Consider the following 71270-nt stretch of genomic DNA (forward strand, 5'->3'; position numbering starts at 1 on the left):
CTGCCCATAATCCCCAACCCCTCCCCCAATCCCAGCCCCCCATCTGCCCATAATCCCCAACCCCTCCCCCAATCCCAGCCCCCCATCTGCCCATAATCCCCAACCCCTCCCCAATCCCAGCCCCCCATCTGCCCATAATCCCCAACCCCTCCCCCAATCCCAGCCCCCCATCTGCCCATAATCCCCAACCCCTCCCCCAATCCCAGCCCCCCATCTGCCCATAATCCCCAACCCCTCCCCAATCCCAGCCCCCCCTCTCCCATAATCCCCTCCCCTCCCCCAATCCCAGCCCCCCATCTGCCCATAATCCCCAACCCCTCCCCAATCCCAGCCCCCCATCTGCCCATAATCCCCAACCCCTCCCCAATCCCAGCCCCCCATCTGCCCATAATCCCCAACCCCTCCCCCAATCCCAGCCCCCCATCTGCCCATAATCCCCAACCCCTCCCCAATCCCAGCCCCCCATCTGCCCATAATCCCCAACCCCTCCCCCAATCCCAGCCCCCCATCTGCCCATAATCCCCAACCCCTCCCCCAATCCCAGCCCCCCATCTGCCCATAATCCCCAACCCCTCCCCAATCCCAGCCCCCCATCTGCCCATAATCCCCAACCCCCCCTACTCTTCCCCCTCCTCATCCCCTCCCCCCCGCAACCGACCCCCCCAGCAGCCCCCACTCCCAACGCCTCCCTATCCCCCCACCCACTCCCCAAATCCCAGCCCCACAACCGAACCCCTCCCCCCCCCATTCCCACTTCCCCCTTCGCTCCTCCCCCGCCCGCGCCGAATTCCGCCCCGCACATGCGCCCCAGGCCGCCGGCCTCCCGCGCGTGCGCAGGGGGAGCGTGTCCCTGCGCCTCCCCGCTCCCTCCTGGTGTCTTGTGCAGGGGGCTGCGGAGGCGAGTCATGATGGCGGCGGCCAGGCCGTGAGGCGCGCGAGACCTGCCCCCGCCCTCCCGCGCGCCCCCGCCCCCCTCCCGCGCGCCCAGCCGAGCGAGCGGCGCCCCCCCCTCCCCCGCGCGCCGGGGCTGAGGCAGCGCGAGCGGGTCCGGGAGGCGCAGGCCGCGAGCGCGGGGCGGCCGGGCCGGGCCCCGGGGCGCGGCCTCGCCATGCAGATCACCCTGAAAACCCTGCAGCAGCAGACCTTCCGCATCGACATCGACCCCGAGCACACGGTGCGCCCGCCCGGCGGGGGGGGAGGGGTAAGGGGGTGAGGGAGGGAGGGAGGGAGGGGGCTGGGGTAAGGGGGTTGAGCATGGGGGGGTGAGGGAGGGGGCTGGGGTAAGGGGGTGAGGGAGGGGGCTGGGGTAAGGGGGTTGAGCATGGGGGGGTGAGGGAGGGGGCTGGGGTAAGGGGGGTGAGGGAGGGGGCTGGGGTAAGGGGGTTGAGCATGGGGGGGTGAGGGAGGGGGCTGGGGTAAGGGGGTGAGGGAGGGGGCTGGGGTAAGGGGGTTGAGCATGGGGGGGTGAGGGAGGGGGCTGGGGTAAGGGGGTGAGGGAGGGGGCTGGGGTAAGGGGGTTGAGCATGGGGGGGTGAGGGAGGGGGCTGGGGTAAGGGGGTGAGGGAGGGGGCTGGGGTAAGGGGGGTGAGCATGGGGGGGTGAGGGAGGGGGCTGGGGTAAGGGGGGTGAGGGAGGGGGCTGGGGTAAGGGGGTTGAGCATGGGGGGGTGAGGGAGGGGGCTGGGGTAAGGGGGTGAGGGAGGGGGCTGGGGTAAGGGGGTTGAGCATGGGGGGGTGAGGGAGGGGGCTGGGGTAAGGGGGTGAGGGAGGGGGCTGGGGTAAGGGGGTTGAGCATGGGGGGGTGAGGGAGGGGGCTGGGGTAAGGGGGTGAGGGAGGGGGCTGGGGTAAGGGGGTTGGGCGTGGGGGAGTGAGGGAGGGGGTTGAGCATGGAGGGTGAGGGAGGGGGCTGGGGTAAGGGGGTTGAGCATGGGGGGGTGAGGGAGGGGGCTGGGGTAAGGGAGTGAGGGAGGGGGCTGGGGTAAGGGGGTTGAGCATGGGGGGGTGAGGGAGGGGGCTGGGGTAAGGGGGTGAGGGAGGGGGCTGGGGTAAGGGGGTTGAGCATGGGGGGGTGAGGGAGGGGGCTGGGGTAAGGGGGTGGGGCGTGGGGGAGTGAGGGAGGGGGTTGAGCATGGAGGGTGAGGGAGGGGGCTGGGGTAAGAGGGGGTTAGGTTGAGGAAGGGGTTGGGTAAGAGGGGATTAGGGTGAGGGAGGGGGTTGAGCATGGGGGGGTGAGGGAGGGGGCTGGGGTAAGAGGGGTTTAGGGTGAAGAAGGGGTTGGGGTAAGGGGGTTGGGCATGGGGGGTGAGGGAGCGGGCTGGGGTAAGAGGGGTTTAGGGTGAAGAAGGGGTTGGGGTAAGGGGGGTGAGGGAGGAGGTTGGGGTAAGGGGGTTGGGCATGGGGGAGTGAGGGAGGGGGTTGGGCGTGGGGAAGTGAGGGAGGGGGTTGAGCATGGAGGGTGAGGGAGGGGGCTGGGGTAAGAGGGGGTTAGGTTGAGGAAGGGGTTGGGTAAGAGGGGATTAGGGTGAGGGAGGGGGTTGAGCATGGGGGGGTGAGGGAGGGGGCTGGGGTAAGAGGGGTTGGGTAAGAGGGGATTAGGGTGAGGGAGGGGGTTGGGGTAAGGGGGTTGAGCATGGGGGGTGAGGGAGGGGGCTGGGGTAAGAGGGGGTTAGGGTGAAGAAGGGGTTGGGGTAAGGGGGTTGGGCATGGGGGGTGAGGGAGGAGGTTGGGTTAAGAGGGGTTAGGGTAAGGAAGGCGTTGGGGTAAGGGGGCTGGGCATGGGGGGGTGAGGAAGGGGGTTGGGTATGAGGGGAAGGGGGGGAGGTTAGCTGCAGCCCCAGCTTGTGTGTGGTGGTGACGACCCTTTCTGCAGGGCTTGGGTATCTGTGGGTGGCATTGGGGTGACTAGAGCACTTCTGCTGGGTGAGGCTGCCTGCGTTGGGAGGCTCAGGAAGGGGCCTGTGTATGTCTGTGGGGTTGGTGAATGCGTGGAGACTATTGGCTGCTCAGGGGTGCAGGTTATTGTGTCTACTTCTCTTCTGTGAAGGGAGTATTTTGGGAGTGGTTACTGGTTCTGCTGGGTGTGAATGGAGATACACAAGCTTCTGCTACAGGAGGCGGGGTGTGTGTTGGGGTGTGTCTGATTTTACTAGCCTTTTTGACATTAGTTGTAGTGACTGCTCTTTAGTGGGGGTGTGTAAGTGGGGTAAATCTACTGACTACTCTAGTGAGTGCTTCTCTGCAAGATGCTGGGGGACAGATGTTATTGCAAAGTCCAGTTCATATGGGAATAGTGTGTGTGACTAAGAGGAAGATTAGGTACTTAGTGCACTTCCAAAATTGGAGGGGGACTAGGTGCCCTTTCAAAGAGGAGTGTGGATGCAGCCTTTTGGAGCTAGTTTCCCCGTGTTATACCAATCCTGATGCCATCTAACACCCCATTTGGATTGTAGTGGATCTTTTCCAATCCTTGCCCATTAGGACTGAGCAATGAAACCATGACTCTGCCTTACTATTTCCCTAGGCCTGATTGTTTAAACACCCTCCCCCCCAAAGTAAAAGAAAAAATGGAGTGTTGTGAAGGGTGGCTGCAGCCAGCTCACAAGGGTGATTGGGTCTAGACAAGTTGGCTGAGGGAGAATGTCTAATTTAAATGTACACAGTAGAGTCCTTCATAAGCTTAAAACACTAGCCTTTATAATTAATCCCTACACGGAGAGCTGCCTTCTCTTTTTATTCCCTTTCTCCCCTGCTCATCATATTGAGTGATTTGGAGCAACTCTGAGGTCCTAGGAAACCTCTGCAAGGAGCAGATTAGGGGAGTAGGTTTGCCAGCTAGACAAGCTGTGTGTGCATTTGAGATTATAGAAGTACAGTATTGGCTAGGTGTTGGAGGATGGGGAAGAAGAATGGTTTCTTCAGTTGCTAAATATTGGATCACTGTAGAGATGTAACTGAGCAAAGAACTTCCTCTAGTAAATTAGGGGTTTTGCATACATACAATGATGGAGTAAATTATGGCTGACTATGCAAATATTTTTGGGCATATTGTGTCTCATGAAACTATGATGTTGGTAACTGCAGCAATAAGATTGGCATATTAAACTAGCAAATTCAGGAAAAAATTGTGGGAAAAAGTATGCTAAACATTAAAACAGCTTGATGATACAGTTGTAATGCCAACTTTATAAAAAGCATGCTCATGAGACCTATGTTAAAAACTAAAATCAGTTTAAATTACCAAATCCTTTAAAACAATCTGTTAATTTAGTTTTCAAAGCAGTTTTATTGGTTGCATATTAACTATAAAGGACCCTTTTCAAAATTAGACCGAAAGGAAAGTGTACTAGGGCCTAAACCAAATGTTAGACTTACGTTTTGTTGAATCAAAATGTGTTAACTCCTGGGAGTTTATGAAACATTACATGTAGTCAATTCAGTATTTCCAAGTGCTCAACGCTAAAGGTAAGTTTCATTATTTGGCGCACTGCCCTATACTGAGACATGGCCAAAAGTATCTAAGATAGGCCCAGGAAACTTGTGCTTTAAATCTCCTACTATTCTAGAAATTTCTGGTCACTTTTTAAACTTTCTTTTGTAAGTCAAGCTTAAAAGAACAAGCAAACAAAAACTGATGTTGAGTGCAAAATAAGAAACATTACATATTGTCACTAGAAGTAGGCAACCATCAAAAGTAAGGAAAATATTTAAGTATACTTTCTACTGAGGATCTAGAACAACATACTTCATTTTTGTTTTGTATTAAAACAACCACAAAAATTATGTAACAATTTCAGCATTTTGCAGGAACTACTGACAATATTATCCATGTCAAAGCAAAGGTTCTCATAACCAAGTGATTTAATGTTGTTTCTATGGTCTCGAGTTAGATATTGGTGTGTTTTTGTTCTTTAAGACTTCGCGTGGTCTCAACTTGCACTTTCGAATTACTAGACTTGAAGCAGGGAACTGTCTTGTATCCATGGAAGTACACTTATGAATTTATCAGATAGAAACTGGAAAACATCTAATCAGCTACAATACTTGAGTTAAGAAAGTTCTGGGTGGAGAAGTTCTGTATTGTCTGAGTTGGGGGAAAATACTTGCCACACTTTATACTGGCCTCTGAATTTTGGGCAGTACATTTTTGGAACAAATGTGCAGAGATCATATTTACACCTCTTTATGGAAAATTGTTTTGCCAGTTGGAGCAATCTTAGTGTTTTAAGGTTTGCTGCCTGAATACTTATAATGCATTCTGGCTGGTTCAGGACAGACAAAATCATTTGTTTATGTAGTAGTGCTCCTGTTTACTGCCAATATTTGATTGCAATGGTGAATGCATTCTTGAGGACTACCTGAAACTTTTGCAGTACTGTCTAGTAAAGGAGCTCTTACTTGTGGCTGAAAGACAGTCATGACAATCCAAAGTTGTAGACTTGGAAAGGTTTTATGTTGTTGGGAATAGGGATGTCAGTGAGTAGTCGACTAGATGATTAACCGATAAACTGGGGATTATCGGTTAATCTTCCCAACTACATGTATTCCCCTCCCAAAAAGGCCGTTCTCCTCCTCCCCCCCCCCCCCAGCACCAGCTCAGGGGTGTTGCCTGCCTCCCTCCCTATGCTGTTACCTCTATCAGAAGCAGCAGCTTTTGGAGAGATGGGGGGGAGGAAACAGGGGAGGCTGCTCTGCATCCTGTGGAGCAGCCTCTCTCCGCAGCGAGCCTCAGCTTGCCGCAGGTAGAGGCTGCTTAATGGCAGCAGCCCCTGTCCACAGGGATCCCAGCTTGCTGCACACAGAGGCTATTCCATATCCTGCTGAATAGCCTCTGTGGGACACTTGGACCCCCCCATAGACACGGTGCTACTCCCAACTTGCACTGCAGCGTGAGGAGCTGATAGAGGCAGCAGCGCAGAGTGGCAGGGGGCTCCCTGGGACTGGACCTGAAGTGTACTGACTGCCACCCCTGCGGACTATTGAATAGTTGTGTAACTGCAAAGATTTTGTGCGGGTACACGACTATTTGGTTACCTGATATCTAATGTCCCTAGTTGGGAATGCCAGGATCGGGGGTGGGGAACCTTTTTTGGCTAGGGGGCCGCTAACCTGCAGAAAAATGGAACAGAGGCTACACAAGTGAGAAGCCCCCCCGCCCCAAGCCGCGAAGTGCACGCACACAAAACCCCTTGATGAGAGATTCTTTTTTGTTTAGTACTTCAGTGTGATGACCGAGTTTGCTTTTCTTTGCTGGGGTTCTGGGGCTTGCTCGGCCGCAGCTTCCCCTTCCCTTTACCCAGCATCCCGCACTGGAAAGGGTCTCTGGGGTTTGCCCAGCTGTGGCCATCTCATCCTCCCTTTTCCCAGCATCCATGCTAGGAAGAGATTTGGGGGCTGCCTCAGCTGGGGCCTCCCCTTCCCTCCCACTCGTTCAGGTGGCTCTCCTTCCCTCCTGCCCACCACCTTACCTGATTTTAGGAAGTGTTGCTGGCAGCATCTGGGTGGGGCTGGATACTGCAGGAAGCAGCTGCCTGGCGTGGCTCTTTGCTGCAAGCACTCCAGGCAGGAGAGGGCCTCCTGCTGTTTCCCTGTGCCACCTGGGCACCTGGAGTGACTCTGTGCAGCAAGCACTCGGCAGGGAAGGGGATTCTGTTGTTTCCCTGCTGCTGCCCGGTGCAGCTGTTGGTGGTGAGCGCTGAAGCAAGGAAGGGACTCTGGCACTTGCTGTGCTGCTGCCTGTCTGCCAGGTGTGGCTGCCCCCTCTGGCCACCTCACTAGCACATGCTTTCACCTTCATGCAGGACAAGAAGCTGTAAGTGTTTGTCTGGTGCTGCAGGTGAAGTTGGGGTGAGGTCAGCTTTGTGCCTCCTCTGAACCCCCAGTGGGCTGTCTTGAATTGTCTTTGGCTCCCGAGCCATAGATTCCCTACTCCTGGCCTAGACCAAGGTGTAGTGGATGTAGCCCAGGAATAGCATGTTTCTAAATATACAGCAGTGTTGGGCAAAATGTTCTTAAGCTTCCCTAATGTGTTGAATACCAGCCTCAATAATTAACCTTGTTATGTTTAACTTACGTTTTACTTTGCCGTTGAATTAAATCTCTCATTCCAAGCTGAGAGAGATGCCAAAAATGTCATTTTTCTTACAAGAGGATCTAGTTAACATTGCCTGTGTTCTTCTGTGCAAGCACTCTTCAGGGAATGCCTCTGTTTTGAGAAAAGCCTTTTTAAAAAAAGTTGCAGAAGCTATTTTAAAAAACAATGTGCGCACAAAATTTAATTTTAGCAATAGAATGTAAATATAACTAGTATGTGTACACATCAAAAACCCCTCTTCAATAACATATCTGAGGTGATAACATGCAACTTTAGCCTCTCAAATTTTAGCATTACGACATCTGCTTGAGAAGTGGGTTCTAACAAAGAAGGAATCCGGGACAAGAAGCAGGTTCCACTGAAGTTATAATGGGAGGAGGAAGGGAAAAACAGCAGGATAGTGTTTGTTGCGTGCAGGTCTTCATTGAGTCAACATCTATAGTGCTCTCTCTTTTGGAGAGTGGTAGGAAGAATCATTCTACTCGAGCAGGGAAGGTAAGGGATACTTTGAGGGATAGGGGAGTAAGGCAGCAGTTTTACAGTGAAACATGGGTAAAAATGTCAGAGCAGCACAGACTAGGTAAAATCTGACAAATCAGATGTTGTATCTGATGATCATCAGTATATATTATGGGGGGGAACTTAACTCGGGCTCTGTTCTGAGGACACTTGGTAAGGTAAAATCTGTGAATCAGATAATACTAATTCATATAATCTTTTGGGTGGTTGAAACTTTACAAGTAGATTTATATACAAGTTTGAGACAGATTGCCTCCATCTGCTTCAAATCTATTCAGTATTTCAGAAGCTTTTTTGAAGACCGTTTAAGAACAGTTAATGAAGTGTGAAGACCACAGCTCTTAAAAGCACACTCCTACCCTAACTGAAGTCAGTGGCAGTTTTGCCATTGGAATGGACAGGAGTGGCTTTAAGTCCTACAGTCTTGATTTTTGAGGCAGGTAGAATTTTGCTAACTTTATTCTTGAATAAGTGAGCAGGTCTACAATACAAGTACTACAGTGACACAGATGCAGGAGCATCACCGTCATGCAGGGATGTGAACGTTAGCTGATAAGCATCACCCTTAACGGTGATGCTTACTTGCAGGGCTTGACAAAGCATTGAATCTACTCGCCCGTGGCAAGTAGATTTCAGCCGGGCGCCCCGTTTGTTTCTGGCACACGCATGTGCAATACGGGTCTTGCACATGCGCAGTGCGGGGCTGGCGAGTGGCTTTCGCCGCCATTCATCAGTCCCTGCTTACTTGGATACTGGATAACCCGCTTCCAGTACCGGGCGGGATCCTGCTAAGTTGGTTAACCGTTAGGCTAACCTAACATTTAACCGATTAAATGGGATTTTACGTCCCTACTAGACTCTTGGGGTACGTCTACACAACAGGGCTAAACGTGAAATAAGCTATGCAGCTTGAGCTATGCTAACTGCGTAGCTTAAGTCAAAATAAGCAGTTAAGTCTACACAGCAGTTATTTCAAAACAGAGCAGTCTTCCCCCCAACTTCCCTTACTCCTCATACATTGAGGGTTACAGGAGTCGGAGTAAGAAGCCCTTTATTTTGAAATAATGGGCTTGCTGTGTAGACATGCACTACTGCTGTGTGGACAGAGCCTTAATGACAGCAGGAGTTAGCTAGGTTGATTTAAATTTTAGGTCAAGCCTAAGGTTTGGAAGTGTCCCTGTTCTTCCATTCATCTATGTTAACTTGTCACTAGCTCTTTTCTGAATATTGTCACCACCTTGCAGTGCTATAGGCTGGGTCTATGCTGGGGCGAAAGTTGACCTAAGATATGCAACTGAAGCTACCTGAATAGCATAGCTGGAGTTGGCGAACTTTAGGTCAAATTTCCATGGTATCCCCACTATAGGAGATTTATGGGAGAAACTCTCTCGTTGACTTCCCTTACTCCTCTCATCTGGATTTCAAGAGTGGGTAGAAGGAAAAGCAGCTGGTGTGTACGGGCAGGAAGAAAAAGCAAAAGATCAGCCTCCTTCAAACACATTAAACTGTCAGGCCTAAAAGTGGGCACAAAAATTAAAATGCTGGATTCTCTATAATGTAGAGTTGCCATCTCTTCTTTCTTAGACTTGTATCACCTGCTTCGCAAGCCAAACCTTTTCTCACAACTTTCTAGTAGCAAGAAAGATCCCTTTGTTTAGGTATAGATATGGATCTAAAAATTGAACTTCTGTGAGGAACAGTCGAAAGGCATTCTTCTTTCTGAACACCTGTTTTTGTCCTTTCTGGCCATCTCTATCCCACAGATGTGGTTCATTCACAAATGACTTTTTTAGCGTGTTATCAGAAACACAAGAATCATCTACCTGCAATGGGACTAATGTTTTTCCTCCAAAGCACCAGTCTCTTTCTAGGCAAGAAGGTGTGCTTACATGTCCTTCATCTCTGATGTCTTTTATCACTTTTCAGTGGCATGTGGCCACTGAAAAGTCATGTGGCATCCCTTTTCCCTTCTAAGGGATGGTTGCATTGTTCCTGTAACTGCTACTGCATGAATCCCCAGTATTTCAGATATAACAAACAATTTTGTAGGTCCACATTGTGATGTATCTATATAATATTAGTTAGTTCAAACTGGCATTTCATGCCAGTGGAAATGGTATGAACCCACAATCCCAGGCTCTGCTGGGATTCTCTTAATGAAGATTTATGGAATACAATATATTTATATTAAATGCCACAAAACGCTGAGAAGGATTAGAAAACCAAAGACACCTGGATTATATCCTTCCCTAGCCTGAGAACTCACTGTGGTTGTAAGACTGGAAGCAAATAGAATTTCCAAAGCAAGATCTCTCTCCCGCCTCCCCCCCCCCCCCCAAAAAAAAAAAAAAAGTTTGCCCACACATCTTCATTTGGAGGAAACCATGATAAATTATAAAGCAAAAAATTATACTAAATGTTGATTCTAAGAGCACAGAATTTTGAAGCTACTATTTTTGCAATCGTTCATTGATCATCAAGATAGGGATGTAAAATCTGGTGTAATTGGTTAACTGGCTGCAAGTGAAGTTTAACCTGTTAACGGTGACAGGAGGCATGCTATGGCTGGGCTCCGCAGGCAGGTTGCTTCTCCAGTCTGCCCTAACAGCCTTTGTCCACAGTTGGCTCTGTGGGGCTGGAACAGCCCCCTTCCGATGGTAAACAGGGAGCTGCTCCAGCCCCCACTGGTTAACCTTTCACATCCCTACACATAACTCTTCTCTAACCTTATGTGCTTACACCTCTATTAATTTTTGTATTCCTACTTTAATTGTAGTAATAGAACTTTAAAAAAAATCCAAAATGGATAGTTTATTTTGTGTTGTATTCCTTTCAGTGATCACACCTTTCTTTGGATGAAGTTCAGAGCACCAGCAGTCAACTATCAAGCTTACTTTTCTATACACTTATGTGGGCTGTGTGTTAACAAATACAATAATATTCAATGAATATTTGTTTGCAGAAAAGTCCAGGTAATTGTAGAATATGATTATGGTTTCCATTGCTGTAGTAATTCATGAGGATTTTAAACAGTTGCTACTTAAAGTTAGATATTTATGAATCCGCAGGTCTAAGTAATTTGCATCCCAGAGTTTAGAAAAGCTGGCAGAAGAGTTTGATGAACCCTTAGCAAAAATTAAGAATAAGGTGGAAATCTTGGGAATGTAGATCAGTGCTTTGGAAAATTTACTATAACTTCTTATGATAGGTCCAAACTATCTACCCATATGCACGCAAGGTCTAGCAATTATAAATCCAATTGGATTTCTCCTTTTTCTTCTGTCTTGCTGTGCCATTCCTCCCAAAACTTCCAAGTATTGGGAAGGCAAATAAAAATTCCTGGCAAAATTCTGTCTTGTGTGTCACCTATCACAGATGTCTGAGATACCAAGTCTGTCCCTGCTTTTCTACTGGAAGAAGAAATCTTACACTTGTCTTAGTCTTGACTGCTGGGCTGATAAACCTCTCTTTTTGGAGGGGCCATTTCTCTTTTTAACAGCTCCACTGCTTGTCCTTACTGCTCAGAGCTTTTTCGAGACAGCAGCAGAGTGATGTTGATGTGACTCTTGCTTGTGCGTCTTCATTCCTGTACATAGGGTTTTTCAAAATGAGAATAGAAACTTAAATGTTAGTCTTTCCTTGGTGCTGCTTGAGAAATCTTGGGACAACAGTATTACTGGAGCTGCCTCTCTGCAAACTGGGGGAAGAACTGTGTAAATTTGGTACACGTACAAAAGTATAGCTCCACAGAGAAAAGCCTATAAGCGTTTAAAAAGTGCTTTAATTCTGAAGAAAAGGAGTTTATTTAATCCCCTCCCCTCTTTGCTGCCATATGCTTAGGGCCCTACCAAATTCACGGGTGTGAAAACTGTATCATGTACTTTGAAATCTGGTCATTCCCCTGATACCTGGTCCCTTGTGTGTTTTTTCTTGTACTTTACGGATTTAACGGGGGAATAACAGAATTTACTTGATCTAGCAGCACTAATATGGGCTGACTTTCAACAGTCAGTATATGGTATCATCGTGCTTGAGAACCAAAAAGTGAGCACTAGTTTGTATTCAAAGGTGAATATGAAAAAAGTGTAAAATGTTTTGGTTTAAATATTTTGTGAACAACCTACCGAACTTATAAGATGGTTGAAAACTTTATATGCTTTGATGAATCCGCTATTCATGTACTTAACAATCCATTTGAACTTAAAGCTGCTGCTGCATTTGTCAACTTGGTGGGTACGTGACCAGTATTCATCACTAAATTTAGCCTGTTGGTTGGATCCTTAGCTTGCCTGAACCAGGTATTAATGGGGCATGTGATGCAAATGCTCATCCATCCACTCCCCCTGCTGTAGTAACTGGATCAGAAGGTGGTAGAAAAAACTAACCAAATGCTCAAGCAAATGGAATTAAATAAAACCAACATCCCTTTGGTTATTACAAAGGTTAAATATTTAAAAGTGGTGATTACTTCAGTGCAGTCTATGAGCTCCACTTAAGAGTTAGTCAGACAGGCCATTAATGTGATGCTTGTCCACAGTGGGTATCTTGCAGTGGTTTAATTGCAGTAGGTAGCAACTCAGTGTAATCGGTCTCTTTTTGAATATACATGGTTTCCTGGGATTCTCGTTGAACTCCATAGTAGAAGTAGAAAATGCACTTTTAAAATCAGTAGTTGACTTATTTACCAAGGATCCATCCTGGAAAGCTCCTGATACTGAATGAGTGCTAATTGTGACAAGGAACATGACCGTTCCCACCAGATTAAACCTTTTGCTTTTAATATGTCAAAGTGATGTTACAAGAAACAAGGGGCCAGTATTTATTTGAGACCTGTGAACAATTTGATGTCACTTTATTTCTGCACAGTCATTACCAAAACTGTGAGACTGGTGACAGTTCAGTTTAAATCAGAGGGTTGGTTAGTGAGAAGCTTATTTTAAGCTTCTAAAGTGGTGTTCTAAGTAGGGGAGAGCAAAAAAATCTATTCAAGCAGTTGTTGCAGACATAGTCTGCAGAGCCATTTGTTACTCTGTATTGTCCCTCACCAGTTGAAAAAAGAAATCCCTGCAGGTGAAAGGTTTCAGCTGAAAGGTGACTTAAAGTTTGGGGGTGGGGCGGAAGAACTGTTCATGGACTCCCAAATTTGTGTTTCACAGCTTGATTATTACTGCACTTTACTGAAACCTGACTAGCTAACTGAACTTTGAAATTTGGTTTGTAAATACTGCTCATTTGGCATGTACCCAACTACTTTACACATTTTTTTTAAATAAGCTTGCTTTGTAGGTAGGCATCTAAGATTTTATTGGATCCTAATGATACAGTGCTTCCCCCTAAAAAATCAGTGTCTATTTTCTCTGCCTAGACTGACACTTCTGTCACTACTATTTTTAGGCATCTACTGGGTGTAGCGTTTGTACGCTGATGCCTGTAAATCCTTCACATCCTCCACATGAGGGAATTGTGAATCGTGTGGATTTTAGGGTGTTCAAAATCTATGCTTGATTGGTCTGTATGGTATAGGCTTTTGTTTGAAAAGAATGAGTTCCCAGCTGTCAAATACCAAGAGAGCCATCACAAGCAAAAAATACCTGCCCACTAGCTTTGTATTCAGCCAAACAATATATAGAAAAGAACTTGGCTTTATCACCTTCATTAAACTTTCTGTTATGGGTACAGCCCAATGGGACTATTTAAATGCCAAACTGAGTTAAGCATCAGCAATTTCTCTTATGAAGTTTAGTTTTATTTGTAATGCCATGTTTAAGGTTTTAGAGAGAAAGCTACAATGCAAAAGGTGAAGTGGTAATGTGATAATTTTGTATTATAAATTGAATTTTAAAGAAAAACAAGAATAAAAAGGACATGCTTACTGAGAGTTATTGTAGGGTTGCTTTAGGAGCCTTAACTCTTGCATTTTCTGACTTTCAAGTTTGCAATAAGAGCATTTTTACCTTATATAAACATTCAGTTTATTCAGAGTGTCTTGGTCTTCATACTGTGTAGTTGCAGGTAATAAGGGAGGGAGGAATTTAAAGCGGAGAATACTTTGCTTACTTTATAGCTAGGCTGGGGTCCCCAACGTGGTGCCTGAGGGTGCCATGGCGCCCGCCGGAGCATTTATGTGCGCCCACCTGGCCTGAGCCATTCTTGTGCCCAGCGCATGTGTGGGTGACCAGTGCCTGCCCTCCACCCCAGGCGCATGGCACCCCCAAAAGGTTAGGGACCACTGAGCTAGGCCATTAGAGTGGAGGAAAAACCCACCAGGCCCTAACAAAGAACTAGATTTGTTGCAGACAGAGTGATACGTGGGTGAGGCACTTCTTCTAAAAGCATCAGCATGTAGTTTTTCGGAATGTTTACATTTGCTGATAGTATAGGAATTCTTCCAATTACTTCATCCCCAGTTGGGAACTTGAAGGATTCAAGGACTATTACACATTATATGTTCTACCTTAATTAGTGGTATATGTGAGAGGCAGCACCTCAGTCTGCATGACTCTGCTGGGCTAATCATGAGAGCTATCAGCTGTGGAGGCCAATAGAAACCTTGCTACAGTCCCTCTAAAATTTTGTAGCTGAATGAAACCAGCTAGCTATGAAATAACTTGTGTAAAACCTGCCCCAATGCTTAAGTTAGTTTGACATAGCTACTGAGGATGTCAAATTTAACAATCGAATTAGGGATGTAAAGGACTAGCCAACTATCCGATAAGCAAATGCTTTTTGGATAGTCGACTAGTCGTTCCCCCTCCCCCGCCTCTATCAGATGGCGGCAGCAAGGAGGGGGAGAAGATGGGGTACTTAAAAGTGGCAGCGCTGCATAAAGCCTGGGGTCAGCTGCTCCTCGTGGCATTTCAAAGCGGCAGCATGGAGCCCAGGATCAGCTGGGGACTTCCCAGACCACCTTCTCCTCCTCCCTCCCAGACTCTTTGTGGCATTTCAAAGAGGCAGCGCCACGTGGAATGCAGGATCAGCTGGGGGCTGGCCCTGGGCTCCAGGGCTTGCCAGCTTTGAAATGTACAAGAGGAAGTGTAGCATGGAGCCTGGGGCCAGCCCCGGAGTCTTGTGCATTTCAAAACAGAAGCACCCAAGTGGAACCCGGAGTCAGCGGTGCTCCATGCACATTTCAAAGGTGGAACATGGAAGTGCTTATCGACTAGTTAATGAAAATTCCATCGACTACTCGACTAGCAAATTAATCGCTATTTAACATCCCTAAATCCAATAGTCGATGTAATTTGCATTTGATAAGGATGCCTCCAACTCTGAAGTGTAGCAAGAGCCCTACATTTCAAAGGTGGAAGCACCGGAAGCATGGCCAGTGGGGGACTCAAGCAGTTCCCCACTGGCCTTGTGCGCCCTGCTTTTAAATGTACAAGAGTGCTGGGAAGGCTCTTGTACATTTCAGGAGCAAAGCAGGGGAGCTTGCAGGACTCTTGCTACATTGGTAGCTGTTCGCAACTGCTAGATTAGGTGTTGTCAAGCTTTGGTGCCTTTGAAAAGGGGTTATGTAGAATGCTTACTCTGCAGGCTGGATGTTTTCCTGGTTGGTAGTGTGCTTTGAGAAGAATGGTTGTAAAGATATGGATGTTTCTTTAGTTGCTCTGCTTGCTTTTCAAATGTGCCAGTCAGTTTAAGTGTTCGGTTCTCTCCTAATCTGGTGGTGCTGCTCAGCAATTGGTTTGTGTCATAGCTACTCAAAGATTTAACTTGGTAGCTCTTAGTGAAACCTGAGTTGCTTCATGTTTTTGAGATCAAATGGCTTAATATAAAATTGAGTCATAAGTAAAAACAAACATGATTGATTCTATAATGACAGCCATGACACATGTCTAGTGTTACTCATATGCCTTCTTCAGGCGAGGATTGCCTTGGCTGGATAGCCCAAAAGACCAGAGGAGTTTACAGTTGCAGAACCTAATTATAGCTGGAATGTCTTGAAATAGAATTCAGTTATTTTAGTAGCTGAAGTCTGTTGGTATCTGAACTGAAATACATGTTGTGTGAGAGGTAACAGAGTTGGTAACAGCAGAAAACTCCTCATTCTGGTTTTTTTTTTCCTCAGGGAAACAACCACTTCAGTTTAAAATGATTGTTTCTTTAGGGTGTGATTGGGATCCTTTAAGTTTAGCAAATAAATGTTGGCTGGTCTGGAACTGGCCAAGTTGGGAGGTCCCAGTAAGAGCTCCCCCACCTTAGCTGTCCTATGCCCACCAACTTTTAACTGGTTAAGCAATATAATTTTAATCATTTACCCAGTTAACTATTTTGATCGATATTTACATCCCTCATTTGAGTATTGCATAGAATGGTAATACATTCAGCTGGCAAATAGTTTCTCTTAATTTATGACTACATTTGACCTTGTGCATCCACTTTGATATCTGGGGAGTTGCACAAACATGACTAAAGATAATCTGGACCACAATATCAAAAATTGATGCATCTTGTTTTTAAACTGATGGAAAACTGTAGGCTTGTCTACACAGGAATGTTCAGGAAGATTAAGCCAAATTCAAGGGTGTGAATTTGAAGTGGATTAGTTAAATTTGGATGAACTTTTTTTTCTAGGTATCTTGGCCTTAAGTTTTTCTGAAATTACAGTTCGACTGTTGTTATATTGTAATTAAATGTTTCTTACAGCTTTTCTCAAATTACCATCAACTTGTTGTAAACTAATTGTGGAACACTTCAATTTTATATCTTATGGCTCAGTCTAGTCAAAAAATATCAGTGACCCTGGTGTAGAAGAGTGTATTTTGGCCTTGCATCCTATGTGGTTTTGTTGTTTCCATTTTTTTTTAACACCGCCTTTTTGAACTCAGTGTTCCTTATTCAAGTCATTAGAGCTACTTTCCTGCTAAAATTTCAGCCATCGATTGCTCTTATCGGTGAGAATAGCTAGTATATTGATCTAGGTTTTTTTCAGCATTTGCACTATTATTGTTAACTTTTGTCACTCGGGGGCGTGAAAAAAATACCCTCCTGGATGGCACAAGTTTTCGCAATGAAAAGTGCTGCAGTGGACAGGGCTTCATTAGCAGGAGCTGCTCTTCCCTCTGCCAGTGAGTGCCCATCATGGGGGTAGTTCTGTTTTATCTCCAGGAGACTAAGAGCAGCTATACTGCGCATCTTACAACAGCTTCATCGTTGTACGCACAGTTAGGGATGTAAATCTCATTTAAAATTATATATGATGATAGTCCCCCAAAATGGGTGGCCAACCAGTTAGAGATAAAGAGCCAAAATAGCGATGGATAGAGTGCAAAGAGCCACGTATAGTAGATTTCCAATAATCCAGCACCTTTGGGACCCAGGGGGTGCTGGATTATCGGATATGCTGGAGTATCAGGAGGTACTCCGGTGAGGGTGAGGGGGCGGGGGCTGTGATGGGTCTGCCAGGACCCGCACTGCGACTGGCGGGGGGAGGGGAGGCGGCGACAGCAGGGAATGGTGTGGCAAGGGGCGAACCCTCCACTGTTTTGTAGGGAGGCGAGGGAAGGCCTGCGCAGCCGCCAGCGACAGGCCAGCTGCGGTTGCAAGCGGCAGTGGCGGACTTGGGGAAGTGGCTGAGCAGAGCAGCTGGCGTGCTGCCGGGTTGGTTCCGCTGTGCAGGGCTTCCTCCGCCTCCCTGCAAAACGGTGGAGGGTTCGCCTCACGCTGCGCCGATCCCGCCCCCCCAGCTAGACGTAGTGCTGGTCCCAGCAGACCCGTCACAGGGGTATAATCACCTTCCCCTGTCCTCTCTTTCCCTTTCCCAGCCCGTGAGCACACATGGGGCTCATAGAAACTCCAATTGTCCGGCTGGCTGGAGCACTTCTGTCACCAACTGGAACCCGGACTGTCAGGATTGCCGGACAATTGGAGTTTTACTGTATTATATATTTATTTTTTAGATAGATATAGTACACAAAGTATAGTGATAAAAATAACATTACAGGACATTTCAGACAAAAACCAATACAAAAGTTTCTAGTCACTTAAAAAATCCATGGTCAGTCCATAGCTCTTCAGAGAACTTGATAAGGAACAAACATCAAAGTTTAAAAAAAAAAAAACCTTAAAAAATACAATAATATTCTCACACTTAAAATAATAAAAAAAAAGCTCCCCATCATGTATTTTACATTTAACACTACTGCTTTATTATGTCCTGTGCGGTTTTTTAAATTAAACCGAACTGAGAAGTAAATTAGCACAATTTGAAGTGCTTGTGTGACTCCAGCTTGTTGATCTCTAGTATGGTTTCCTCATTTTTTGCTTATGAAGATTATGGCTTTTTTTTAAAGTTCTAAACTTTCAGGTCTGTCCCAGACTGCAAATATAAGAGGTTCAAAAACAAGAAGGGAGAGACTCCTATCTCAGAATAATTGCTTCAGCCTGGCAAACAATAGCCTCTGAATTTTCTTTAAAGAAACACAATGTAAACCAGGTACATGCTGATTCTTTTTTTTGCACTGGAATTTAAATATGACATCTGTGTTGGCTGCCTTATTTTGCATCCATGAAGACTTTGAGTTTAAGGAGCTTCAGACTCCACCAATCTAACCCAATCCCCCTCCTTTCCTCCAGAGCCAGACACCCCCAGCTTCCTCACCCTCCCCGCCACTTGAACCCAATGCTTGAGTCCTGGAGCCATCGTCACACACTTCTTCCTCCAGGCGCTGCGGTGCGTGTGCAGAGAGGCCAGCTATAAGCAATCTGGGCTCGCAGCTCAGAAGAAGAACCGCATTTCTTTAACCAAATAGCCGCATACAGTTAGAGCTGCGGGTTGGCCACCCCTGCCCTAAAACTTTATCAAACTTACAGATGACATTTACAGATTTTTTGTTTGTTTGTGGTAACATGATACAGACCAAGTTCATGTTTTCAAAACAAGGTGAATGACCTTCAGCCTCTAGTTGTAATCTAGGAAGAATTCACGTCTGAATATTGATAGTTTTATAGACTCCATGTAAAGCCTCTTTGGAGCAAACATTGGATAAAACTGGCATTTTATTTAAAGTAAATATAAAAGATAATGCAGCTTGTCAGAAAGTCAGTAGCATTGCAGGAAAAATTCAAAGGGGAATAGAGAGCCATTTATAAACAAAGAAAATCCTGTTCATGCTAAAGCCATGTAGAAGTCATAGAGTTGTAACATATCCAAAGCCAAGAGTCTAACTAGATTTCCCAATAGAAATACAACTGTTTAGCTTGGGAGGTTGGTATGAGAAAGCTTCTGGTAGGTCTCAGGGCAGCATGTCTAATGGCAATATCAGCACTAAGGATGTTAAGGACTAATGGACTATCCGATAAGCATTTAGTCTGTCAACTAGTCGATTTCCCTGCTCTCCTCTTGCTGCCTCTGAGATAGAGGCAGCAAAGGGAGAGGAAAGGGGTACTTCAAAGTGGCAGCACTGCACTGCTGAGCCGGGGACATTTCAAAGGGGGCAGACAGGGAACCCGGGGTCAGCTGGGGACTCCTCAGCTGATCCAGGGCTCGGCACAGCATTTCCGCAGAACCTGGGGTCAGATGAGAAGTCCCCTGCTGACCCCAGGCTCCATGGCTTTGAAATGTGCGAGCGCCCATACTACATTTCAAAGCTGGCACCCGTGTGCAGCCCAGAGTCAGCGGGACTTCCCACTGGGCCAGGGCTGCATGCGGAGTTCCACATTCCTCCTTTGAAATGTACAAGAGCCCCAGCGTGGGCTCTTGTACATTTCAAAGGAGGAATGCGGAAGTACCTATCAATTAGTTGATGGAATTTCCATCGACTACACGACTAGTCAGTTAACCGCAATTTAACATCCTTAATCAGCACATTCATCTCTCCAGCAGCTGGAGAAAGAGGAAGATGTGGCTTCTCATTTGAGGTTTCCCTTGAATAATGGGCCCTCGTTTCTGTGCCCTGCATGGAGAAGCTGATGGAAACAAATTAAAATTAAAATGCATAAAGTGCCATGGAAAAAAGAGGAATCAAATCAAATGGAGGAGGGGGAAGGACAGTGAAGACTAGAAGAGAGGGAGAAGGAAGAGCTACATAACAAAGTGATGGCAGGAAAGATGTAAGAAAGTATAGGGGAAAACGGGTTTCACCAGAAATAACTTGACAGCTTTTGTGAATATCTAAGTCGATGACTGTATCACATATTGAATAACAAAGGGTATGTCTACACTACAGCGCTAGTTCGAACTAACTTAGTTCGATTTAGTTAATTCGAACTAAGCTAGTTCGAACTAACGCATCTAGAAGTAAAAACTAGTTCGAACTAGCGTTTTGCTAGTTCGAACTAGCAAGTCCACATTGAGTGGACTCTGAACAGGGCTTAAGGATGGCCGGAAGCAGTGCCGGCAGGGCATAAAAGGAGGACTTAGAGCATGGAGATGCTGTCTCAGGCTAGCCGAGGGCTGCGCTTAAAGGGTCCCGACCCCCACCCCGGACACACAGTTCTAAGGGGTGCCCCGCTTGCAAAGAAGTTCTGGCTTGGAGTGCCCTGAGTGCCCACACTGGGCACATCACACCACTCGGCCATCAGCCCGGCTGCACTTGCCGCAGGCTGCCATCTGGGGAGAGGGAGTAATTGGGGGGCTGCCGGAGAGCTTCCACCCCCAGAAGCCCGCAGAGCCAGCCCAGTCCTCCCCATCGGGGGCTCGTACCCCATTCCTCCCTCACCTCCTTCCACTTACCCTTCCTTAGCCCCCCTTCTTATTGATGTACAAAATAAAGATAACGTTTCTTCCAACATTGACTCTGTCTTTATTGAAAAAAAACTGGGGGAGACTGGGAAAAGGAGGTGGGAGAGGGGAAGAGAAAGGCTGGGAGAGGGGAGGGCAACTAACATGATCAGGGGTTGGGAACAGGTCCCAGATGAAGAAAGGCTACAGAGACTGGGACTGTTCAGCTTAGAAAAGAGGAGACGGAGGGGGGACAGGATAGAGGTCTCTAAAAGCAGGGGTTGGGTGGAGAGGGTGCATTCAGAAAAGTTCTTCCTGAGTTCCCATAAAGAAGGACTAGAGGACACCAAAGGAAAGGAATGGGTAGCAGGCTTGAAACTAGTAAGAGAAAGTTGTTCTTCTTGACAAAGCAAATAGTTAACCTGTGGAACTCCTTGCTGCAGGAGGCTGTGAAGGCTACAACTAGAACAGAGTTTAAAGGGAAGTGAGATAAAGTCATGGAGGTTGGGTCCATGGAGTGGTATTAGCCAGAGGGTAGGAGTGGTGTCCCTGCCCAAAGTTTGTGGAAGGCTGGAGAGGGATGGCACGAGACAAATGGCTTGGTCATTGTCTTCGGTCCATCCCCTCCAGGGTCCCTAGGGTTGGCCGCTGTTGGCAGACAGGCTACTGGGCTAGATGGACCTTTGGTCTGACCCAGGATGGCCATTGTAAGCTCAGGGCTCAGGGTCGGGGGTCTCAGTGGACCCCCTTGATTTTCATGCACACCTGGTCCTGGGTGGCCAGGCTGGCAGCTCTCCTGCCCTAGACGGCCACTTTCCTGTGCCTAGTGCGGAGATCGTGGACGAGGTCCACGATGTCCGCACTAGCCCAGGAAGGTGCCCGCCTCTTGCGGTCCAGGGCAAGCTCCCGGGAGCCGCCAGCCTGGTCCCGGCAAGAGGGGGTGGGCTGGGGGGCATCGGGTGGGTGGCTCTGTGCCGTGCCAGGTGCAGGGTCTGCTAGCTGGGTGCTGGCAGGCTTGCACCTGGCACGGGCACCGTAGCCAGCCCGTGCCCCTTTAAGGGGTCCGGGGCCGGGAGGGGGGCATAGAGTTTCCCTGGTGTTGGCCAGAGTGGCCACCAGGGAAACCTGGGGAGGGCTAGCCTCCCACTAGTTCGAACTAAAGGGCTACACAGCCCTTAGTTCGAACTAGCTAGTTCGAACTAGGCGTTAGTCCTCGTAAAATGAGGTTTACCTAGTTCGAACTAAGCGCTCCGCTAGTTCGATTCAAATTCGAACTAGCGGAGCGCTAGTGTAGCACCTATTAAAGTTAGTTCGAACTAACGTCCGTTAGTTCGAACTAACTTTGTAGTGTAGACATACCCATAGTGCATGTCTGTTACAGGGCTACTCTTAATAGTAAGCTGCATTTTAAAATGAAATGCTATTGATAATGTAGCAGCTACATAGGACACAAGTAGTGTTGACTTAAGTTTGGGTATTAGGATACAAGTATTTTTTGCCTTAGATAATAAAATGCGTTTGACTTGTAAATCTGCTTTTCTCTAACCAGAATTTTATATGCTTTAGGTGAAGGCGCTGAAAGAGAAGATTGAATCAGAAAAGGGGAAAGATGCTTTCCCAGTAGCTGGCCAAAAACTAATTTATGCAGGTAATCGTTTCAGATCTAATCTTTACTTCAGAAGATTTCAAACTTGCTGCCTTTATTGGCCAAACATTTGGCCATTCAAACCCAGCATCCACATTTCACCCGTGGTGGTCAAATGACCAAACCATTTAGGGTTCAAGTCTACCTTCAACTCCCAGGTGGAATCTCCGGAGTGAGAGAGACTGTTCTAGTCATGTCCTCAGTGGCCCAGACTTCTTGTGCCACAGGCCAGGAAAATAGCCTGTTAACTGCACCTGAGGCCACATATTGTGTTAAGTCCCACTGATGTGGCCATGAGATCAGTTGTAAAAGTGCATATGTATGTTAGTCCCAGCCCTCCTTCAAGACTTGCTGTCACTGCAGGAAACCTGACTGTTAGAACTGATGGTATTAGTCAGATTTATAGTAAAATAGTATTCTCTAATCTTCTTTAGTGATGCTATAACTGAGACTACTTTTACAGAATATTTATGTAGCATAAAGAAATTTTAAACCAAACTGGGATATAAGTGACCTTAAATATACTTAACCGTCTTCTGATTGATAACAAAAGGTGCTAATCAACAGCGGTGGCACAAAGTAGAAAGGTTCTACTGGTTTTTGTCTGTACCCTAATATTTTTTGCAAGACCGGATGAAAGAAGGATTAAACCTGTTTCGCATAAGGCTAGTGTTTGTCTGCTAAGCCTAAATTGGGAACGTTGCAGAATCACAAGCTTGCCTCCTGCAGATGCATTTATGCTGATCGGCTGCTGGCTCTGAAAAGCAATCAAAGTACCAATAAGGCAGGAAGGATAGAAAGCATGGAGTGTGTTGAATTTTTTTTCTTAAGCATGGTAGGCAAATTTAAATTTTGATTGAACCTACTATACATTGAAGTCGTCTAGAGTTTAACAAGATCAGATTTGAGAGAGGCTGAACAAAAACCTTTTTTTAGATGCCCATCCTAATTTAAATATAATGGAGCATATTTGATACTGTTGGTGTTGTCAGGATAGCCAGAAATGGCTTCAGATAACTTGTGCCATAGAAGGCCACAGCAGGAAATGTTGTTTGGGAATTCTGTAGCCAGAGCTTAGGGATAAAACATTCTTCTTTTGCTTATGCGTAAAGCTACGTTTGAGGTACTTCTTGGTACTGTTGGCACTAATAGAATATTCAGATAGTCTAACAAACTGTTAAATGACTTCTCAATAACTTTCATATTGAACTTGCTAGGTAAAATCCTTAATGATGATACGGCTCTTAAGGAATACAAAATCGATGAGAAGAACTTTGTGGTGGTTATGGTGACAAAAGTAAGTTGTTGGAATTTTCTCATCAAAATCACATCCACTTGGTAAAAAGTTAATACAGTGGTTCTGATCATTACACAGGTAAGTGTGTAGCGACAGAACCACTAAAGTCTGTTTAAATTCTCAGTTCTGTTGTTCATGTGTTGTGTGTAGAGGAAATTGTTGGACCTTTGTTCTTTATCTATGTCACTGTGCATAAATATTGTATCAAGTAGTAATGAACACTATTAGAATGCAAAAAATACATTGTTTCCCGGGTGATAAGTGTGGTCTGAATTAACCTTTTCTTACAATCCCTTCATGTATTATTCTGCCTACTTAGATTACATTCTTGTGCTCCTGTTCATGAGTTCATTTCTCAATAAGGAAGACCAGTATTAAATCCTCATGCTTAGGACTTCTGAAGTTTTCAGTGCCTGGCTTTCAGAACTCATGGTTGTGATTCTTTGTATTAACTTGAATAGTTTAAACCAGCAGAGGAAAAAATGTAATTTTTTTTTTCAAGGAAGTGATGCTGTGCATTTTGACAAATTATGGGTACCATAAATGGGGACTTGATACTGAATGTAAATTAAGTTTTACGTGTCCCGAGCAATGAGTGGCAAAGGAGAGAATTGTAGAAATCAACATGTGTTTGTAATAGCAGACCTGTCACAATTATTAACTAATTTATATTGAAGGCACTGAATGATTTCTATGGACTTCAGTGGTAACTACATAACTAAAATGTTCTGCAGTGTTTTAAAGATGTTTCTCTTAGTATCTAGGCAGATTGATAGTAGGTTAAGGAAGGGCAGGGTGAGTGAGTGCAGAAGTCAAGTGGGAGGTGCAAGACTCAAGGGAGGAGGCTGGGAGGGGTGTGTGTGTGTCAGGGCGGGGGGGCTTACCAGTGCTGCCCGTGGCAGCAAGAATGGTGCTGCTCTGGTGGCATCTTCTCCCAGGGGAGCTGAGGCTGCGCACCCGTGCGAGCATCCTCTTCCCCCTTCCTTCCCCCCCTTGTGGCCAGCAGGCTATATAGGGAGGGGCCAGACTCCAGAAGCTGCCGCCCCCTCCTACAATGCCTCCTGCAGGCTGTTGAGGTGGGGCCTCCCTGAGTGTGCAGGTTGTCTGGGCAGGGAGCCAGGCTCTGGGGGCTGCTCCTTCCTCTTCCCCTGTGGCTTGCAGGCTTTCCACAGGTGGGGTGGTAGGCTCTGGGAGCTGCCACCCCTCCAGTGACATCCCCCTACTGCCTAAAGGCTCTCCATTCTGGGGAACAAGCTCCAGGTTTGGTGCAGAGGGACTTCTTAGCAGGTCTGGAGGCAGGCAAGATGGCAGATCCCTAGCTCTGCTGGCTGCTCTCTTGGTGCTGCAGTTGCTCCCAGTGGCCACGCTCAGTATCATGTTCTTCCTGTTTCTGCCCTCTCACTTTCCATTTAATGGAAAACAGCCCCATTCCTGGCACTTCATGTTTTCAAGGCACAAGCGAATCCGACCTTGCTTTAAGTTAGGGTAAGAGGAAGCAGCATGCAAAATAGGGATGTTAAATGTAGGTTAATTGAATAGTCGAATAACCTCATGAATTCGTAATAGTCGGTTAGTCGACTATTCTATAGTCCCGGGAGAACCAGCCCCCTGCCACTCTGCGTTATTGCCTCTGTATCAGAGGCAGCAGTGCAGGGTGCCAGGTGGAAGCTGCTCCGTGAGGGGAGCCAGTTTAAAAACCAGCTTCCCCTCACTGATTGACTATTTCTTGCCCTGTGCTGTTGCCTCTGATAAAGGCGCCATCTTAATTCTGTTTCATTGTTTTTGTAGCCCAAAGCAGCAGCTGCTCCAACACCATCACCAGCTACGACGCAGCAATCAAATGCTACCACTACTACTGTTAGCTCTACTACAACAGCTACTGCACCTGCACCTGCACCAGCTCCTCTACCAGTCCCTGCTCCTGCTCCTGCTCCCGCTCCGGCCCCAGTCCCAGCCCCCGCCCCAAGTCCTACCCCCACCACTCCAACACCAGCTGCAGTGGCTTCTGAACCTGAACCTGTAAGTGCCACTAAAGAAGAGAAACCAGCAGAGAAGCCAGTTGAGGCAACAGCTGCTCTTAGCCCAATATCAACTGACAGGTATGAATGGGCCACTTAGAAATAGGTGAAACCATTCCATGTCAGATTGGCCATTATTCTTTACTTTATTTAAATTAAATCTGTCACTAAAGTGAGAGTGAAAAGATGGCCAACTTTTTTCTCCTTTGCAATAGATTTTATATGGCTGACTGTCTGGTGTGAAGCTTTGTAGAGTGCATGACACTTTCTCAGGGAAAGGATGATCTTGTGATTGAATCCCTGCCTTGTGGGTTTGAGAAACCCAGGTTCTGTTTCCAGCTTTGTCACGGGCTTCTCTGACCTTGGCCGTGTCACAAAGTTATTGTGACTGTTTTCCCATCTAAGCTTTCCTGTGGCATCGTGATTCATAGTTGTGATTCATAGTGAATTAATGTCTGAAAAGCCCTTTGGGACTTAAATGGTTTGCCCACCAGAAGCTCAAAATCATGTTTTGAAACATCTTAGTCAGATGCACTAGATGTCATTGTTGATTAAATTCTTACCCTGACCAGAATCTCATTTAGTTTCTGGAAAGAATAATTTTATAAGGAATCTATTGTTGTTGTTACCTTTACTGAACAGATTCCCTAAGATTCTGACTAAGCTTACCAAAGTGTTACTGAGTTGCAACTTACCACTATTAGAAAATATCTGTACCAGAAGTAATTTGTAGGAATTTAGGTGGGTTGTTACAAATGACCTTCAATATGTATGTCCTGGGGAGTTGAGAGGTTGAGAGCCTCTTGTCTAGGTTTTTATTTGCCCTCCCTATTCGTTTTTAAGATGGTAGTTAGCCAGTACCTCCAACACACAAAAGGATATGAAGAGGTATAGTTCTTGGTTATGAATGACTTCCTATACTGATAGAGACGAGTAAAATGTGGATACTCATGCAAGTGAGTTATCCTTTGTTAAATACTTTTTCTTTTGGAATGTAACCATTAAAATCCACCCAAGCAATGGCATGAGCTGGTGGGGGACCAGGTGAGTCAAAGATGGCGCAAGCTGGTGGGTGAGAAAAGGCAGATGACCACAAGTAAAACTTGAGGCTGAATATGAAGTAAGTCTTGGTTTAAACACCCACATCTAAGTTAGAGATAGGAAGTATGTAGTAACGAAAATGGAATTTTTTCTTTTTAAAATCTTGTCAGACTCTGACAGGGGGCTTTACCATAAACCCACTTGCTCAAGCTGTTTCTTAAATAACTGTCCTCTGGAGTATGGATGTGGATTTCCCTGGTGTTGGCAAGTAAAAACAGATCTCCCTTCACTCTTTAGCATTTCTAGCTCAGATTAATCTTGTTGGTGTCTAATGATAGCGTGGTAGTCTTTACAGAACACTACTTTTATATGTTAAAGAAATCACATCCATCTTTACCATGGCTTCTGAATGGCTGCCTTTTTATAAGTGGATTCAGACAAACTGTGGGAGCAGGGTATTCTTCCATCACAGGAGTGGATAAAATTTGCTCAGTTGTCCTTCAAAAGGAAATACAGAGATTTTGCTCTGCAGTGGCCTGACTAGTCTGCCACTGAAGTCAATAACACTTTTATTGTTGACTTCTGTAGTTTATGTAGATCCCCCTCCTACACTTTTTCGCAGCCCTAAAGGCAATGTTAAGGCAAGCAGGTGTCAGCCCTTGAATGGATAAACAGTATTCCAAATATAGATATCTTTTGATAAGTCAGCAAGAGTAAGGGTTAAAAACAGTAGCATTTAATGCACAGAAAGATGTAAAGTCTGGCTTCATACCAGATTTTAGACCTCCGTAACTCCTTTAGGAATTGACATAGTTACAGCTGCTACTTCTACAAGTTTGGAACGGGTAATTGATATTTGAGATCTCATTTTGTCTTGCAGTACCTCAGGTGATATGTCTCGGTCAAACCTTTTTGAGGATGCTACAAGTGCACTTGGTAAATATTTATCTAAATGTTATAGCTTGCACCTAAACCTTGTTTCACTGCTACTGAAACGGTGGGTTAACAGAACTTGTTTGCATTCTCTCTTCTACTACATCTTTTATCCTCCAAATTATAATCAAAGTGGTGTGCCAAAGAACAGAAGTAGATGTGGTAAAATCAACCGCATATAAGCATTCTTCTTGCTTTTAGTACAGAAGGTGTTTCAACTTGCGAACAAAGAAGGGAAAACAAACTTATAACAACAGCCCTTCTGTTTTTTTCCAGATTTTTGTATGTTGTCTTTACCAGTGATTCAATTTGAAATGGCTTAGATGGAATGCTGTTTGATGTGTTTTGTTTTATATTGTGGCAAGCAAACACAATCAATGGGGTACATCCCTTCTTCTCACTTGCACATTCAGCCATTATGTTTGTATAATTGAAACAGCTGCTCCAACTTTGGCAGTTCTATGTAGAATGTGCACCCAGTGAGTTTAGGGTCACTAGTCTGAATGCAGATCTGGTCACGCATGGTCTCTGCGGGAGTTGTCTCTAGATACGGTGCAGTGTGAAGTGAATTGCTGGTTTTAATTTATAGCGCATGCAGTGCTGTTAATCCATAATTCACAAAACTCTTCATAAAGGCGAGTGGGCATAGATTCACTTTTTAAAAAAAAATGTGAAGACTGACTCAAAAAGGGGAAGACTTGCCCAAGATCATGCATCTCAGTCGCAGAGATGGATTTAAAACCCAGGTATCCTGACTCTGTCTGGTCTTTAACCTGGCCTTTGGACCATATTACATCCCAGAGAGGATTTTATGGAAGTCACTTTAGTTGGTTCAGTAAATGATTATTTTCTATGGAAAGCACCATCTCCACTTAAATAAACCTGCTACTCCCTCATCGTGTGCTACAAGGATGGTTGGATGGATGGAAAATCTATCAGTGTTTCTTTCTCAGTGTGAAAGTTAGCTGACTGCTTGCTCCCCTCCCTCCCCCCCCCCCACTGGATGGGTGCAAGTTTCATTTCAGGTTAGAATATCAATAACTCAATGCCAACAAGGTGCTGATGGATTGTCAAGACAAAAATGTGGATCTTAGAGTGCCAGTCACAAGCCTGCTTTATTGCTACTTATGAGTGACCTAGAGAAATCAAATTTGAATGACAGATTGCTGTTGGCTATAGATGCATAAATTGTCAGTATTCAGATTAGCCTATGCTTACTGCAGTAGGCTCGAATAAATTGAGCCTGATCTCTCCCAGATTTTTCTTTTGTTTCCCCATTCATCTGGTGGTCTAGTTTACATGTAAATAACATCTGTGGTCACAAAAGGCGGAGGGAAAAAAAGTGAGTGGTTTAGTGTGGTTAGGGACCAGAAGTGAGGGTCCTTTTCACTTGCACTATGGAGCATGTTTTTGATAGTCCTTTTGTTTGTGTTTTGCAGTACGAGTGAACAGTTCATGTATCAGTAGAAACAATGGCTGATCTTGTAGGTAAAAATTGCACTCTACTGGTTTGCTGCCACTTTCTCAAAACACAAACTGGTTACTGTACAAGTATGCATTCTAGGAAGTTTCTTTTTGGAAGGTTGAGGAGAGGCAATGGCTAATTACTTATTGCAGATGTACACAAAACCACAGTAACACATGCATTCAGTCTTTTAAATGTAGGCCAAATATATTGGCCTTGTATGGACAGTTTTATTTCAAAGTTAACTGATGTTTAGTTCAACACTGAATTGATATTACTAATGCCATCAGGACTGCAAATCTATACTTGGTGTATCACAATAAGCCAGTGGTTCTTATGTATGTTATTTTCACTGACCCTCTTCAGTTCATTGTCGACATACACTCTGGCTACGTCTAGACTGGCATGACTTTCCGCAAATGCTGTTAATGGAAAAACTTTTCCATTAAAAGTATTTGCGGAAAAGAGTGTCTAGATTAGCATGGATGCTTTTCTGCAAAAGCACTGTTTGCGGAAAAGCGTCCGTGCCAATCTAGATGCGGTTTTGCGTAAGAAAGCTCCAGTCACCATTTTCGCCATCGGGGCTTTTTTGCGCAAAACAGTTTTTAGCTATCTACACCGGCCCTCTTGCGCAAAAACATTTCTGGAAAAGGGCTTTTGCCCAAATGGGAACGTCAAAGCATTTGCGCAAGAAGCACTGATTTCGGACAGTAGAAAGTCAGTGCTTTTGCGCAAAATCAAGTGGCCAGTGTAGACAGCTGGCAAGTGTTTGAGCAAAAGCAGCTGCTTTTGCAGAAAAACTTGCCAGTCTAGACGCAGCTTCTGTGTAGATAATAAAGGGTAAGCCTAGGGTTGCTGGGACTCCAGTCTGTTGATTCATCTCGGAACCCTGAGCATGAGCTTCTACATTGCATTTTAACTCTAGGTTTAAGAGTTTTTTGCCCAGTGCTCAAACCTGGGGCTCTGGTATCTACACTGCTGTGCTCAATACAAAACTTGAACATACTGGAAAATGAACAGAATTTGGCAAGTTTAGGGTGTCTTTCCTTCATTTCCTGTTGCGTGAATGTCTCCATAGTGGCATTTCTCAATTGAAGTCTGCCTGCATCCATGTACTGCTTTTACAACTGTGCTATTTTTGCTCCTGTAGTGACAGGTCAGTCTTATGAGAATATGGTGACTGAGATCATGTCAATGGGCTATGAGCGAGAGCAAGTAATTGCAGCATTGAGAGCCAGCTTCAACAATCCTGATAGAGCAGTGGAATATCTTCTAATGGTGAGCTATTTTTATCTACATTTTTTTCTTTTAACTTTCTCCCCATCTTTTGAGGAGAATTAATCTTTAAATGACTTGATTACCTGTAAGATGACTAAAAGTCCACAGCAGCTTTAAGTAGAGAGGCTGGCAGGTTGAGAAGTAGATTTTCAAGAGCCTACTGCTTTAAGGGCAGTACTGGTGTCTAGATTTTGTGATTGCCGTATTTTGTACTCATTTGGCTATATATGGAAGGAGCATCTAAAGTTTGAAGCTGAAGTGATGTGGTTTAATTACCTATAACCTAACTCAATAGGATCCTGCCAGGATCAGTTAACTAAAAATGGTTCTTTTTCTTATTGTGATCTTTGAAGGGTAATAGTGTCTGGATTTTTTGGATTAGCCGCTATAGTATCACAGAACAGACTTGGTTCTTAAAGCTGTTGATTCACCCTTGGTACAAATCTTACTCTAGAACAACGCCTACTCAACATGTGGCCTACGTGGGTGGGAGCCAAAACAAAAAAGTAGTCAGTATACTGGTCCTCTGCTGATACGCGTTTTAGTAGTTAGACAGTTCCTGGACTGTCGTTCATTAAAAGTGCTGTCATATGGGTGGAAATTGGGAAATATTGCATTTTATTAATATCCGCAGAACTGATTTAAATGGAGCCTGTGTATTGTGTTGTGGTTTTTTTGCCTTAATTTTTGTATTTATGTCTGTCTGTGTGAAAGTAGCTACTTGCATATATATTTGCATGTATATGCAACCACACTTAAGTTCCGACTCTCGGCATGTGCTGTGAGTATCATTGTGGGCCCCCGGGGCTTCCAAAGTTGAGTAGCTCCACTTTAGAACTTAGAGCATACCAACTATGCATAATCTGAATGTAGGGTCTGGGCTTCAGTGTTTTTCTTTAACTAGTATTTTAAATTGGAGAGAAGTTGATTGATCAATCTGCTGAACAAGATACAACCTGTGCATGGTAATGTTGACTTTAAAAATGCAGTGTGCTTCTGTTTGCTTGCGAGGACCTGGAAAATGGCTACAAATCCAAGTGACTCTTGCGTTACTTCATGTGTAAAAAAATCTTCCTCATTCCATTTTTGTTCTGGATTACAAGCAGCTCTGGAAACTTAGTAGAAAAATGGGTATGAAAGCTCAGTTGGACCGATGCTTATTGAATGCAGATTTCCGGAGTCTCTAGTTTTGGCTAGGGATATAAAATCCCGTTTTATTGGTTAACCAGTTAAACACTGTAGTTAAACCTGCCCTGAATCTGCCCAGCTGCCGATTAAGCTGATTTCTACTGTATTAATGGATATGGAGAACACTATTGACTTTTCAGATGATCCCCCCTGAAAAGTCTTATCTCAGGACGAAAGGTACCAAGTTTTAAATCCTTTCCTTATTTAGAAAACCTGTTATACCTTTTTAACAAAAATTTTTGTCACTCTCCCCTCAGGATTCTTTCCAGTTTATCTATGTTTTTCTTAAACTGTGGTACCAAAACTAAGACAACTACTATGTTTTACATACAATGTCCCTGTTAGCAAACCCCAAAATACTAGTCTTTTAACCAACTCCATCATTGAACATAACTCAATTTGTGATCCACTATCACCCACAGACCTTTTTCTGCAGTACTACCACCTAGCCATTTATTCCTTATTTTGTATTTGTGCATTTGGGTTTTTTTTTCTTCCTAAGGTGGTGTATTTGATTTCAGACCAATTCTTCAATTTGTCAAGGTAGTTTTGAATTTTAACTTTGTCCTCAATACTTGCAACACCTTCCAACTTGGTGTTATCTGCACATTTTATTAGCATACTGTCCACTCCATTTTCTGAATCACTAGTGAAAATGTTTAATAATACACAGACTCGAGACAGCCCCCTCTTGGACCCCACTAGATGTCTTTCCAGTTTGATGCCAAAGTATTGCCAATTGATTCTTTTGATTAATTTTTCAACCAGTTGTGAACCCGGCAATATAATCTAAATCATGTTTCCCTAGATTGTTTGATGTTTGTATTAAAAGCCTTACTAAAATTAAAATGTCATTTCTCTTCTTCCCATCTCCCCTTCCCCCATTCAGTAGGCCAGTAACTCCTGTCAAAGGAGGAAAATAGACTTGGTTTGCCATGATTTGTTCTTGATAAATTTATGTGGGCTTTTATTTTCTAGATGCTTACAAATCAACGATGAACTTTGTTCCCTGACTTTCCAGCTATCAATTAGGCTGAGGGCTATAGTTCAGCTATAATTCCCAAGTTCTTAAGATAGATGCTGTTTTCCCTTCCCCAGTCCTCTTGTAAGTCCTCCATCTTCCAGGAGTTCTTAAAGAACTGGCTGAAGCAATCTTGGAACCATTGGTACTCTACCGTGAATCTGAGTAGGCCCTGCTGCTTTGAGTACATCTAACTTACTGAATGTTTTCTGACCGACCTGCCCTTGCCCTTTGGTGGTTTGTATTCCTCTTTCCTTGTTGTAAATATTAATTGTGGTAAACATTTGGTCACAATCGACCCTTTTTTAGAGGAGACTGAAGCAAAATAGGCATTAAAAACCTCCTTCTGCTTTGTTGTCATCGGTGGTTAACTCTCCTTCCTTGCGAAGTAGTGGACCTAGCGTTTACCTTAAAAGCAAGAGAGGATTTATAGAACCTCATCTTGCCTCTTTATCTCTTGCTAGTTGCAACTCCTTTTGTGCCTTTTTTTGCCTTTCTGATTGTCCCAACATGTTTGTGCTATTCTTTTATGCTCACCTGTAGCAGTTTGTCCATGTTTCCTTTTTTTGTAGGGTTCCTTTTTGGTCGAGTCATTAAATAACTCCTAATGCAGCCATATTGGCCTCTTACCATTCTTCCTGTTTTGCTTTGAATCAGAACAGTTTGTGGTTGTGTCTTCACTTTTGTTTCTTTGTGAAATGGACAGCTCCAAACCTTTAGGTTTTCTTCCTGAGAGACCCTATCTAAAAACACAGACAAATTCAATTGGTAAAATCCATTGTCCTGATTCAGCTACACACTCCTTTCCTTAGTCATGAAACGGTCAGTTTCATGATCCACTTTTAGTCCGATTGCCTTTTGCTGTTGGATTCACATCTGATTCCCCCATTAGTCAGAACCAAGTGTAAAAATGAGTGCTCTAAGGTTATTTCTTCCCACTTCCGAAACTAGACATTATTTCGAACATGTTCCAAGAACTGCTCAACCAACATAAAAGTATTGAGGGGAGCATAAGGAAACTAGATCTGTACCTCTGACAGTCCATTGTAATTCAGACATGATATTTAAGGGTCTTTCAGCCTGGGCGACTTCTGAATTCTCAAGTGCTGTAGGCAAGAGTACTCTTAACCATCAGCAGCTGGCAAGGAGTGCAATCTCTCCTTTTGGGATTTGGCCTTTATGGCGATGCTGTATTGCTCACCTCTGTTAAAGTCCTACAATAAAGCACTTATCATGCAAAGGACATGCTATTCTGAGTTAACTGCTAGAAAACTTCCTGGTACCGTTGGAGATGTTGAGTTTTAGTAAAGCGCTAAATCGTGGAGACCACGGAAACTGAAAAGTGCTATGTTGAATGATTTGGAGGTGTTTGTTGGCAATAATATGTACACATTTGTAGCGTGTTTGCTTTATATGTGCAATGAAAATGTTGAGTCTTGTTTCTAGGGCCAAACAAGTGCAGTGAAGCCATTATCTTTTCTGTCTTCCTGTGAAAATGCTGTAACTGGTAACATTATCCCTGGGTTTAGGGTATACCTGGAGATAGAGAGAGTCAAGCTGTGGCTGATCCCCCTCAGGCGGCAAGCACTGGTGCTACTCAATCTTCAGCGGTGGCGGCGGCAGCGGCGGCAGCGGCAGCAGCAACTACAACCACGACTACTAGTTCTCCAGGAGGTAAGGTGGCCTTTCGTTTAAGGGCAGCTTTTGAGACAGGCAGCCTGTACTAGGCGTTTTAAGCACTGGGCTTGCGCTCATGAGGCTATTCTAAGTGAGAGACAAAAGCTCAGGGGAACTTGTGTTTTCCGGGTGGGTAGATCTATAACATTGCGGGGCGATTGTTGTTCAGATTCCCAGATGCCACTCTTGGGTTTATGCCCACTCTGACCCAATATCTTTGGATTCGTTTCTGAGTTCACAGAGAGAGACAGTGCTTCATATTCCCCCCAACCTCACCCTTCTTATTGCCTACAATTGAGAGTGATGTTAGCATCTCACTTTAAAACTTCCTCCCTTACAGCCACCGAGCGTTTCGTTTTTGCGTTCCCTACTGAGAGGCCACCGGCAATTTTGAAACTTACTAATCAAAGCTCTTTGGGCACAGACTGCCTTTCTGTTCCATGTTTGTGCAGTGCCTAGCCCTGGGGGAGGAAGGAGAGGGCTGGCCCACAGCTAGTGTAATATCATCAGGATTCTCAAACTCAAAATGTGGTAAACTCAGCAGATGGTCTAGGAGAGTCTCCCCTCTCTTGCCACCACAGCAGTGGTACATGGAAAAGCAAAGTCAAATGTTTCCTGGTATTTTTTTTTATGCAGTAAATGTCCTGTCAGTGCAACTCACTTTTCAGTCTTCATCACCGTCTGTTCCTTTTTATGGTCCCCTTCCCACCTGTTCTGTTTCCCACTCCATGCATCTTACCTGACCCTTGGTTTCTTTGATGTGTCTTTCTAACTAGTGATTCCAGCTTTTCCTCCTCTTATGTAGTGTCCAACCCTAAAGGCACTAGGCTGGCTTCACTATTTCTGGCTTCTCTGTGCCTCCAGCTGCTTTGCAAAGGCCTGTAGAAACAGCTGAGGGAAACACAGCCAGCATCACGTGTCCACACAGCTCTTAATCAGCTGCTATCAAATGCTGGGTGGGCTGTCTGTTTCAGCTGTGCTGTACATAGATCAGGCTTTGGCTAAGCCTTTGAGGGTATGTGGGAAGAGGACCCGTTCATGAATAATATCAGACCCCCTCAAATATGCTACCTCACAGCAGCAGGAAGCTTTGAACATGGTAGCTAAAGAGGTGGGTCCCCTGCAGAAAACTCCAAAGGATTGAAATTTGCCTTAACAGGAGCATTTAACAAGCACTCCTGGTGTTTATTAAATGCACGGTGGTTGCTAAGTTACACTACACAGTGTAAAGCTTCAAATGTTAGTTTGCAAAGGAGCCCCGATCGTTTCTTCTGCACAGATTTGAAAAGTTGGAGGTGGTGTTGGGAGCCACCAGAGAGTGCACATGCATTGTTGGGAGGCTGGCAAAAGAGCAGCAACGCTTGTGTAGGCAGTTGGCACTCCCAAAATGAAATCTAATGTGAGGAGGTGGAGGGTGTCAGTAAGTGTCAACCCATGCTGTTGCTAGCCTTCATCTTTCAGTGAATACTAAAAACAACTAAATTGCTGTGTATTTTTGTCAGTATAATGACAAGCTTGCTTTAACTTCACCTCTTTGTCTGTACCAGAATAAAACTACACCCGTGTTGCATATTATGAAGACTTGTGTTGCTGCTTTGCATTTTTTTCAGATGTGGACATTTGGGGGAGTCTTGTCCTAGCATTATGGTTCAGACCCCAATTTTTGACCTTCCCTAGGTTAGCAGGAACATCTTTTTCCCTCAGTATGTTGAATCATCCTGCTCTTTATCTAAAGGCAAAATAAAAAGCTGCATGCTTGTTAAAACTGTTATAAATTACGTAGACTGGAAAACCACCCTTGAAAGGTATGCTCTGTTCTTTAAAAGGTTAGATGATAATCTTCATTCGAGGTGATACAGTCTCATTGCTGTTGATGGATAGTTTGAAAGGGAGCTCTTTCTGAAAGTTAATCTGTGAAGAGTATGGGGAAAAAGCTTCTAAAAAGCTGACTTTGTACCAGTAAACGCTGCTCCCAAGGAGGCCGAACGTTTGCCAGTTTTTACTTGATCTCAGCAATTCAGTTGCAGCAGTCTTCAGATTGAATCCTTGGCCACAGTTTCTTGAGCAAACACTGAAAGACCTCCTTGCAACCATATAATTCTCCTGAGGTGCCATACCCTAGTGGTTAGAGCAATAAAGATGGAGCCTTTGGTTTCATTCCCCGCTCAACCTCTGGACTTGGTGTAGGTTCTTGACACCACTTAACATCTTAGAACATTGGAGCCACCTGCTGTAAAGCCACAAGAACCTTAGAACGCCTAGGTCTTGCTTTATCCCTTTTGTGTTGTAGTTTACTTCTTAAAACAGAGCCGAGTGAAATGCTAGTCTCCAACCCATCGTAAGCCTTGACTCCCCAAGGCCTGCTTTTCTTTTTTTAAAGTTACGCTCTCAATTCTTGTGCAATACCAGTTGACATTCTCTTAAGCTAAAGTTCTCTGTATAAAGCCACAGAACAGGAGCAGTGTGGTTATTAGTGAGGCAAGCTTTGCTCCCCATTCACTAGGGCACCTCCTCTCTCCGAGAGGGGCCACTTTCATGGGTAAGAAGTCCTGCTGCCATGCCATCTCCTTCCATTGAGCCTGCCCATTTGAACATTGTACACTTCAAAGATGGGAGTAACCTTGGAAGGACTTTTACATTGAGGCTAACGTAGAAGTTTGTCTGCATATGCTGTCTATTACTTTGAATGTTCTGAAGTTTCAGAGTTGGAGGGTAATGGACAGTTTTTCCTTCTAATACAGAGATTAGAGATAGAGATTAGAGATAGAGATATATATATATTGTCAATCTAATTTTATAGAAGCCCATCTAGTAACTTTTTCTTAAATGTATAACTCTTTGCATTTCAGGACACCCACTTGAATTTTTACGAAATCAACCTCAGTTCCAGCAGATGAGACAAATTATTCAGCAGAATCCTAATCTGCTGCCAGCTTTGTTACAGCAGATAGGACGGGAAAACCCTCAGCTACTACAGGTGACTTAAGCACCATGGGATAATATGAATGGACCTGTCAAGGGTGCTTTAATGCATCAAGAATCTTAGTTTTAATGCATCTTAGTTTGGGAGTGTGAAACAGTTCTATGACTGTCAAGTACTGGGATGGAGGCTTTCCTTCTGTTCCCCACCCAACTGGGCGACAGATCTTCAGTACTAGATCCTATTTAGGCAGTAGTTTGATGCTGAGTCAGTACCATTAAATGCTTAAGCTATACTTGCAAATTCTCCTTAGTTTTCATTTTCTTTGAATGTAACCTCTCTCCACGTCTTTTCCTGATCAAAGTCCAAGTGGGTGGGAAGGAACAAGTCAGAAGCTTTTTTTATTGAGACTGAACTGAATTAGGATCAAATGTTAACCATAGAAGGTAGGTCTTGCTAGAGTAAATTCTGGGACACGCTAAGCTTCTTCCATGGCACACTGCAAATGCTGCTGTCTCTTTGGCCACAGGGAATAATGGAAAAACAGCCTTAGTTCTTGTACAGAACGCATGTCACTTACTCCCTTTATGGGATGCATAGTGTTCTACCATTTCAACACATTTGTTTAAACAACTTAATTGTAGCAGGGCAGGCGATGAAATTTTTGGGTGTAAAAAGTACAAAAATAATAAAGCGCTGTAAAACGTAAAACAAAAATTCTGTTTTCTCCAAATTTCAGTTGTTGACGTACCCCCCAGATGTCTCTCGAGTACCCCTAAGGGTACTCGTACCACTGGTTGAGAATCACTGTTCTAGACCAGAGGTGGGCAATAAAAAGATGGTGGTTCACCAGGGTTAGACCTTGATGGGCCGCTGCTGCTATCTTTACCTGTACCCCCCACAGGTATGGGCGGTTGCAGCTCCCATTGGCCGGGAACGGAGATCCACAGCCAACAGGAGCCATGATCCCTGTACCTGGGGAGATGCAGGTAAATATGGCAGTGTAGGGGCCCGCCAGGAGCTTAGCATGGCCAACCCGATCCAGCCTGGGAGTCGGTATTTGTCCACCCCTGCTCTAGACCATAAAGCTTACAGCAGCTAGAAACTTTTAGGTGCCATTTGGCAGGACTGAGCATGCTTTATTTCAGTGTATTGCTTCCTTTTGTTCTCCAATGCCCCGCAGCAAATCAGCCAACACCAGGAGCATTTTATTCAGATGTTAAATGAGCCAGTTCAAGAGTCTGGTGGCCCAGGAGGAGGTGGAGGCAGTGGAGTAGCAGAAGCTGGAAGTGGTCAGATGAACTACATTCAAGTTACACCTCAGGAGAAAGAAGCTATCGAGAGGGTGAGCCTTCCTTTTGTGGGTTTGAAACACTAACATGAGCCCGGCTGTCTCTTTTGCTCCGTGGATTAGGCATTGTGCAGGTTAAAACATGCACCAAGGATGTGCGTGCAGTTCATATCTTACTACTATGAATCATAATTTTCTGGTGTGAGGTTTGAAAGCTTGGCCTGCTGGAAGTCATGTTATGGCTGTAAGGCCCTTGCTTCCCTGCCTCCCCTGCCTTTTTAGAAGAGGCCTGTAAAATGCCATGTTTTTGCAATCACAGCACTGCAGTTGGAAGAGACTGAAGTTCCACTGGGCACATGCACAACTGAATTTGAAGTCTTAGAGTCCTATTTAGGACTTTTTGTAAGAGCTTTTTGCAAACGCTTCAGATTCTGATGTCACATATAGGTGGCTTTGGTAATGTGAGGGGGGGGTCCTTTTTTTGTATCTTAGAATTGATTCCTAACTTCTTTAGACTAGCTTTCATGGGAAGTAGACTAAAGTTACTGCTTAACCCGGTTATTTGACTGTGTTTTACTCTGTCAGTTGCTAAAAATACCAGCATAAATATATATCAATCTGCAAGCCATGGAAATCTAACCCAGTGAATGCATTCAATTCCACTTCCTGGGCTGGTGATAGGTACACACGTTCCAAATTTCTGCACAAAATGAAGCGTGAGCGGTTGCAACTAAAACTTGTAGACTAGACCTGAGGTGGCATGATTGCGTGGACTGCAAACGTAGCTGTGGAGTCGTGCAGTACAGGCCCTCCCCGAGTTGGAAACATCCGACTTGTGAAGTTCTGCACATGCACACCGAAGCTTGACTGCAGCCTCGCAGGGGAGCAGGCAAGAGGTACAGGGGGCGGTGAGCGGCGTGAGCTCTGGCAAGAAGACTCTGGAGGAACTAGGGCTGTCGTGTAGCTGGCAGCTGGATAGACGCGGTGGTTTCCTCTTCAAAGTGCTTCGTGTCTCCAGCCGCTGGCTGCACGGCCGTACCCTGCTCCTTTGGAGTCCTCCAGCCCACGCTCGCGCCACTTGCTGCCTCCTAATTGGAGGAGTGGGCAGCCGAGGGATACCCACAGGTCCCCTTCAAAATCTCCACTTAGCTCCTCAGCCTCCTGTAATGAAAGCTGTTTTTCTTCAAGCACCAGCGTTCAAGGTTAAATCAAACAACTTTCTACAATTTTTCATTGCAAATACACAGCATTTCAGCTGTGCAGTTCTTTTCTAACCAAGTGTTTTTTATAATAGTTGGGAAAAAAATGGAAAATTTCATATTTCATTGAAGTTTTGAATTCTTCCAACAGAGCTCCCTGATTCTGCAGCAACTTTTAAAATAACCATGGAGGGGGAGGATTGTTCTTCCTGGGTCGATATAGAAAATTGGTCTAAAATAGCTTATTTTCCTTATGAACCCTGCATCGTATGACTCTTGTCTTCAAATGTTGTTTCTTTAACCTACTGTTTTTCTTCTGAATTCATTTGTATACTCTTGGTGGCCAGGAACAGCGAACTACAGCCACTGAGGGGAATGGGGAGGGTGCCTGCAGATGGTCAGCATAAACAAAACGTTTCACATCTTGCCAGCAAATTACCTTGATGGGCCATGTGCCAAAGGTTGCCAATCCCTGCTCTAGATTTAATTAGGGATTGATGTCCTCTCTTAGCCTGAGACACTCGGTGCTCTTAATTAAGAGCTGGTCTGGTATTGATTTTGAATATGTGCAAGTTGCATGTACTCTGAGGTTTTGACAAACAGATTCCTTCACCTCACTGTTTTTGCAGTTAGCTAAAATGAAGTCTTAAACTCTTACCCACCCAAGCCTAAGCTGTCTTCACGGCACTTGCCCGCTCACTCGGTTAAAATCAAGCACACTCTTTTTGCTATAGTCAGGTTTCCTAGTGTCATTGAATTCTAGACCCTCTTAGCAACAAGTACAGCTTGTAGCAAAAAGCGGCTGTACTATTCCTATTTAAAATGTGCTTTGTGATGAATTAATTTTGACCACAGCAATGCAGCCTATAGATGCTCTTTCCTGGTGCTGCAAACGGGTACCTGTTTGCTTCTACTGCTGTAAGACGTTACGAGTGATGTGACTTCATGTACTCAGTGAGACTAACATAGAACCACTTTTTAAATGAGAACTTAAATTGAGGTTACTACGAGATCTTAATTCAATTACAAATCTCCAGTAAATAAGGGCTCGGAAGGGAAACCTAAATGCAGTCACAATGTTTATTTGAACAAATGCTTAAATGTTGAAATCCTAACATAGTAAACCTTCAGAGAGGCTTAAAGTACTTTAGAAGTGGTGTTTCTAAATGCATATCTCTCTTCTTTAGTTAAAGGCATTAGGATTTCCTGAAGGACTTGTGATACAAGCATATTTTGCTTGCGAGAAGAATGAAAACTTGGCTGCCAACTTTCTTCTACAACAGAACTTCGATGAAGATTGAAAGGGAGAGACTTTTTTATCTTGCGCTTCACACCAGTGCATTACACTAACTTTGTTCACTGGATTATTTGGGCTCATATCCACAATACTTGGTGTATGGTATGGTGGGGAGGGAGAAGAAAACATAGGAAACAAAGCAAGGATAAATAAAGCATGTCTGCTTTAAATTGGCAGATGCAGCAAATCACACAGTGTAAAATACTATACAACCAAAAATCAGCTTTTGCAGGTATTTAGTTTCTTCTATAAACTGTAGGTTAACTTTTTTCTAGGTTTTCACTTTTACCGTACTAATTCCAGAAACTTAGTGTAATGCCCTGCTTCATGTTTCTTTTTACTTAACATTGGTATTGGAAAATAGCTTTTGCTACCTAGAATCTACAGTCTGTATTTCATGGCAACACTGGATAATGGCTTTGTGAACTCTAAAAGAATTGAGCAACTGTAAACATAAATGCCAAAATATAGGTGGTTATTTTGCTGCTTCAGATATATTAAATTTAGTGCAAGAAGCCCGTTATTCCGTGTTAAATGCTGGATTTAAAAAAAGAATGCCTTCAAATGAAATCTCATTACTGTTATGTTAAAATTTGTTGATCATTGAATTAGACTCCCTTCTAACGTGATTTGAGAAGCTGAACACTTACTTACAGGCAAACTTACTTTCTTGTTTACGTCTTTTCTTTTTTGGGGTAAAATTATATCTAATTACTGTTTACTTCAATGTTATGTTGCAGTAAAGATTTAAAAAAAAAAACAACCATTGCATGTTTGGTTTTGATGTATCACTTTGTCAATTGAGCCCTTTTTTTGGTTACCAAATGTAAACTTCACTGCTCTCCATCGTAGTGAATATTATTTATTAACAAGTCAGAGCCCATCTTACTTCATTTATTAAAGTTGGTTCACCAGTTCAGCTGGAAGTATTTCAAAACCAGGTGTCGAATGTTTGTAATACTTTCGCTTTATTTTGTCTTCATCTTCTATGAGAACGTAGGACCACTTTTGGCATTGTATTGCTCTTGAAAGGATTGTAATATTCCAGGAACTTATCTTCAGGAAGGACATTGCGTCTATAAATGCTGTGTGGGGGAATTCAGAACCTGAGAATTAGGTGAACAATCAAGTGATTGCATCCCAAAAGATTATGCACACCTACTTTACCTTCTATTAAAAGTAAGCTCTAATTGTAGAGTTCTGAGTCTTATTTCTTGGTGCCCCGTTGTCAGTTACTTTGTATGTGGAATGGCTAATTCTGTGAGCCTTCCTGTTCAGTATATGTTGGCTTGGCAGACAACTTTACCTCTGCTGCAGTGCTCAGGAGGCAAATTAATTTTGCTTTCTCCTAAAAGTCTTTTGTTTGGGAAGTGCTGTACATGGGCTGAAGATACAAGCTCAAAATGCAGTACTTTTAATACTCCAGTTGGCTTCTTGTTTCCTATGGCATCATTTATTTTCACACAACTTTTTGGTCACAAAGCAACTATGCTTTCACTCTCTAAACTATGTTTAACCTTAGAGATGAATAAGGATGAACAGAGCAGTCTTTTAATAGCACCGGTCTCACCAGAGAAGGGATTTTTGTGTATGGAGTATGGAGTCAGTGTGGCGACTGGTCTTACTGTTCACTATCTAAAATGAATCGCATCTAAAATGAAAGTAGGATGGGGTGGTGGGAAGTATAAAAGACAGTGAAAGCTCTGTTATCCAGACTGCTGGCGAGTGGTCAGGGTGATTTGCAGGTTAACCAAATATTCTGGAAAACAGTTATACTTGGAAACTTGGTATTCCATCGGTAAAGAATTAGAATACAATAAAATAGTACACAAGGGCTCACCAATTCAGTAGTAGTGCTGCACTGCAATGTGGTTTGTTTTTGGAAGCACTTGCGTGTACATGGATACAATTTTCTGTACAGTAGGTTGGCGTTACATATTGCTATGAGCAGCTCATGGCAGACACTGAAACAATGCTGAACATAATTTAATCTTTCTTTGATTCAGAAGGAACTTCAGGGTCTTGCATTTGTCATTTCCAGCACCAGTTATCACTAGATGCAAAGGGTTATAGGCGATTTGGTCTGTAATGACCCAGACACACACCCTGGAAGCTGCCTTTTTTTGAATAAATCCCTGATGTCCACTTGCTTGTCTTGTGCATAGGAGTAGAGCAAAGGATGTTCAATTGCATAACGTGCTCGGGTGGTATACACAATAGCCTCTGTACTTCGGGTGCCCCTAGAACACCTGTGGTATGGACTCTGGCATGTGGAAGTGGTTCTGTCTGCAGCCGTCCGCCTCCTGCTGGGGGAACGGCAGCACAGCAATGCGTTCTGTCAGAGGCTTTCCCCTGCTGCTCCCATAGCGGAAGATGGTGGTGCATTGGCGCAACGGGGGACAGAGCGCCAGGTAAATGCTTTACCTCCATCCCCATCGCTCCCTCCCTGGCCCAGAAGAGTCTTTAATCTGGCAAACCCTGTTTTCCAGGGTTGCTGGATTAAAGAGGCAGTAGAGCAGGCTGACTTCCCCGTGTTCAGTGCTGCTCCTGCTCTTCTGCTTTTCAGTGAGGTTGCTAAGAGCTGAGCAGGCACTGACATGGCTTGGAGCAAGGGGTTTGGGGGGGGGGGGGACAGGGAAGACTAGAGTTGGAAGCTGGAGGGAGGATGGGAATGGGGGAAGGTGGAAAGGGGGAAGCTAGGAGATGGCGGTAGTGTAGAGCGAAGGAGGGGAAACGGGACACAAGGGCAGGCTCGAGTGGGCAGGGCAGAGGCTGTCCAGCTTGGAGAGGTCAGGGAGCAAGGGACAGAAGGCTCTGGTTGCAAGTGTGCATGCCCCTTGAGCTGGATTGAACCCAGGCTGCCTCTGTCTCACCTTTCCTCAGCAGTCAGTAGCCCTTACTCGCAAAGCGAGTGTCTCCTTTTCATCCAGGGGCTGGCCCTCCACAGAAGGGACAACCTATTACTGCTGCACGTGGGGGAAATGGGGATGCTGCAGCACCCCCGGGTCTTCTTCCCAGCCCTGCACCTCTGCTGCCTTGGGCCCTGCTGGGCCTCCACTCACCTCTAGCTGTGACCCCAGCCTCTGCTGCCTTATCCCTGCCCATCCCCCTCCCTCCCTCCAGCCCTGATCCTGGTCCCTGCTCCAGGAGGCGGTGAAGAACGTGGGCAGGGGTAAGGGGAGTGCAGCTCAGTACTCCATTCCCAAAACTGCCAGCTCTGCTGAGTCCTGCGATCCCTGCGCTCCCTTAGCTCAAATGGCAGAGTCTCCGTGGGAGTGCGAAGGCTGAAAACCCGCTGATGAGACACCCGTTAAAAGGGGCATTTCCTAACTGTTGAGTGCTTGATTTGGCAGCCTTCCGGTTCTACTGACGTGTGTTGTGTGCAACTTATACAGAGGGCCGTCCTAAGTTCTCTCAAACGCTGATATTGCCACGAAATGAGACCGACTGCATGGCAATAAAGCCTGGTGCTAAGCAGCCCCTTGCTCGTTTAGCAGGCCCACGGAAAATAATGCAACTAAACTCCCAGGGAATACAGAATGACCTCTCCCCTCTGCTGCTGTCAGTGCAAATTGGATTGATTCCTATTTGTAGAATAATGTACCGGTGCAAGGAAAGGTGGTAGAATCCGGCCCACGAATGATCTAGCAATTCTTCCGCCGCATAGCTAACTGTTTTGCTGTAGGGGTCTAGCAAAACTTGGATAACCTACTCAGCTGGGAATGGGATACTGTTCCGAACTGGAGTGCTAGAGCCTTTGTTCTAAAATGCTCTCCATTCTCCTTAACCTAAAACTTAGGGTTTTAGTTTGTTTCCTTGCTCTCTCCGTGCGTTTTCCACAACCTCGCCACCTCTGATCTCCCTGTGACATCAGCCACCTATGTGACAGAAAGCGTGCATATTTTCCATTGAAAACTGTTTTGGACAGAGGTCCTCTTTTCCCTGAAGTATTTTGTGCGTGCAAAGTTTTTCTCGATGAAACAAACGTTTGGTTTTTGATGGGGTTCTCTGACAACATGGGGGAAAAAAGAAAGGAAGGGGGATGGGGAGGAGCGGAGGGATGTGAAGAAAAAATCAGGTTAAATGAAAAATTCCACATTTGGTAAACCCCTGGAATGAAACGGTCTAAAATGTTTACTGTTTTTGACCAGCTAAGCTATTTAATGGTCTCTTCCTCCCTATACTTAGAGCATTCCCCCTCCCCCCCATGTCTACCTGATGTAGGAAATGAGTGGAGACCCTTTATGAAGTCTTACAATGCTAGAAGGAATCACAGAGCAGGTTGAAAAAATTGTCAATTTTGATAAGACGTTTGGGTTTTTCACTAAAATTGTTGGTGAAATGTATCTGCTTTCCGGGAAAAACTGTCCTGAGAATCAAAGTATTTCAATTCAGATACTCTGCTGTGGCATCTCATGTTCCTTTCTCCTCCAGCAGCCAGATTTTGTTTCTGGGAATGCTTTGTAGCCTGGGGTCTCCCAGATGCACTCCCTCCCCTCATGAAGGTGCATCATGGGACGTGCAGTACAACCAGCGAATGTGCATAACTGCTGCGAGGTGGATTTGAACCTGGGACCTCCCATGATGCACTCCCTCCCTTCATGATGGTCCATCATGGGACATAAAGTACAAGCAGAGAGTATGTGTAATCACCACTAGGTGGACTTGATCCTGGGACCTCCAGAGTTTTAGTAGAGGAACTTTTATAGCTTGAGCTATCAAGCTGCTGGCTCTCAGCTCAGGCTGTAAAGCTCCCTTGTTCTTATCTTTGCTGTAAGTGGTGTAAGTGCCACTACATGGTGTGTGGGTTACATGTGCTCTATACAGCAGCCTGTGGTCACCAGACACCTCTATAACTCCTATAAAGCACTGCAGGGCCATTTCTAGATCAAAATATTTCATTGTTTCTTTGCTGAAAACTGAACATTTTCAAGGGGAAGCGAGGAATTCTGGCCAGCTCTGCTTGTAACAGTGACCCTATTGAAGCTACGTCAGGTCCAGAGATCTTCATCGCACATAACCTGATCTCTCCCCCGCCAGTCCCATGCCCATCTTCTCCCTAGTTCGTTAGGATCTGACTTCGAGTGGTGTTATCTCCCCCAGCGCTTGCTGCCTTCCCTCAGACGGGCAGATGCTCTACCTTTTTGAAAAGCAGGCCAAAAGCCCATAACTTGAGAGAGAGAGTATGGACATGATAGATACCTTAGGGATCAGGCAGCAAGCCACAGTCTGTCTTTAACCAGTGGGCCCGTTTTTTTGGTAAAGTTCTGTAACATTGAAGTAGTGGGTCCTGCCCCTTTAAGGATATGCTGAATTGCATTCTTTTTAACACCATCAGCATTCTTGGCAATTAATCTTTGTTACATGGAAAATGACAGCATGGAAAGGAATTTCATTTGGAAGCTTCTAAGAGAGCATTAAAGAAACAAAACATTAGCTGACAATCTCCTATTAATTAAGAGCAGGCTGGGGGAGGAGGGGAAATCCAAGTGTTGGAATGAAAGACAAAGTCAAAAGTAACTAGAAGCGGCAATTAAACAGTGAAACGTGCCTCTCTAATGTGTCTTAGTTCAAAGGACTTCACTCACTGGAGTCCTGCCATCCACGCATACGTAGGGACCATACTAAATTGCATTAACAGACCAGGGCATTAGCTACTTTCCTACCTCTTCTAGCACTTTTCATGAGTTCATCTCAAAAGCCCAGATAGTCAGAGGTATTTTAGTTCCTATCTTCCCTTGGGGATAAGCATTTTACAAAGAAAGTCAGTATATTTTCTCTTACGGAAGGGGAAACTGAGGCAGGAGACGGCTGGGACTTGGCCCTGGGGGTCACTGAACAAGCCAGTTGCAGACGCAGGAATTGAACGTAGCTCTTCAGAGGGCCCATGCTGCTTTTTCACACGTGGACTCGCTGTAGTTGCTTCATGAATGTGATGTGCTCATGAACCAGGGGGGAGGTTCCATCCAGGACTGGGGTGCCCCTGAGGCAAACTTCTCATGAAGCTGTGGCCTACCTGAAGGAAAAGTCTGAGATCCTGCAGTGGACAAGAAGAAATGATGGATTTGCATCTCTCCCCCCCCCCCCCCTTTTTTTTAAGCTCCCTTCAAAGTACCGTTCCACACTATAGCAAACACTGCAGCTGATGATGGTCCTGACCATTATTCTAGGATATTGTTGGTGATGTTTAAGACTGTAGGAGGAAACACCCCTCTGCAGGTGTATTTGGTGTAGTCAGAATGTTGCCCAAGAGTGTAATTGTGACACGGCAGGGCACAATGCCTTCCCGGTGCTTCTCCTGGGGCAGTGCAGCTATGGGGCCGCTTGGCCTGAGGCTTTGGGCTTTATCATTCAGTCTGGCCTTGAAAGAATCAGGATGGAGATTTTCAAAGGGATAAATCGCAGTTAAGCGGCCCCACTCCCATTGGTTCTGTGGGAACTGGATACTTACCTGCCATTTGGGCCTTTTTGAAATTCTCCCCCTCAGCACGCTTTAGCCTGTGTCTATAGCTGGGATCCTTCACCCAGCCCTATATGGAGAATCTCCAGAGCTGCTGTTGTTTGCATTACCTCAGCCCCTAGTTGTGGACTGTGAACCGGGGCTGTACAAACCAAGGACAAATAGCCAGTCCCTGCTCTGAGCATTTACAACGTACACGCGGGAATGTGGGAAGGGCACAGTTAACGAGTTACTAGAGTTAGAGCAGCGTATCCCACCGCTGGCTTCTGAGTGGTGTGGAGGCATCTGGTGCTGGCAAATGCTGACAGGATACTGGACAAGGTGGCGCCTCTTTCTTACAGAATTGGCAAGATGGACACATTAGCTGAAATAAAATGTCCGGGTGTTATGATTTAGAACAAACATCAGCTCTCTGACTGAGAACCGAACCCGTTTCCCTCATGTACCATTTGTTAGTATATCGACAATTAACTGGTTCCTCACAAGCTGACCGGCTTGGAGCTACCTCTATCCACCATCTTTCTGCCAGGTCATGGGACATGCTGTATTTGGTGTTGTCTACCTAAGGTTGCTACTTTTCCAGAGCTCCCCGCTTGACTTCTGAATCACCTGATGTGATTTTTTTTGAAGTGTTTGCTAGCGTGATCCAGCGCCTTTCAAGTGACAGCACGGAATGACCTAGGGAGTGTAATTACATGTTCCACTTTTCCAGATCACGTATTAACTTCTCCAGAGCTTTTCCTTCGCGCACCATGCAACCTCTGTCTTCCAACTGCTCCAAGGTTCTTCGCGATGGAATGCGGGATGCTGTAAGCGTTCCAGGCGCTCTTGATTTTTTTTCCGGATTCTCCTGGGATTGTGAGAAAAATAAACACGGAAAAACAGAGAGACTTGGGAGATTCCACTGCTCAGGGTTCACGCAGCTGCCCTGAGTGCAAACACTTCAGAGCGTGGAGACAGCATCTCATGTACACGACGATCCCTTTACACCACTGTAAAGAGTCCTGCTATTTACATGTTTAAGGCATCTTTTGAGAGATGTAAAGGGGCCCTTGTATATATCTTGCCTCATATATATGCACATAAGAAGCCACTAATTTTCCTTTCAGAAGCCAATGAAAGTTGCTGAAAGGACAAGGTCTGGCCCTCAGCTGGCATAAATGGAAGTAATGCAACAGCTTGCAGCAGAACTGTTATTTCATACCAGTTTCGGGCCTCTCTCTAAAACCTTCACTTGAATTGTGTGGCCGCAAATTTTCAGGGAGGAAAAACAAACCGGACAAAAGCTTAGATAAATAGATGGCATTATAGGGTTGATTTTAAAAATTAGACATGCACATTATGTGGCTAATTTGCGCATTGAATTACAGTGATCTGTACATGCAAATGGAGCAATTAGGCATGCAAATGAGCCGGCTACACATGTAAGGGGGTCATTTGTCTCTGCAGTTAGTGGTTTTGTGTATGTAATCATGATAACTGCATATTTAAATTAGGGCTTTGATCCTGCCAGTACTCATGCATGTTGCTTATTTGTGCTTGTGAGCAGGCTGGCTAACTTCAGAGAGCTTACTCACCTCTGCAGCATTGAGCGTGAGCATGTTTTGCTGGATCAGAGTCGCAGACTGTAATTGTCGGTGCCTACTTTGGAAAAACAGGCCTGAATTCATGAGAAATGACCTGCATGTTCCACATGTAAAATTGCATCACCTGCTAATAAACACCCTTTCTTGTCAGTTTATAATAAACTTTAGTATGGGACATTTCCTGGGATTAATAAAGGGTTGGAGTTAATAGTTTTTGGCTGCATCTTCTGGACAGTATGTCCTTCCAGCCAGTCATAAGTCATGGATATTTAAGCTGCAAAGACATACTTAATTCATCCGGGCTTTCGTCTAGTGCCGGATTGTTCTTTCTAATACGGTGCCTGGCACTTGGTGTAGTCTCCATGTAAAAGTTCCAATTTCTTCTTCGAGGGCTTGCCCATATCCATGCCAAAGTAGGTACCGCCGCTGGAAAGTTTTCCCCTCCGTGGTATTCATTGGGTGAACACAGGTGCCTGCTAGAGTTGTGCACTCCTAACACCAGCATAAAAAGTCCCATCATCCTGCGGCCCTCTTCCAATTCTGTCTCGTCGCCTGTACCGGCCGTTAGACTGTCACCTTGTCCATGTGTTTTCCACAAGTACTCCTTGCGATGGGGCTTGATTCTTATTCTTTCTCTTTGTTTGTAGTAGCGAAACTTCAGTTAAGTAGGTCAGGTAGATGAATGAACCCTACTCAGACGGATTAGACTCAGACTGGAGGAGGAGACTGGATCTTTTGTGGTCCACATGGCCTGAGGTTTCTGGCGCTATACTTGTGTGGAGGGTGACGGACCTACAGTCAGGGAGCCGTTTGTTGTTTCATGTCTGATATGTGCCTGTGAGGGATTGTTCTGTCACCCTCACAGCCTTAAGAAGCTGAGGAAAGACGTGTGGGGCTTTTTTTTTAATGGAGGTTGCTGCTTTTTTTTATTGTCATCTCAGCAGTTGTTGGTATGGGCTTTTTAATTGCATAGCCGAGGGATGACAGAGCTAAAGCAACCTCAGTGGTTAGGACCTGATGAAACTTACAAGTGGTACGTGACGCCACTGGTTTCAAGATGGCTTGGGCCATCCTGATTCAAGGAAGAAGGGGATGTTGGCAGTTGTGGTGTTGGCAGGAAATTGGATCATTGGTGGGACAGGGTGCGTGTGAAAGCTACGTCAATGGGGGCATGCAGGCTGCAGTTTTCTGACCATTGCTTGGTCTAAGTTCAGCTCGGGGAGAATGCTTACTGGAGATGAAATACTCGTTCGCATAATAATGCAGCAGCAATTAGAAAGTTTAAAGGCATCTTTCTGGCACGAGAAACACATCTCCCATGTGGATTGGTGGGAACTGAGCGAGAGGAGTTTGGTGACTTCTTCATGTACCTTTTCAGGATGTCTGTGTGCATCTGATGACAAGCATAAGGCAGCATTGCAGAGCTGTTGGAGAGCTTTGCAGTCAACTGCAAATTGGGGAACACAGAATGAATGGTGTTAGAGCAGGGGTGGGCAATAATTTTTGCAAGGGGGCCACTTAATGAATTTTGGTAGGTGATCATGGGCTGGCTCCACCCCCAGAAGGGGCGGGGCTTGGGTGGAAGGGGCAAGGCTGGGGGACTAGCCTCCACCAGAGTTGTCTGGGGCTGGAGGCTTTGAAATAAAAACAGAGCAAAGGGCTCACCACTCTGTCCGTACTGCTACTGCAGGCAGCTGGGTTGCTATGGCTGTTTAAAAGGCTCACAGCTCCGGTCCCATCCATGGCTGGGAGCCTGGAGCCATTTAAATAGATTCTGAGCTGAAATTCAGTGGCTCGGGCAGCAGCATAAAGATACCAGTCAGATGCAGCTGGCGGGCCAGCCCTGTGTTAGAGGATGCTAAGAAGCACACAGGTCAGCACTGAAAGGGAAAGCTGGAGGTAGCTACATTTGCAAAGGACTTTAGGACAAAAGGTGGGATATCTGCCTCTGATATATTTGCAAGGTGTAAGGAAAAGACATTGCAGCGGGATTATGAGACCCTAGTATGGACGAGGACCACAGGGACTTGGCTGGGCTGTTGAGCGTAGTTCAGGAATATGATAGTGAAGGCTTTCAGGGACAAGTCACCCTTCCCTCCTAGCAGCAGCAGCTGCAGTTTTTGGTTCATCCAGCACTGGCAGATGAGGAGCAGGACTTGCTTGCGATGAGGTCGCTAGAGGAAATGGAGGTTTGTGCAACTAGCTTATCACTGAGGGAAGGAAATTCCCTGGGGCAAACGGCTTGACGGCCGCGTTTCCTGAGAGGTTGGCAGATCCTGTCTCTTTGGGGCTCTCCTGCTTCTTCAGTGATCCCTTGACTAGAGGGAGATTTGTGAGAGCTGAGGGCCGGCGATGAATTGCCCTTGGGCATACAGATTACAAAATTTGGCTTCCATCCTAGTCAAGATATGGAGGGAAATAACAGGGAGATAACTGTCTCCCAGTCCATGTCATGCACGTACAGGACTGGCACACTGTTTGCAGGAAATATTTGCAGTGGGGTGAATCGGGAGGGTTGTGTGTTGGCGTTGGGCCAAACCTTTGGAACGTGTCTTACTTAGGGTTGACCTTGCTCTGGTATTCCTCCACCATTCATTAACAGGCAGCCACTTGTGTAGGTTCATGCAGTACACATAAGCGGGTGGAGAGGGAGGCTATGCAGAAATGTTCTGAGGTAAGATAAGGTCGCTGGAATCCGTTGATGTTTTGTTTTTCTGGGGTGACTTACTTGCAGTCAGTGTACAGTAACGGGGGCTTGCTGGGCTTAAATGCACAGATGGAAAGAGAGGAAATTCACTCTGTCCATGAAGATTTTCACAGGCGTATATCTGGCCTGCACAAAAGATAGGGACATGTTTGTTGACTTCCACTGCAACCAGAGTGGTGATTAACATGAAGATCGAGGCTTTGGGGGCGGGCCTTCTGGGGGCACTCTTTTGCTCTTTCAGAAGAGTTGCAGATTCTGGTGAGCCTTCCCTCCCCCTGCCCTGCTCCAGGGTTATAAATCTTTTGGGACTCTGCTTTGGCTGACTTGAATGGGGAGAAGCAGTTTGTCTCCTATCAAGTTAAAGTCATGAGGGTGAAGAAATGGAGCCCGACAATGGCAGAACGGGTAGTGTCAATTAAAATCTGACTGGTATACTTGCCACGTAATACACAAGGGTATCATCACCCTGGAAAACTGTGGGTCAAATTGGCGGTAACCTCAAAGGAAACACGTCCGAGGCAAAGACCGTCCCCAGGAAATCAGAGGAGACTAAGAAACGCTTTTTACCACAATTGGAATTTTTTTGGCTTCAGAACTGGAAGTTCTTCGAGTGTTTGCTCGTGTCCATTCAACATAGGTATGTGTGCTTGCCACATGCTCTGATGCCAGAAGTTTTTCCCTAAGCAGACCCCGTCTGGGTCCCCAGCACCCTCTGGAGTGGCGCGTGTATGTCCCGCTATCTAGGACACTCCCCTTCCTCCTCCATTCCTTCTTACCACCAGCGATGGCGCTTGGAACAGCGTGCTCCGGCTTTAGCTGTGTCAAGCGTTCCCTAGCCCTATTGTTTTGTAAATAGTTCTATCACTGTCGACCCTCCTGAAGCAGCTCACTACCACACCCAGGACTGCTGCAAAGGTATGTCTGCAGACCATGGGGCGGTCTGCACATGGGTCGTACCCCTAGCCAGGCTCATGAGACCCCTTCAACTGTGGTGGGCGTCAGTGTACGCACCAGCCAAGCGCTGTCTCGAAAGGGTGGTCATGGTTCCATCTCATGTGGTAAGGGCCCTGGAATGGTGGACAATGATTGAAACCTCTATGTCTTACCTCAGTGTTGTTAATTCGCCTGTGGCGTCCGATCAGTTCCGCCCCTCTGGGAAGTTGTTTGGTGTACTTTGAGTTCAAGGAGGCAGCCGAAAGTTATTCAGTTTACATGAGACACTTTTACTCCTGCTGCGACGGCCTTGTTGGAATTACTCCAGGGCTGAGACGGAAATGCTTCCGTTGACTTAACTGAGTCCGTGGTGTAATGCGCCAAGACAGAAGGGCTATCTTAAGAGGCTGATGATGTAAGAAGGCTTAACTTGGGAATATCGTTGAACTCGGGGAGACTTGTTTCTTCTCAGTTACATCTCTGTAATTATGGCTACGCCCATGGCCTTCAAATGGAGGATCTGTGCGCCTGCATAAAACCGCAAACCAGCTGTGTTTTCTATAGTGAGGGACGAGAGGAGGGATTAGGGGACAGGAGTGCTTTCTGTTCCCTGGTACTAATGTGCTGTGTGAAAGTTGATGAAGTGACAGTCCGATATTAGCACTGTATCACAACTATCTCCGGCACCTGTCGTCTGGCTGTAGAAACTCGTTATACACAGGACGGGTCAGACTCTGGCTGGAGCAGGGGTCGGTGGTACCAGTGTATCCTGTCTCTAGCAGCTGTTTCCGAAGAAGATACAAGAACCCCTGCAGCAGGTTGTGATCAGATAACCTACTCCCAGGAAACGTCTGATCCCTTGATGCTCGAGAGTTTATAAACCTTCTAAAATTCATAAGAGTAAGGAATAAAAAATATTGCAACGCCCGATATTCCTGTTATCCAACTGTGTAAAGTCTGGCTTTTAAAAAGCCCTGCTAAGCTCTTAGCTTTCATGTTGCAGCGTATAATGAGTCCATTATGGCTTCGGTCCTGCTATCCAACACATTAATTTGAGTTGGCTTCTCTCCGTTTGATCTATCTTGCCCAAAATATCTTGCCATTGCTTTGGGACAGTACCTTTGTCTATTCATGTGCAACGTTCCGAGCACCACTCTTCACCCTCCAGGAATAACTCAGCGTTGGAAGCAAGGGGAGGCATTTCGACGGTGGTCGGGGAATATTTGCTAGTGCTAGTAACTGGGAGCGTTATCTGAAGCGTGTCGGCTGATGGGTCTCAGGCAGGAGAGCTGGAATCTTGCTCCTGTGACCATCCAAAAGCTGGAAGGCAATTAAATGCTGAGTCTCTCACATGCTGCTTGTAAATCTAACACCAGCTTATCCCCGTTCCCAAAAATAAACCACCAGAGTGCTAATCTGAATGCGCTTAGGTCTCTAAATAGAGAAATTAGAATTAGGTCATATGCAGGCATTACCACATTGCTATGATGGTAGCATCTAGACTAGAGGGTCTGCCAAGATTAGGGCATTGTGCTAAGTGCCGTACAAACACACTGTAAGAAAAAGGCTCCGCCTCAGGTAGCTCACATGATACATAATTAACCTTTCGGACTCTGCTACAAGCTGCCGTTGAGGACTAGAATTTAGTAAAATTCATATACGCTTGCCACTCCTATAGATAACAAGACACCCGCAGTTTCATCAATGGTGATTATAAAAATACCCCAAACCCTATGGAAACGTGGCAGGGATGTAAACTATCATGCTGGTTGTTGGGAGTTTGGAAGAAGCCGTCTCTATGCGTAAGTTATTTCATAATTCACCATGTGAGGTGGAAACCACTGGGGGAGAGAAGCTAGGTGCATGGGCGGTGGGTAACGTAGGCAAAGGAAGGCACAGCAGCCTCCGACCCTCATCTGGGGTTGGACAAGGCTTAACTGGGGTGGGGGAAGGTTGCGAAGGGGCATGGTCTTGAGGGAAGGAGTGGGGCTTTGGGAAGAATGGGCAGGACTTCGGCTGCCATCCCCAGCTCGGCCTTCACCTGCCGCCTATGGCTGACCTATGCTTCTTCAGTCTTTTTTTTTTCTCTCCCTCCTCTCCCCCTCCCCCAGTGTGGTCTCTGCCTTAGCCTCACATCGGTAAAACTGGTCACAGAAACACTTGCCTCTGGAACCCACATGCCTACCGGGTGTGGTTCACTGTCTCATGTGGTGGCACTTAGACCCCTTACAGCCAGAGATAAGAATGAATGAGCTCCAGCAGCGTAAGCCACCTAGCGGTAGGATGGCTTGCAGCGACAGCATGGCTTTTCCCTTAGCAGGAGAAGCAGGTGATGGCTTAAGGCCTTAGCTTGGAACACAGGAGAGCTGAGTGTGACGCCAGCTTGGCCAAAGGTTTTCTGTTGGGGCTTAGACTAGTCCCCGACAATGGGATTTTCTAAAGCAGTTGCCACTGAAATCAAGTAAGTCATTGGCTTTTGAGGGCTCAGAGTTAGGCCTTTGAAACAGCTCCCTTAATCTACCTGGCCCTCCAGTCCCAGCTATAAAAGGGGACTGACCGTCCTTGGTTTCCTCTTCCGTTCTGTCTCAGATCTATTGAGGCCCAAGTTCAGAAAGGCACTCCTCCACCAGTCCCGGCTTAAGCATGTATAAGTCCCATTGAAACCCATTGATTGTAAGCACATGCCTAAGTAAAGCATGCGTAGGGCTTCTGTTCTGGGGGGCGTATGACTTTGGGGGGATTTGGTTTTTAGCAGTTTTTTAATTTTATAAAGATATCCAAAAATCTGGGGGTTTGGGGTGGGTGGGTTTCTCTTTGTCCTATATTAAACAATGCCTGTTATTCACGGCAGCTAGTGTATAGAGTAATGAGAAATCTCTTTGTGATGTGCCCTTTAATGTAGTTCAGGTACAACCATTGTGAGGTAAAGTCCACCTGTGGGCAATTAATGTGTAGACAAACTCACACATCCAAGTACCCAGTTCTAAGGGTTGCCCAGTGTGGGTCAGATAAACACCACTTTGTGTGTGATCAATGTTTATTGTGTGAAACCTGTAAGCCACAAGCTCTACGCGTGTACTTGAGTGTTGGTCTGCCTGTGGATGCCATACGTATGTACCTAGGCTCAAATGCCAAGAAGCGCTTTTGTGTCTGGGGCAGGAGCTGTCTCTTGCTGTATGTATGTACAGCTCCTGGCGCACTGGGACCCTGAGTTTGGTTGAGGCCTCTCGCTGCTGGGATAATACAAACAGTCAATAATAGCACTGCTGAATTTGGGGACAGATGGCTACTGAAAAGCATGTCTCTACGTGTTTTGCTAGCTTATCATTTGATCTTTTTTAAGTTTCTCCTGTACAGACTAACTTGGCTGCCCCTGGAAGCTTCAAATACAACCGTATCGCATGGTGGCTGCAGAGAGGTTAAAAGACGAGCGATGACTGTAAATGAAAATTCTTCTGTCAGAAAATGTCAGTGATGGCCCTCCTCTCCCCTTCCCCTCTTCCCGCTCCCTTCAGTTTCGTTTTGAAGCCAGCTTGGCTATAAAGCTCAGTGCGAGGCTGATAAAAACTGAGGCTGAGTTAAGCTATGGGTAGCGGCTGTGGAGAAGGAATGGTCTGTGAGGATTTTCTCATCAAGTTCATTCTTCCAGAAGGTCTAGTGTGTTCCCCGGTCCTGTGAATAGGCTCTAGGCCTGGGCCTCACCAACCCCCTGGGTTCCCAGAGCTTTCTGGGAAGCCAAGACTCGATGGCTTCCCTGTGCTTCGTCGATGGCCTTACCCTTTGTGTTCCCCTCAGTCCAGGACAGCAAACCCCCTCCTGGCAGCAGCCGCTCTAGTCGAATCTGCCGGAAGAAGTGAGCTCGGTGGAAAAGATAATAAAGGCCCAGGCCTGAGCTCCTTGGGGACAAAGGAGAACAAGCTGGACTAAAGAGTGCCGGATGTGGGAGGTTCAACCTATACTAATTAATCAGAATGAGAATGAGAATGGAATAGTGACCAATAGCTGGTTTGCACTGCTCAGTATTTGCCGTTTCTCTGTTTATTTACATTCATGACTTGAACATACACTTGTTTCTGCACGCGTTTTATTCTCCGCCTCGTGCTGATGAAACAAGTCTGGCAGTCCCTGCAGTATTATGATCCTGGGCTCCCATGAAAATGTGCACTATTTAATCATGGAGCTGGTTTTCACATTTATACGTGCTTAATTGCCAAGTTCAGCTAAGTGTTAACAAGACACCTGATCTGTTGTGTTTGCCGGGTATTGAATAGCCTGTTGAGATCTGTTACGACTCAGCGGCCCAATGTACCAACGGAGGGGAGGAGTTTGGTGCCAAATCAAATATGGATCTTGTCTGCATTAAAAATGAGGCGTTCTGCTTTATACGGGATCTCTGGAGGCGGTTTGGCCAAATGCCAAATCAACATTTTGCAAAGCCTATGGGAAAAAAAAAGCCATTTCATCAAATTCAGAGTGTTTTGCCTTAGCTTTAGGGAGTCATTGTGGGCAAGAGACTAAGGTACTGGCTGGGGATTAGGTGAGGCTATCACTTCACCTGTTTTTCCTCCCACCCTTTGTGCCCCTTGTCTGTTTCATTGGCAAGCTGTTTGAGGCAGGGGCTTTGTATGTGTGGAATCGGTAAGCTGTTTGAGGCAAGGGCTTTGTATCTGTGGAGTCGGCAAGTTGTTTGAGGCAGGGGCTTTGTATCTGTGGAATCTGCAAGCTGTTTGAGGCAGGGGCTTTGTATGTGTGGAATCAACAAGCTGTTTGAGGCAAGGGCTTTGTATGTGTGGAGTCGGCAAGCTGTTTGAGGCAGGGGCTTTGTATGTGTGGAATCAGCAAGCTGTTTGAGGCAGGGGCTTTGTATCTGTGGAATCGGCAAGCTGTTTGAGGCAGGGGCTTTGTATGTGTGGAATCAACAAGCTGTTTTAGGCAAGGCCTTTGTATGTGTGGAGTCGGCAAGCTGTTTGAGGCATGGGCTTTGTATCTGTGGAATCGGCAAGCTGTTTGAGGCAAGGGCTTTGTATCTGTGGACTCCCAATCTACGCTGAGTCTTGTAGGTGCTACCGTAATTATTATAATTATGCCCCATGCATCTCCCTGGATAAAACAATAGTGCACCAATTCTGTACACTCGGGGGCGGCCCTTGACTAGCTGCCAGCAACTGGCGCCTTAGGCGAACCATGCAATCAACGCCCCCACCTCCAAATCCCTTGATATTGAGCCACCATTTGGTGCCCCATTTAACTTGGCACCCTAGATGACCGCCTAGTTTGCCTATATGGACGGGCCACTTCTGTGTACACTCAATGCTGTGTAACTACAATAGTGTCCAGACAGGGAATGTTCCCCCTTGGTCACACTTGGCTTTTTGTGCCCTTGCAGGGTGACCGATATGTTCAGTTTGTGTATCCTTGTGTTTGCCTGTTTTCTTACAACACACACAGAACAGGACACCAGAGCCCTGGGGCTGAAAGATTTTATGGCAGCACAATTGAAAATAGTCTGAGGCACACTTCTCTACTTGCCAAAGCCCAGGCTTGGGACACAGTGTGACACACACGGACCCCAAAGGTCTCTGGTGCAGGGGCTGTCACAAATACATCGGCTGTGCCGCAGCTTTTAAACAGGCCCATCAATGTGCCAGACCTGCCAAAGAAACCTACTTGCCCGCAAGGCAATGTTAACGCCTCCTAGGTTCCAGCCTTCCTGCTGTTCGCTGTGGGTGCTTCCTGGGGAAGCCAACTGAGAGAGACTCCTAAGCAAAGTCTGTCACCCTCTCCAGACCTCAGTGTAGCTCAGCAATGCACTGACAGTGAGACCGGCCAGCTCCTTCAAAGCAGCGCAGGATTTCTGAGTCAATGGGAATACAGCTCCGGGAAGGCTTTCACTGACCACAGAGAAGCCTTATTGACCAACGTGTGAACTCCCGTAAGCCATGGCCCTGTGGGAGCCAATTTTTTCCCCCGGGTTCTGTCCCTTTGGCTGTCCATCTCAGGGGACCGCTTCCTGGGTATCGGTGAACCTGGCTGTGAACAGAGAGACCCGCCACCTTTTGGTCCTGAAGTCACATGTTCGGCCTGCTGGAGCCAGCCGCTGTGAGGGGGCAGCCTTAGGTGTTCCCAATGTCCTCCTAGATCTGCCATGGAGCAAGGTAGGACGGCTCTCTCACGTCTTGAAGACTCCCTCATGCCCATCCCGGCAAACACCTCCTGTCTCCTGGAGCAAGTTAACTCTTTGCCACCCCCTGCAGAGCAAAACCAAGTCGAAGGAATCGCTGCTGCATACAGTGCTCACAAAAATATTACAGCCAAGTCCCATTTTTGTCTCGGGGGCATTCCCCCCCATCCCCTCAGAGGTGACAGCCCTTCTTCTAGCCTCTCTCAGCACCAGAATAAAACACTCTTATTCAGTAAGGACACGGGGCCGCCAAGGTTGTGTGGCAGAGTGGGAACTTTGGCTTGGAAAGGCAAAGGTAGTGAGACGCCAAACGCCCATTGATTTCAACAGGCTTTTGGGGCTCATTCCCAGCCCTGCCATCAAGCGGCAGTGGACAGGAGCACACTGAACTGCAGTGCTCATGCCAGAGACACCCCCGCAAACGTCCTCGCTGCTTTCTAAATGCAGCTCTCGCCCATCCCCCCCATAACTGTTTTTAATGGCCTGCGTTTGTTTCAGCCTCGGCGGCCATATGGTACGCACAATGCCCCATTAAACATACATTTACTGGCTTTCATCAGTCTGTGTCACAGCTTCAGCAGTTGTTTAATGTCGGTTTCTGTGTGTGACCAAAGGTTTACGATGGGCATTAAAATATGTTACATACAGCACAAGACAAAAATTTCCTCATAAATTTGGGGGAAATAAAAAGCTAATGATACCTTTAGTCAGGGCCGTGAGGCTGCGCTTTGTTCTCAGTTTGGCTGCAGTCTAGAGAGACTGAAGTCTCTTTCAACTTTAAGTGGTGTGTTCTGCACATTTCCAAGAGGAGAGTGGATTTTATTTAAAAAAGCGGGAGGAAGGCCGACTTTCCAGTCATGGGCTCTTCTGTGTATGTGCGCGATGAAAGAGAGGAGGCAAATGAGGCAGGAGCCACTTATTCTTCAGGAACAGAAACTGCTGCCAATAAACACAGTGGAGAAAGTGAGGCCTGGTCTATACTAGACCCAGAAGGTTGGGTTAAGGTAAATAACATAGCTGGAGTCGACATACCGTAAGCTGAGCTTGGTGCCATCTTCACAGTGGGAGGTTGACGGCAGCAAATGCTCCTGTTAGTTTCCCTTATTCCTTGTGACTGCAGGGGGCACCCTCAGCATTTGATTTAGCAGGTCTTTACAAGACCCACTGAATCAAACTCCAGAAGATCGATCTCCAGAATGGTAAGTATAGACGTGGCCTGAGTCTATATATCAATGCAAGTGAGAGGATGACTAAGAACATCCGCTCCCATGGCTCGTGGGGCAGGGAGGTCTAGGTGGACATTCAGTCCAGGTGTACACTAATAATTAGGTGCTGTGTGCTTGCTTGCCATCTCCTCCAGTGCATGTGTGTAAGGAATAGGAAGGCTTTAGGCTTCACCCCATACTTGCTGACCCACACACAGTTTGTCAGCAGCAAGGGCCTGCCCAGGAGTGGAGCCCTACTAAATTCACTGTCCATTTCAGTCCATTTCACAGACATAGGATTATAAAAATCATAAGTTGCATCATGTCAGTGACTGAAATCAGAAATTTCCCAGTGTTGTAATAATAAAGGAGACTGGCGTTACTCAAATTGGGGGTCCTGGCCCGAAAAGTTGTGGCAGGTTGCAAGGTTCCAGTGGGAGGTCATAGAATCCTAGAACTGGAAGAGACCTCAGGAGTCATCAAGTCCAGCCCCCTGCTCTATGCAGGACCAATCCCAACTCAATCAACCCAGCCTGGTCTTTGTCAAGCCGAGGCTTAAAAACCTTTAAGGATGGAGATTCCACCACCTCCCTAGGAAACCCATCCCAGTGCTTCACCACCCTCCTAAAGAAATAGCCTTTCCTAATATCCAACCTAGGTCTCCCCCACTGTAACTTGAGACCATTGCTCCTTGTTCTGCCATCCATCACTACTGAGAACAGCCTCTCTCCATCCTCTTTGGAACCTCCCTTCAGGAAGTTGAAGGCTGCTATCAAATCCCCCCTCACTCTTCGCTTCTGAAGACTAAACAGACACAAATCCTTTAGTCTCTCCTCATAGGTCATGCACTCCAGCCCCCTAATCGTTTTGGTTGCCCTCCTTTGGATCCTCTCCAATGCGTCCACATCCTTTCTATAGTGGGGGCCCAGAACTGGACACAGTACTCCAGTTGTGTCCTCATCAGAGCTAAATAGGGGAATAATCACTTCTCTAGATCTGCTGTCAATGCTCTTTCTATTAGTGAGTCTTCTAGTGTTTATTCAATATCTTTTTAAGGACTGTCCTTCAGCTGTAGCTTCATAGGTGTCCAGATATAATTTCATAGCTTTTTAAAACCATCCCGGACCATTATGAGCATCTCCAATGTGACCTCCGGCATAATGCTGATATGAGGGGTGTCTTATAAAAACCTGGGATAAACAAATAGCATTCCTTACGCCTCTGGGGAGCAAGGAAAATCCGAGCTGCCTCGACGTTAAGGCTCTGATGCTCAGAGGAGTTTAGGATCCTGTATTGTACTGAAATCAGAGGACATTAGGAGCCTACATAACTTTGAAGATCCGGATCTAAGTGAATGTCTTGCTAGCATGAGGATTATGTTCTTGGTCTGGCCAGAACAATAATCTAACCATGGAAATCGTCTCTGGCTTTAATTTCTGGGATAGCCGTGATGACGAGAAGCTGGTGTTTCATATAACTCAGTACCTCTGTTTTATTGACTAAACAATGCTTTCTACAGAATTGTTGCCCTTGTGGTTTATTAAGAATAATCTCTCCGAGGAGTGCTCTGTACGCCATATGGGTCAATATTAACAATAATTTTTTTGTAGAAAAACCTTTACCCAGCTTTTATTTTTCAGTGGGAAAAAACCTTCTTTCTTTTAAGTGGCACAGTCATTATAAATGTTGTACTATGTATCTGAATATGCTTCTGTCACGTTAGTCATCGATCCACATGAAACAATAGGAAAAATGACACAGATTGGCCGTTTCAACAGAACTCTTATTCCTCCAGGGGGCACTGCAGTATAGATTTTGAAGTAATAGAAGTAAATGGTTCACTTTTAACTTCCATGTGCATTCTAGCTTATTTCTATATTAACATACAATTAGGCTGGGAAAACAAAGCTGTTTGGCAATACTGCACCAGTACAGGTCTTTTTTTGGCCTACAGACATTAACTCCTAGAAGGTCGAAAGAGGCAATTGTTGCGTGTGGGGAAAAGAAAAAAAGTTCACTGCAGATTTCATGGGTGGGTGATAATTTGGTTACCACCAGCATACCTTTGGCAGGTGCCTGCTGGACAGCTGGTTGTAAATGAACAGCTATATTTTTAAAGATACACCAACTGAGAAAAGTAGGAAATCTAATTCTGCTTCCATCTCAATCAACTTTCATTTAGATATGAATGATGTTTTGCTAATGGACTAAAATTATTGTTCTACTGATGTTTTTATAAAGCAATCATTGCTCACACAGATGACATGCACAAAAGCATGGTGGATTCCCCCTTTCAGCAATGACTAGTGGTTTTGCATGGCCCAATTTTGGGCTGCTGGTCTTGATGTACCTAAAAGGCGGCTTTATTTTCTGAAAGGACCATTGCATGCCTTTGCAAATCTGATCCTTTTAACGTGTCTCGTGCCGAGCACTAAATACCAAGGCTCCTTAGTTGCTTATGAAAATCTTAGTCTATTGTAAGTTGAAATTTAGTTCCTAATATGCACAGATGGGCATTCATATTTTGTTACTATTTTCCCAGCACTAGAAAGGTTTCAATGAAAGGATAATCTAATGTCGCTTTGTCAATTTGATCAAAAGAAAACACACACACATAAACACGGGAAAAAAATGGGTTCAGCTTAGCTTTCCAGATACACTGGAACTGAAACATACTACCAACCGCATGTTGGTAAGCAAATACATTGATCCAATGTGAGAATAAACTTAAAGGTGGCCTGCCCAGATCCTCAAAGAGATTTAAAATTCTGCCCTCTCATTGAAATCAATAGGAGGTAGATGCCTAAATACATCTTAGGATGTGGCCTGTAGTCACATAGCCAAGTTTTGTAACTAAGGAGACCTGGCAGTGATGAAAAATAGTTTTAAAAATGCATCATGCTTAGGCCGAAAGGCCACTGGGTGGGAACCCCAGCTCTCCTCTCACCCCGATGGCTTTGCTCTTGCTGGACGATCAAGGGTCCATCAAAGAAATAGATTCAGAGGGGAGACAATATTGACAACAACTGCTCAAGAAGCAATGAATTAAAAATGACATCGCTGTCTGAGCCATTTCAAGTATCACCCATGAGATCTTCCTGCCAAGAGACGTAATCAGAGACAGATAAACTGGTTCCAAAAACATGGGGAACTACCGCACCCAACCTCTTCGCCCGTTCCTAGAACTGATCTCAAGTTACATGCTTTGCAAGGCTCTGAAATATTTGTTTCTTATTTATATTAGGATAGTGCTGAGAGGAACCAACCAAGAACTGGGTCCCCATTGTGACCCATACAGTCTTTCCCTGAAGAGCTTATGTTCTGATGGCCTCATTTTTCAAACTTTCTGCACACCCAGTAATTCCCCTTTACTTTTATGGTGCTCCGTGTATCTGGAAACCAGGCTACTCATTTTGGTGGTTCAAGGTGGTTAGAATAGCCTTTAGACAACCAATCTGAGCTCCTAACTCGCTCTGCCTCCCATTTATATTGCTGCTTATGTTAAAGAGATCTAAAAGGTCTGCATCCAGTCAAGCCAGGATTCCCTTGGCAGCCATATGGTTGTCTTCTGCCATGTCTTGCTAAGTCCCAGCATTGGGTCATTCTGAGGATCTGGCAGCAGAGGCTGCTGTAATTTAGAAAGGCCCCTGGAGAGATCTAAGGCCTTGTCTACACTTACCAGGAGATCAGCGTTGCAGGGATCAAATCCCTCAGAGGTTGATTTAGTGGGTCTAGTAAAGACCCACTAAATCGACCACTGATCATGAGCTTGTTGACTTCAGTACTCCACTAGCTGGAGAAACATACGGGGAGTCGACGGGAGACTTTCTCCCATCGATCCGCTGCAACGGAGATGCTGTGGTAACTCAATCTAAGGTAAGTCGACTCCAGCTATGCTAGTCATGTAGCTGGAGTTGTGTACCTTAGTTCAACGTTGCCCCAGTGTAGACCTGGCCTAACTTTTCTGCTGGGAGTCTCACCAGCCCCCAGAACAACGCAGGGTCATTAAGGTATAAGGATGGCTTATACCAGATTAGCCCCCACCTGCCCTTCTCTGGGCTACAAGTTGTGTTCTGTTTCTTACAGCTGTAGCAGAGTCTCTCACGCCTTGCTGGTTTGTGTCGAGACTGAACTTGGGATGTCAGTGCAGACCCTTATCTGAAAGTGAATTTCAAGTTCACATGTAGCTGTGATCGTGTTGTGTACATTGCACATGCATATCTGAGCTGTCATGCTTTACTAGCATAAGTACTTACAAACAAGTCATTCCCCTTCCCCCACTATCCTGCTTGAATATTAGCCAGTAAATTTTCAAATTGCACAACAAACGAAAATGGGTGCAAATGTCAACTTGCAATTTTTCAGATTTTACATGCAAACCTGCAATTCGCAAGTGGTGCTCTCCATGGTAAGTTATGTAAGCTAGCCGCTCAAGAAACAGAAGCGGTACTATGTAACGAGTGCATGTCAAATCTGGATTCTTCACAATTCACATAAGAGCTCCAGCCCAAACCTCTTTCAGTAAAGAAATTCACAAATAATTTGAAATCATCAATTCATATAAAAATTTGGCAGACAGTTTCTGGACACTTCATCAAGAGAAAAAGAGGTAAATTTGTTAAATGATTAGTTTCAAGCTAGTCTCCTGGCTCCAGTCTTGGCTTGAAGTTATTTTACCACAGCTATTTATACTGTATGCACTGCTACTTACTTTGCTGCAGATCATCATGTAAGTGAAACCAATTTGTTCAAATTGCCTAGAAAACCAACAATGATCACTTACCAGTCAAAGGGATGAAATTTAGGAACTGCTGACATCTCACTTGCCTTTCTTTCTCGTAAACATTCACATCATGGAAGCTCATTTAACTGAGGCCAGGCCTACACAGGCGGAGAACATCAATGCAAGATATATAACCTCTCATCCATTTTCTGGGGCAGCATGAAGCCGATGGGAGAAACTCTCTCGTTAACTTCTCTTATTCCTCAGGACAACAAGGAGTACCGCAGTCAATGGGGGAACCCTCAGCATTCGATTTACCAGGACTTTGCTAGACCCACTAAATTGAACCCTGGAAGATCCATCGCTCAAATGTTGAACCTCTGGTAAGTGGAGACAAGGCCTGAATTGCTTTTTACCTCCTCTGTGAGCATTTTCACTCTCTCCACAGAAAAAATAACAAACAGCTTCAGTTTTCTCCTTTCGTCAGTAAATATTCAACCTACTACAGGTTGAACCTCTCTGGTCCAGGACTCTCTGGTCCGGCAATATCCGTGGCCCAGCAGAGAGCCCTGGGAGCTGGGAACAGGGGTCAGCTGATGGCAGAGGGACTGACGGAGCAGAGACGAGCTGGTCCAGGGGCCTGGTGCCCAAGAGCTCAGCTGTCAGGCCAGGAGTAGAGTCTGGTTGTCAGCCCTGAAGAAGGGAGCCCAATGGCCAGGGCTGGTAGTGGAGTCCAGTGGCTGGTGCCAGCAGCAGGGCTGATGGCCAGAAGGGGACCCTGGCCAGGAAGCTAGTGTTCTCTCCCCCGGGAGAGCCCTGACCTCCCTGGACTGGCAAATTCCCTTGTTCGGGACTGGTCAGATCTTCAAGGATGCCGGATCAGGGAGGTCCAACCTGCATAGAGAATAAGTGTCCTTGTTATGGCTTTCTTAGGACTGAGCAGTAAGTGAGGGGACTGGGTTGTGTGTGCCCTTAGTTTTAATGCTGACTGTAAGAGCTGGTCAACATTAGGAATTTACATTAGCAAAGTCACTTGTCTCAGGCGTGTGAAAAATCTGCACTCTTGAGAGCCATCACCATGCTTGCGTAGACAGTGCCAGGTTCATGGAAGAATTCCTGAGGCCTAGCTCCTGCTATTCAGGACACAGGAGTCAAGCCAGAGGGAGGGCAGGCACTAGGGGGCAGCAACACTCCACCCCCAGTACACCTCTGTGGGTGGTGGTAATTAGTGATGTCGGCAGAAGCCGTGCTTCTGCTGACGTATTGCAGTCCACACCAGTGCTTCTGTTGGTGTAACTTATATTGCTCAGGAAAGTGGACTATTCACAGCTGTGAGTCACGTACATTATGCCGACATAAGCTGTAGCGTTGACATAGCCTGAATCACTACAGCATTCCAGGTGCGGCACTGGAGCTGTAGCATTCTAAGTGTAGACATACCCTAAGGCTAAATCTATAGTTACTGCACCAGAGACCAATCTTCTGGTGTTCGATTTAGTGGGTCTGGTAAGGACCCACTGAATCAAACACTGAGGGTTGCCCTGGTTGCCACCAGTATTCCTTGATTCCTGAGGAATAAGGGAAGTTGACAGGAGTGTTTGCTCCTGTTGACCTCCTACTGTGGAGACAGCATCAAGCTCCACTAAAGGTATGTCACCTCATTATTTACATAGCTGGAATTGTGTACTTTAAGCTGACCTTATGAGTGCAGTATAGACCTGGCCTAAGGCCATGTCTTCACTATGGGGAAGATCAATGCTGCTGCGCTTGATCTTCCGGAGTTTGATTTAGCAGGTCTAGTAAAGACCCGCTAAATCAAACTCAGAGGGTGCCCCCTTTGGGGCCGCTACTCCTGCTCCTGCAAGGGGGCAGGGAAGCTGACAGGAGCATTTGCTCCCATCTCTCTCCCATTGTGGGGACAGTGGGGAAACTCAAATCAAGGTACGCCAACTGTAGCTATCTAATTAATGTAGCTGGAGTTGCATATCATAATTGGACCTTTCCCATTAGTGTAGACCTGACCTAAGAATAAGTGCATATACACTTTAGATTTAAAGGGCCTGATTTTTCACTTATACCTTTGCCTTGGCCTCTGAGTATCATATACGTTGTCAGAGTGGTATATACAACCTTTAGTATAAATGAGAATCAGGCCCTATTATCAATCACCTCAAACAATTCTCAAAAACATGAAAGACAATTTAAAAAAGAAAAGAAAAGAAAAACAGAGAAACCATTTTGGCTTGTGGCAGCTGGAACGTAACTAATCAAATTACTAAACAAAACTGAGACAGTACATTACAGACTTCTTGTTGAGCTGAAAAACATGCGCCTAAAGAGAATGAGCAAGCTCTTGTACTATCAAAACATGCTTGCGTATCACACGTGTAGCTCCAAGAGATCTGGGTAAATGCCTATTCAATATAGATCCCCCCCTTCAACTATCAGTATGTTTCCTTGTTTGTACTTGTCAAGGGTTGCCGCAACATACAAATGTTGTGTTGAACAAATATGGTGCCTCTTTGCCAACAGGAATATCCTGTTTAGGGGAAGCTTTCTTTTACAAGGTGCCAGCTAACCAAACACTGTGTTGCCATATCAGGAGACTCTACAGATAATCAAAAGCGATTTCTAGCAATGCCGCATTTTAATATCAAAAGAGCCCCCGGTTTTGAAACACAAGTAGGGGGGCACATTTTCTAAACCTGCTTCTGGTTGTTGTATTCACCCTAGTCATGCGAGGGGCAAAATCTTTCTTATCCCTTAAGCACTGGCAACTTAAACAGCATCTGTATGCTGCAGAAAGGTGACACCTTGGAAGAGCAAATGAATGTGGTATCAGCCGGATGTCTTTTTATAAACACAGGTTGGTTTTTGCAGGAAAGCGGCTCAAGTCACTGGCTAGGAAAAGCAGGCTGGCCTTGACACACAGTTCCTATGCAAACACGCTAACCGTCTAAATAGGCAAATCAGGGAGGGAGCAAGGCAGTGTAGCATACCCCTAGGAAGCTAAACTCCGAGGCCATGTCTACACCAGGAAATTATTTTGAAATTACTTAAGAATGCCCAATTTTACAAATTTGAACTTGCGTGTCCTCACTACGAGGAAGCAGCGAATGTTATCTCCGTGAATGTACATGCGCTACCTCAGATTCATAGTCCCAGGAAGCACTCTAAGGAGCTGCGGGAGGCCTCCCAGAGGCCAATTAGTTCGAATTAGCAGCACTGGAGCATCCACGCTAACGTTATTTTGAATTTACAAGTTTGGGAATCGCCTTATGCCTGATGAAAAGCAGGAGTCCAGAGGTTGAATTCCACGGCCCCTTATTCTGGAATAGCAGGCTTGGTAGTGTGGCTGCATCACTTACTCATTCGAACGTGGGCGGTTATTTTGGACTTAGGTCCTAGTGTAGACTAGGGCTGAGAGATTATGATGGGGCTCCGGCGAGATGCTTATATGCATGTACCGGTTGAAGAATGGTACCCGTCCCGCTGAAATCATTGGATGAAATCTTGGCTCTGCCGAAGTCATCGGCAAAACTCCCACGGGGTCTCAAGTAAGTAAGGGGAGACAGGCCTCAGCCCCACTCATGAATCTATCAACCCCACTTACCAGATGCCCTCACCCATGCGCATGACCAGCAGGAGGGAAAACGCCAACGGAAGCCGTATGTAGCTATGCTAGCCTCCCCCAATGCGTGAAAGCCGATGAAGTAGGCCAGAGTTGGGCCTAGCCCAACCACAGGGGGCAGCGGCCATTGGCCATGCAGGATGAGTGCTGCGCCCAACCCTCTGCTGTAAGTCCAGAGCCATTTGTCCAGCTGGGCTTGTCTCCCCTCAGCACTGGGCTGCAACAGAGCCGGGCCTAGCTCTGGGGGATGAAGCCACTGCTGGCTCGGGGCCTTCTCCTTGAGCTCTGGCTGACAGGCTATATCCCGCCTCGCACAGCGTTTGGCCTCGCGGCTAAGAACGCCATTTATCTCCTTGGACACGCGCCTTCGTTCCCGGGGTTGAGCGGCTGTGGAGTAACCCCGGCAATGTTTGTATCAGGCCTCGACGTTTACCCAGCAGGAAGAGAACGGGGACCACCAGACTCATCACAGAGGCTGTCCCAGGGGCACTAACAGGGCCAAAGGGCCATTGGGCAGCCCCCTGTAAGTCTGACCCCGTCGTCCTTTTGGAGTGCTGGTGGGAAGGGCCCTTTCCCTTGTGCCTTGCCCTGCTAGGCTTGGTAGTACGGCCGGGCGCCCCTCCTCTCAAAAGCAAAAAGAGTCCCCGCTCTTCTGCAGAGCTGTAGCCAGTATTTACACACGTGAATCCCGGGCAGCCTTGCTCTCCAACCGCCTGAGGGTAGCCACCCCAAACGATATTTTCACCCACTGCCTGCGGGGTGTGGCCCAGGATTTCACCCCTCTCCCCCGGCTAATCCTGTGCTTTGCTGAAGAGGCATCAAAATCACCAACAGGTTCCCCCTCCGTGAGCCGGAGGCTCTGCGGCTGCTCCCTCCTCCTCCCTCTGGCATTTGCTGTACTGCCGTTGAGTTAAACTAAATGTAACCCTCAACCTCCCTGGGTTCATCTGAAAGGGTCTCTGCAAAGGAGTTTCTCTCTGCCCAAAGCTCCTGCCCGGCCAGTTATGTTGTGTGCTTACGAAAGCAAAACGTTGGCCAGGCCCGTGCAGACACTATGCTGCATGGCAGCTGTTAGTCCTCAGGAGGGCACTGCACAACAATTCATCCTTGGCTGAGCGCACACCACTGCACCCTTTAAAACTGGAGCGGCGTAGCTCTTTAGTGCGAACACCCAGCTCAGTCTCCTTTACTGTGGGGGTCACTTTTTATTGCTCTCTCTGCCTGAAATCTTAAAGTGCATGTTACACCCATTGTTTCCGCCCACACACGGCCCCAGGTCTGGACTACAACTCAATCCGAGATGGACTGAGCTCCATTGCTCAGGGCTGTGGAAAACATTGCACTGCTCAGCGAGATGAATAAACACTATCAATGGGGAACCCCCCCCCTTCTGGCGATAGAACGAGTAGCCACACCACAGTGATGCAACTGCAGGGACCGGACTGTCGCGCAGAGATAGTGCCAAGTCATGTCTGATTCCATCTCTTTCAGACTGTGCTCATCAGGTGGGTGCCTCCTTTTCAGGGCTGTGCCACCAATAGTCAACATGATTGCGAATAGATTTGCAGGAGGGCAACCATGGGTGGATCATGTCTGGCTGGTAATCTAATTAAGGGAATAAAAAGCTGGGCTAGCAAAGACCATCCAAATGCCCCGCTCACAAATATCAGCTCATATTCCTTCTAAACCCAGGCAGCTGTGGACACACACACACACACACACACACACATAGCTTTCTAATCTGTTCACGTTCATTACACACACACACACAAACACACAGCTCTCTAATCTGTTCACGTTCATTACACACACACACACAGAGCTCTCTAATCTGTTCATGTTCATTACACACACACACACACACACACACACACACAACTCTCTAATCTGTTCACGTTCATTACACACACAGAGCTTTCTAATCTGTTCATGTTCATTAAAGGCCTTATTAAAAGGTTGGTGGAGTTCTATTTCAATTACACTAATAATACCTTTTTGCCCATTCAACCGGCACGACTCAATATTATTTTCTGTATGTAAGTGCTGGTGTAAGAAGGAAAGGAGAAGCCTCACAAAACCCCCCTGTCTGTTATTTTTTGGGGGTCGATTATGCTTATAAATCCATATGTTGCTTTTCACAGTCAGCTGGCTGGCACAATGGTTTGTCTGTAAGTTGGGACCAGGGGTACTCAGACCTTCATGCTTCAGGGGAACCAAATAAGCAATCCCCAGGCCCACTGACAGAGGAGGGGGCAAAGGACGAAGTTGTCCCAGCATCTGGCGATTCAAAGGGGCCCAGGATTCCCAGCTGTTGCTACTGTGTGTATATGGGGGAAAGGAGTTCTCAGGCTCCTCCCATTGTGCCTGAGGCCCCGCCCCTTCTGGGAGCATGGCGCTGCCCCTGCACATCTTGCCCAGAGGCCCGTGGAAGCTGTCAGCTCCCTTGGTGCTCACCATTCCCCCCAAAAGCCACAACCATGAGCATTCACTGTTTCTTTGCTATTAACCCGTTGTAGTTGATAAAATAATGCCTGAGCAGTCATGTTGCTGTGAGACTAATATATAATAGCCAGAGGAAAAGCATCCCGATTGGCTACTAGCTTAGAATGGTGAATAATTACGTCACCTAGTGGTTTAATATCATGCGCGGCTACTAGTGTCAGGGGACACATTGAAGAGCAGCTTGAACTGAGACTCAGGCTAAGTATCACTGGCATGTTGGGCCTTCTCCAAAGCCCAATTCTCTTCTCGGAGCCATTGGCAAGCAGGGAGGGCGGTGCACCTGGCTACCCTGATTCAGCACGAGATCGAAACCCCTGGCTTCGTGAGGATTTGCACAAAGAGCTCTTCGATCACACAAGTGCGTGCCCAGAAGGAATGCAAGCGCGCCGCACACTTCTCCAGCTGGACTAAGGAATTTGGTGGCTTCCGTTTTGAGGGCGCCCCGTTTGACACTTTCCAAGGGGCCTTTTTTCAGAGGCCGGGCAGGTGTTTGCAACTGTCTGAAAATCCGGACCTTTTAAGGCAGGTTAAACTGGGCACCTGCACATCACACAAAACCTTAGCTTTGCTATGAGCGAGTGTGGATAGGGCAGCATTCCATCTTTCTCCAATGCACATCACATACCAGCCTTGAAAAATAAAACTCAGGGCCACCATGGGAGTCAATTTCCAAACACCCATGGATAGCAACAGCCTCAGCATTGGGCCAGACATTATGGGAGGTGGGGGCAGGCCCGCTGAAGGGGGAAACAAAGGAGGCACCTGCCTGGCCCTGCCCCTTCCTCCAATGCCATGCCCCTTT

The 71270-nt window shown here is 45.9% G+C and overlaps 1 protein-coding gene and 1 long non-coding RNA gene across 2 annotated transcripts; both read left to right on the forward strand.

The window, feature by feature from the left end:
* Positions 1–894: 894 nt before the first annotated feature.
* RAD23B (RAD23 nucleotide excision repair protein B) lies at positions 895–41735 on the forward strand. The gene is made up of 10 exons (XM_075931374.1): positions 895–1174; positions 21837–21918; positions 23133–23212; positions 25001–25311; positions 27152–27207; positions 29820–29947; positions 33686–33830; positions 36683–36810; positions 37937–38098; positions 40431–41735. Exons 1-10 carry the CDS (start codon positions 1109–1111, stop codon positions 40542–40544), a joined length of 1272 nt encoding a protein of 423 aa, XP_075787489.1. The 5' UTR covers positions 895–1108; the 3' UTR covers positions 40545–41735.
* Positions 41736–55095: 13360 nt separating this feature from the next.
* Positions 55096–60951, forward strand: LOC112545326 (uncharacterized). The gene is made up of 3 exons (XR_003088796.2): positions 55096–55336; positions 55570–55665; positions 56022–60951. It is a non-coding gene; the product is annotated as an uncharacterized LOC112545326 (long non-coding RNA).
* Positions 60952–71270: the final 10319 nt, after the last annotated feature.

This window comes from Pelodiscus sinensis, chromosome 6, assembly GCF_049634645.1.
Source record: "Pelodiscus sinensis isolate JC-2024 chromosome 6, ASM4963464v1, whole genome shotgun sequence".
NCBI classification, from domain to species: Eukaryota; Metazoa; Chordata; order Testudines; family Trionychidae; genus Pelodiscus; species Pelodiscus sinensis.

What these genes read in the sequence shown, in the direction of transcription:
- RAD23B (XM_075931374.1), top strand. Translation starts at nt 1,109, where the DNA reads ATGCAGATCACCCTGAAAACCCTGCAGCAGCAGACCTTCCGCATCGAC. An exon ending in TGGTGGTTATGGTGACAAAA is followed by an intron (nt 23,213 to 25,000) that starts GTAAGTTGTTGG and finishes TTGTTTTTGTAG; the next exon opens with CCCAAAGCAGCAGCTGCTCC. An exon ending in AAAACCCTCAGCTACTACAG is followed by an intron (nt 36,811 to 37,936) that starts GTGACTTAAGCA and finishes AATGCCCCGCAG; the next exon opens with CAAATCAGCCAACACCAGGA.